Source organism: Chenopodium quinoa, unplaced genomic scaffold (genome assembly GCF_001683475.1).
Source record: "Chenopodium quinoa cultivar QQ74 unplaced genomic scaffold, ASM168347v1, whole genome shotgun sequence".
Classification (NCBI taxonomy): domain Eukaryota; kingdom Viridiplantae; phylum Streptophyta; class Magnoliopsida; order Caryophyllales; family Amaranthaceae; genus Chenopodium; species Chenopodium quinoa.
Window position 1 is genome coordinate 2319028 of NW_018745065.1, and position 72089 is coordinate 2391116.

Genomic DNA, 72089 nt, shown 5'->3' on the forward strand with positions numbered 1-72089 from the left:
GATTAAAAATCATTGATATATAAATGTTTCTTAGCACATTATGCGAAACAATGAACATTGCTCAGGTCAGGAAGCTAAGCAAGCATACAATGTTTCTTCTACTGAATGTTGTCTTTAAATATGATGAAACATGCACAGTGTTGAAACAAGATTTCATGATAAAGGGCAATTAAAGGGAAGGATGATTGATATGGATATGGATGTGTGAGTGAAGTGTGTGAATGTGATACTAAGGCTGGCTGCAAGGGTTATAGCGATGGAAAGAGATGTGAGAAGAGTTAAAGATGATGACTCTTCGGGCTAGGTAAGCTAATGTGATTTGGGTTCAAGCCCCAAGTCTAGCTCTAAATGGGTAGGGATAAACATTGGATATTCTTTGACTCGATCATGCATGGATATGAATATGAATGTGGTCGCACCTCGACATGAGGTTGCCTACGTATCCGTTAGGAATCAGGCCGAACGTAGCTCTAACCGAACTTTACACAAGTGTATGTACACCTCAAAGAGGTCTTTCAAGGGTTGTAATGTGGTTAAGTTGATGGTTTAAGGAAGAAAGAGGTAAAAGGCTCAAGACCCGAGAGAAGCCCCCAAGATGTGTAATTGTGAATTTGAAAATTTTGAATTTTGCAAGTTTATTTTCAACACTTTTTTTTTCTTTTTATTTTTTCTTTGTCGTGACACGGGAACTTCTCCCACCAGACGGGATAACATCCCGTGTCACGAGAATATTTTGACATTATTTTTTTTTTTTTGCCAGGGGGTGACGTGGCACGGGACATTTCTTCCGTCAGACGGGATAAATTCTCGTGTCACGGGAGTCTCTCTTTCCTTTTTTCTTCGTTCAGGCCCACCGTTTCACGGAGAACAGTACCGTGACACGGTAGGGTATCCCGTGTCGCGGCAATTCCCTTTTTTTTTTTTTAAACACAAAAACAAGACTTCCCTAAAAAACGGTCAAAAAAGTGGTGCACGACTTAAAGCAAAAAAAGTGTGTGAACACGACATGTGAGTGATTAAGTGAGGTTATGGACGCGTGTTTAGACCGTATAGCTAGACACGACTCAAAACTGGACACGGCATTCGCACAAAAATCGAGAAAAAGACTGACAGGACACTTTCCTGGGCACCGTGTCACGGTGCAGACTGTCGTGACACGGTGCAGTCTACCGTCAAACGGTAGACTTTCCCGTGTCACGGCACTGTTCACCGTGACACGACAGAACATGTCGTGACACGGTGCGCAGTTCTAGGTCAATTTTGTGATTTTTTCAGATTTTAATCGATTTTAAGTTCGTACTAATTACTATGTGAGAATAAAAACCCTCGGTCATGGGTTAAACAAAAAGAGAAAACACATGAGGGTTAGCACCAAACAACCACATAGCATTTAGGCACGATGATGTAAAAAAGTTCGCAACCTAGGGTCGAGATCTATGTTCAACTATTGGTCAAGCTTTGGGTGTCAAAGGGGTACCATGGTTAAGAGTTTGGACGTGTTAGCAAGGCAGCCTCCCTTGAGGGTGTATGCCAACGAGCGGCTTCGCGAGTTCGTGATGAAATCGAACTCGACTCCATGGTTTGGGTGGATTGAGTAACTCGGATGAACCCTTATTGCCATGAGCGTTTTTGGGTCGATAGAGCTTAAATCCCCCGGGGCTAAGACGCATGTAGAACACATACGTTTTTTCAGAAAAATCGAAGGAAGTCGACTATGAGAAAAGAAAATAGGCCACCGGACTGATTTTAGGACTGCCGTGACACGGCAGTCAGAAAATCTGGCTGGTACCCTGTTTGCTTTTGCGCGCAACCAAGTTATCCAATTTTTCCTACGGGACAAACCTGAATGCGACGTTAAAACGTCTATGCAGATGCAAAATTTCCAAATTAATCACAGGAATATTTTTTCAAGAATCTTTCAAGTCTCGTCCACTCATCTTAATTAAATACCGATCACCCAAATCGATAAATAATTAAGAATCCTCCCCAGTGGAGTCGCCAAATTGTAGGCGTCGTTTCAAGTGCGCCTACGTTAAAAGCATGTTGTGAATATGCTTGGCACTCATAGGAAGTGGAAATTGACATTACAATTAGGGACAAATAAAGTAGGGAGCCGCCAACAAGTTTTTAAGGAACTTGTAAACTGTTCACAAATCATAAAATGCAACCACGAATAAGGGACAACGAAGGCAACAACGATTGACCCGTGAAGGTTACACCCCATTCATAATCCATGAGATTACTAACTCCATATGGTTCGGAACCACGAAAGGAGGATCGGGGATGATGGTACGAAGTGAGTCATGGAGTCACATTCGCCCGCATTGGCCTCTACTCGATTCTTATATTGAAAAGCATTCCTGTGATCTCAAAGGCATACAAACAAAATATTCAATTCGCTCCAAACTATTATTTAGCTAAATTGGTTTAAAATTAATGCACACATAATTCTAAAAATTTGGTGATCACTTATATTAACAATAAGATTAAAAAGGATCCTAAACCGGTTGTCCAAATTATCTTATTAGGCGTGATTTTCAATTACATATTCCCTTTAAACATGAAATATGGTGATCAATAAAAAAAATAGAATAACATTAATATTAAAACCAATTTAATCACAATTCCAACAACATAAAATCATTAGAAAAATAATAAAAAAAAAAGGAGCATGATCCTTACTTTGAATCTGTTTGCTTGCAAATACAAAATAATAAACGAGTTAGTAACTTTAAGGAAATAATAAAACAATAACTAAATCAAATTAAATAAAATAAGGTTGATTTTGGGGCCAAACCCTCAAACGATTCTACCTTTCACGCTTTGGCTTAAGGACAGAACCTCGAGTAAAATATGGACTCCTTTGAGTGCTTGAAGAAGGAATTTTGAAGTAAAAAGGGTAGGCTAGTGTTTAGGTTAATAGCATAGAAGAGAGAAAATAAGAATAATAAAATTTTGGTTGCCCCGTACATCAGAAATGAGGGGGTATTTATAGGGAAAATGTGCTGAGGGAGCACACGGAACCCTAAAATGATAAAAACCCTAAAAAAAGTATCCCGTGACACGGTCAGAATGTACCGTGACACGGTCAGACTGTACCGTCAGACGGTACACTTTCCCGTGACACGGTACAGTTTTGGAGTGACGCGGGAAATTTTCAGAAAACGGAATGAAAAACGCGTTAAGGGTTTACGCGGAAAGGACACGGAACATCCCGTGTCACGGCAGACCTCCCGTGTCACGGGAAGTCCCACCGTCAGACGGGAAGGGTTCCCGTGACACGGTCAGACTGTACCGTGACACGGTCACTTCCAGTCCATTTTTCCGTCTAAATTCATTTTTAACCCTAATTTCTTTCGGCTTTTTAAGTGCCAATTGATAATTTCAGGCTTTTTTCTGACTTTTATTATTTGGGCTAAAATAAGAAAATAATAAAATAAAAATAAATAAAATGTTTGGGCCAAATATAAATAATAAAATAAAAAGGTTTGGGCTTAAAATTAATTAATAAGCTTGGGCTAAAATTAAAACTATGCTTTTACCAAACATCAAGACTAATCCATGGACTTTTGAAAAGTATGAATTTAATAAAATACGATTTTTTAAGCACTCTCGGGATTAAATACTAAATCCGACCAATAGTGGCGGTGAAAGGTTATTTATCATCGGGTTTGGTTTTGGGGAGACATTTTTAGGTGTCTACAGGAGTAACTTCGGGAAAGCTTCTGGGCTTCGTCGTAAATCAAGATGGAATCAAAGTCGACTCTGACAAGGTAAAGGCTATACAAGAGCTTCCTCCACCAAGAACAGAAAAGGAGATTCGGGGATTTCTTTATAGAATCCAATATATTAGTAGATTCATATCACAATTGACAACCCGGTGTGAACCTATATTCAAGTTACTTAAGAAAAATGTTCCTACAAAATGGAATGACGAATGTCAGGCTTCATTCGATTCAATGAAATAATACCTCTCCAATCCTCTAGTTTTAATGCCACCAAAGCCGGGGCAGCCCTTGATATTATATCTTACTATTACGGAAACAGCCATAGGAGCTCTTTTGGCACAATACCAAGAGGGTACGAGGAAGGAAATACTACCCAGTAAAAAGTTCCTTAAGTATGAAACTAGATACACTCCTTTGGAAAGAGCTTGCATTGCCCTTATTTACGTAACAAAGATGCTTTGACATTATTTGCAAGCACATACTACTTATCTGGTTTCAAGGTTAGATCCAATCAAGTACATTTTTTAGAATCCAATCTTGAGTGAAAGAATAGCAAGATGGCATGCGATATTGTCAGAATTTGACATTCAGTGTGTGAATCAAAAGTCTGTGAAAGGGAGGGCTATATCTTAAACTTTGGCTGATGGACCTATATCGGGTGATGAATTTGATGATGATTTTCCAAATGAACATATTTTCTGTCTTAATACGTCGCAATGGAAGATGTACTTCGACGGAGCTTTTAACAGGAGGGGCAATGGTGCAGGAGTATTATTGATTGATCCTTATGGAGTACATATTACCTTCGTTGTGAAGCTTAGTTTCCCAACGACGAATAATACGGCTGAATATGAAGCTTGCATATATGGAGTCAAAGCAGCATTAGCAGCTGGTGCAAAAAATCTCACAGTATACGGTGATTCTTATCTCATAATTTCCCAGACTATTGGGGCTTGGAAAGTTCGGGATGAAAGGTTGCAAATGTACGCAGAGTATCTTCAACAATTTATCCCATTCTTTGAAGAAATAGAGTTCAAACATCTCCCTCGTGAGCAAAATAGCTTCACCGATGCTTTGGCAAATCTTGCGGTAAATTTGACTTGGGACGATGATGTAAAGGTACAATCAGTAACGATTGTAGAAAAAGAAATTCAGTGGTTAATTTTGAACCAAAAATTGCTCTATTAACCCAAGAAGACAATGAGGATGCTTGGTATACTGATGTTAAGAAGCATCTGATCAATGGAGAATATCCTGAAGGAAGTCACAAGAAGGATCAGTTGGCTATTCGAAGGCTAGCTTCTCATTTCACAATATTGAAAGGTTTGTTGCATCATAAAAGCTTTGATGGAAATCTGCAATTATGCATCGATGGGGAACAGACACAAAGGATCATGGAAGAAGTACATGGGGGAGAATGTGGGCCTCAAATGAATGGACAAATGCTTGCTCGATAAATTCTTCGAACAGGGTATTATTGGACCACCTTGGAAAGTGATTGCATCCACTTCGTACGAACATGCAAATAATGTCAGCTATTTGCAAACCTTACTCATATGCCACCAGTTAGCCTGAATAATTTTACTTCGCCATGGCCCTTTTCTAGTTGGGGCATAGATATCATTGGGAAAATACATCCGAAAGCTTCGAACGGGCATCAATATATATTGGTTGCTGTCGATTATTTTTCGAAATGGGTGGAGGCGTCATCATATTCAAAACAAGGGGCAAAACAAGTTTTAAAATTTGTAATCAATAACATTATATGTCGGTATAAGGTGCCTTTTGAAATTATCTCTGACAATGGTTCACAATTTGAAGGTCATCTTAAAGAAACCCTTGAGAAATACAAAATCAGGCATCAACAATCTTCGCGATATCGTCCTCAAACTAATGGAGCTGTTGAAGCAGCTAACAAAACTATCAAGACAATAATCGCCAAGATGACATATAGGGCTCGAGAACGGCCTGAAAAGCTCCCCTATGCACTTTGGGGATATAGGATTTCCATTCGAACACCAACTCGGACTACTCCATATTCTTTGATATATGGAATGGATCCGCTTCTTCCAATCGAAATAGAGATTCAATTGCTTCGTGTAATGAATGAAAGCGAAATATCTAAAGAACAATGGTTTAAAGAACGTTACTCTGAGCTTTCTTTAGCAAGTGAACGAAGGTTGCAAGCCCTTCATAACATCCAAATTTATCAAAGACGCATTGCTCGGGCTTTTAATAAAAGGGTCAGGGAAAGGAATATACAAGAAGGAGATTTGGTGCTCAAGGAAAATCGAGCACCGATTCATGATCCGCGTGGAAAGTTCAAGCCAAACTGGTCCGGTCCCTTCCTGATCAAACATCTTACGCCAGCAGGAGCAGTAAAATTGATGGATCTTGATGGAAATGAATTTGTTCATTTCACCAACCTCGATCAGTTAAAAAAGTATTATGCTTGATTAGTACGGTGTTGTATTTATGGGATTCGTAAAAAAAAAAAAAAAAAAAAAAAAAAAAAAAAAAAAAGTGAATCTCCTACTAGCTCTAGATAGTTATGTGTATCATGTTAAAGTTTAGATTTCATTCATGTTTGCATTGCATGCTTAAGGGTCATGTAGAAATATTCATTATTATTAAAAAATCATGATCAAGGCAATACTTAACAAAATATGATTACAACAAACAAACTTTTTTTTATTATTTAATCATAACACAAGCTCTCTCGGTTTTTGGCGAGATTACATCCACTTTTAACCATGGAAACAACAACCACATACACCATACCCAAGAGACCAATGCCTTCGGATACGATTTCTTCTTTTGGAATTGAAAATACATAAACAAGGGAAACACAAGTACAAGTATTGAATTACAATAAGGAAATTCTTCTAAAGATTGATTCAAGCATCACCCTTGAGGTCTTCCAACAACCATGTTGTGTAGGATGCGGTTGGAATATCATTCTCAAGAACTGAAAACACAGGGAGCATTCGTGCAAATTGCCATACACGAGAATGATGCCCTAAGAGCTTCCACATTACCAATTTCATAGGTGGTACAAGGTACCACTCGAAGTTCATGGAGCCCTAGGAGTCGTTGGAGTTGGCCTACTTATCTTAAGCATCACCAAGGAAGATAGAAGGTGACGCGACATAATCCTGGAAGTTGAACTCCTTTGCGCCTGCTAGTGCTAATTGTTATGGAACTTATGTTGAGAAATGAAATGATCCATTCCACGTCAGTTGCAGCAAAGAGGCCTGTCCATCCACCATGGTTTCAACATTGACGGAATATAGGGAAAAAATCTCTCTCCCGAATATATCGGGTTTGGTAAGGAGTTCGAAAAGGTGGTCTAGACAGCTTGAATTTCTCACATAACCAAAGTTGAAGCACAATTGGACACCCTTTAACAAAACCACCTAGATTTTGTTTTAGATGGTTCAGCCCCATCATAAGTTCCCCTAGAATAAGAGGCCCTAAACGGTTCCCTAACTCAATCTGTGACAACAAAGAAAGGCAACGAACATGACAGGAAAATAATGATTCCTTTAGTAAAACAAGGCCGAGCAATAAAAAGGATGCAAGCTCTTTCTTTGCACTTTCTGAAATCCTCATTGTTGGCAAATTCCCAATGAGATAAAGAGAAGGTTTCAAGGAAGTTCTCTAACATTAAAATGTCAAGCAGGCGACAATTGCTTTCCATATTTAGTGGTATACCTAGAAAATCCCCCATGACCACATTAGTTGCCCTTGGGTCAGCAGGTGTAATCACACGGCCTTGTTTATGAAGACCTAGTAAACCCTCCACTTCTTCTAGAAGATGAGTCATTTCCGTCTCTCCAAAGCAAAAAAACATGGCGTTCTTTATCCCAAAATTCAACAGCAGCATGAATCATATCATACCGAGGTTGAATAGATAGGAGAGGGGTGAGGGTTCTAGTAAAGACACTTTTATAAGAGGAAAGACGAGGTGGAGAAATGTTTTCTACCACCCATTTTAGTTGGAGCTTTCTAGCTCCACTGATTTCATTGATTTCTTGAAACATTGCATTCATTTTTTCTTAGAAAAATTAAGGAAAGAAGAAATAAGGCTTAAGAAGCTTGGAAGGAGAAAGAAGGAATTGATTTGGAGTAGAAAGAATGAGTATCACCTCCCTTTTTATAGGGGTGGTGGTGATAATGGTGCCAGGAAGAAAAGGCCGAAGGAGTTTACTTTTCCGAAAACTCAGTACAAACCACCTGATGTTTTTGCATCCAAAAACCATAAACTATGGTCCTTCAAGAATGATTATTATCTTCCCTAAAGCTCGTGCAAATTGGGATTTCGGTCTTTTAACATCTATCTAAATTAAACTAGTGCAAAGTTCAGCCAGTTTTTCAACTGTATCCAAGCCAACATTTGTGTTGCAATTGAAGTGAGAATTTCACTCTATTTTTTTAGCCAGTTTTTCAACTGCACCTAAGCCGAAATTTGTGTTGCAATTAAGTGAGAATTCCACTCTATTTTTCAGTCAGTTTTTCAACTGCACCTAAGCTGCCCTTTGTGTTGCAATTGAGTGAGAATTTCACTCTATTTTTCAGCCAGTTTTGCAACTGCACCCAAGCCAACATTTAAATGAAAATTAATTGGGATTTTCCTTTTTTTTTTAATTTCAAAAACATACATCAAAATTTTGTGTCATTTCTCAAACATTGATTATCGTTTTATTTAAACTCAATCAATGTGGGGCAATCTGTAGACACCAAATTATGATCCTACTCTTTTTTTAATTATCATTAATAATTATCTTTTATTATAGTTATCGTTGTTTTTTTTTTGCAAATAATCATTATTATTTTGCTAAATATTTTAATAAATTTAATAATGTTTGTTTTATTATTTAAAACGAAGGAAACGAGTAATAATAATGAGTTTTTATTCATAATTTCCAAAATACATGTTACAATTTGTACTTCTAAACTACTAAATTACAAAATATTGAATTACAGCTAACAATACATGCATTTTTACCCTGCTCTGCCGAAGTAATTTTTGGGTTTTTACTTATGGATTAACAAGTAAATTAATACAGCCATTAGGAGGACCACTAGCCCCACAATGTACATGAAGTACACCCTTATCATCCGCATGTCTTCCTCAAAGGTGAAGACAGACTGATCAACCTGGTTTTCTTGAAACATGGTGGTTGAGTTTAATGGTGGTTTTTGTTTGATTTTTTCGGGTAAGAAGGAAGATGGAAGAAGATAAGAATTAAGTGATGAGTGGAGATTTTGGATAAGGGTAATTTCTTTTTATAGTAAAAAGTAAGTATTTTAGACCATATTTTTTATACATATATGTATAATAATCGTATAGTATAAAGTAAATATTTTTTGTCTCGCTAGGGGAATGTGTCATTTTCCTTATAAGCAAGCATTGTTTAACCTTTTAGAGTATAGTAAGTATATTAATATGTTCACTTAGACTGTTATAGTACTTTTTATTTTATCTAGTGATTTTTTGTGATTTGTGCCTTACCCTATTATATGACCAGTTTACCTAAGCTATAAAGCCCACTACTCTTAAGACTCATGTCCAACCAATATAGGGAAATGACAAACATTCCCACACCTAAATGGGTACTACATATTATAGTGCTAAAGGGACCCCCTTTTATGTACGCTTGTTATAATATCTTTGTCTTTTTGTCCTACAGTTAATATTTGATCCGATAAATATAAGTTTGGACCAAACCCATCGATATTTATCTAAGAATAATTGAGTATTGTATGGGCGAGAGTAAACGGGGAATACTTGTGAATACAACGCATAGAAATAAAGTATGTATGAATAGTAAAGACAACTGAAAATTCGGATCGTGTATAAAAGAATTACGAGCTTCTGACATTCACATTTTTCTAACTGGATTGCGGGTTGCTGACTACTTTGTGATAAATGAGTTAGCTTCTGACATTTTACTTTTTGTTTGTTTCTTTTCGTTTTTTTTTTCTTTTTCTTTTTCTTTTTTTTTGTTCTTTTTCTTTTTTTTTGTTTACTCAGTCTAGTGTGTGTATTCTTTCGTCAGTTTTGATAAGCAATTGTCAATAGTAAAATAACGTTACTTTCTTTTTATCCCCCCGCGGTTAATATTGTATCCAATAAATTTCAATTTGGATCAATTGTATCAATATTTATCTGACGCTAATTGGGACGGCTGGCTTTCATATGCGTCATGTATTGCATATCACTATTCAAACACTATTTGACACTATTCCAAATAGTAATTTCCGTTACGTTGATTTGCTTCGCCGACGTGAATTTGGTCTTCTGTTTTATTTGTTTTCCTGTTGTTTTGATCTAGTTTGTGATTAGGGGATTTTGCTCCCACCAATCGGAATGCGCCACGTGGGCCAATCAGGTCCTGCCAAGTGTTCCCCAGTTGGACCTCTCAGAGCTTGCCACGTGGCACACGCTTATTCGTCCGCCTTGGACCTATTATGTCATGACACGTGGCATACTCCATGCCTAATGGAGAAGTCGGCCACCTAGGCCCAACTTCCGAGGGAAGCCCAATCAGCCCAAGGTTAACCTAAACCTAGATTGGCACGTTTCCCGAGGTTATAAATACCTCCCTTAATCCTCATTAAGGGGGGACGCAAAAAAAAACGCAGATTACACATATTAAACACTCTCACCTAGAGAGACCCAATCACTTTAATTTCCGCATTAATTACTCCTTAATCAAGTACTAACTTGACCGTCGGAGGCGGATCTCCAATCATCCGGAGCATCCGTTTGTTTTGCAGGTACAGGCGTCCGGTTCCAGTCTCGGAATTGTAACTCTCCCGCAGGACATCAGAAAACCCCGAAACATCTTGGCGCCGTCTGTGGGGAGAGTACTTCTGAGATGGCATCCACGTTTGTGCCGGCTCCCGAAGAGAGACGTCCCCTGGACGACCCTCTAGTTCAGTCGGACCACGATACTGAGAATGAATTTGAAGTTGAAGCTCACACAGCTTCAGACGGGACCCTAAGGGCCCGACGTACCCGTCATACCGAAAGGAGGGAACGGAAACATCTTCAAACTGGAAGCGAGCCAGCAGGCGCACCGCCTGTTCGGCAGCAGCCGACTGATGGGTCTGCTCCCATCACAAGGAACGAACTCATGACCTTCATGAGGGACTTCAAGGGAGAAATTCAAGAGTTGATCAACAAGAAGCCGCCTGCTCTGGACAAGGAGCAGTCGGCTAAGAAACCCTCCACTTCACGGAAGAAAAAGCCAGTTCAAGGGCGAGAGGCGACCCCTCATCCTAAATCTAGGAAGTGGGAGCCACCTGCCCTTGATTTCACAAAATACCGTTTTCCTACTCCAGGAAATAGGAAACCTGTTCGTCATATTCAGGCGGACGGGTCGAGGAAAACATACACAGACGCTCGGCTACTGCTAGAGCAGAAGAAGAGTGACCGATTGTCAGAGTCGGCCTCTACTTCAAACTTCCAAGACAGTCTGCGAAATACCTCGATGAGGCATACTCAGTCGTATTATGAGAGTTAGTCAGGCGGCACCTCCCGTCAGTCCGGCTTTCATAGCGACTAGGCGGTACCAAACTTACCGTTTGTACCGCAAAAACAGTATTTTTTACAGCCACCTCCGTTTGGTGGACATGCAGCAAAAAATGTCCAACCTATGGACTGGCAGCTACGGTTGCTTAGACTTGGTGAACAGCCGTCGGCCTTCTCCAAGGAAATTACTGAAGCCGCTCAGCCGGCCAAAGTGAAAAATGTATTAGTAGGCGCCTATGACGGCACTACTAACCCAGAAGACCATCTGATGGCATTCACCAACCTGATGTACCTTCAAGGGTTGGATGATCCCACTTGGTGCAAGTGTTTCCCTAGCGACTCTCAAAGGAATCGCACAACAATGGTTCGGCAACCTGCCGACTGGTTGTGTAAATAACTTCAAGACGCTTGCTTACTTATTCACCTCCAACTTCGCCATGAACATCCCTACGAAGAAGACGACCCTTGATTTAGGAACAATTCAGCAGGGCGAGAAGGAGGGGCTTCGTTCTTACATCAGGCGGTTTAACCTGATGAGAATACAGATTCAAGGGTTACCGGATGAAGTAGCCTATACTGACTTTTTCAGAGGTCTCAAAGACGGGTCGACCTTTAAATTTGATTTGGTCCGAAAGAGGGTGGCGACTCTTCAAGAGGCCTTGATTGAAGCGGAAGCCTATATACAGGCGACTGATCTTTGTAGTACGGTAAAACAGTCAGACGGGAAAAGGTCCGACAAAAGAGAAGGACGACAGAAGCAGTCGTCAAACAAAGACGAGAAGAGAAAAGAGGTCTGGGCAACTGATTCCTCTAAATAGCCGTCCTAGAAGAAGAAAAAAGAATTCAAACCATACTCCCCAAAGTATGTGTTTAACAAGGATAGCCAATTTATCCTAAAGGAAATCAAGGGACGGATCTCAATTGAGAAGCCAGTCCCCATGAAGGGTTCTGCAAACAATCGGAACCAAGAAAAATTCTGTGATTATCATGAAGATGTTGGTCATCACACCAATGAATGCATCAGTCTCATGCGGTATCTGGACCGCCTGGCTGAGCAAGGTGATCTTGACACTTCTGTCAAGAAATCTACGGGGAACACTTCCTCGAAAAAGCAGTCGACCAAAAAGAATCAACAGGCCGACAGCTCCGATACAGATGATGCAGTCGTCTACACCATTGCAGGCGGCTTCTCAGGAGGCGGCCCCACTATTAGGGGCAACAAAGACAATATCAGACGGTTAGATGTAAATTCCGTTCACCAAGAACGGCCCTCCAAATATTCATTTCCTGAGATTGTCATCACTGAAGAAGATCTGGGAAAGGTAAGAGGGCCGCATGACGACCCTATCGTTATTGAATGTAAAGTGGCCAACCAGAGAGTTGGCCGAATCCTCATAGATACCGGAAGCTCCTCAGATCTCATCAGTAGCAAATGTCTGTCGAAACTAAAATATCAGACTGATTGCATACATCCGGCATCCCACCCTTTAGTAGGGTTTGGAGGAGGAGTCGTCCACCCAGTGGGACGAGTGGATTTACCCATCCGCCTGGGCGAAAAAGGGGAAGGACGACACATGGTAGTCCGGTTCCTGGTAGTAGAAGAACTCTCGGCCTACAACATGATTCTGGGACGACCAACCCTGAATAATTCCAAGGTTGTTATAATCCCATCTCTTATGTTGCTCAAGTTTGAGAGGGATAATGGAACAGTCGGGTCCCTAAGGGGAGATCAGAGGATGGCCCGAGAGTGCTATCTCTCGGATGTCAAGCCCACTGTTATGGCCACTGGGTCGAGTGGTGGAAAAATAGACCTTGACAATGTCAAGGAGAGTGCGCCTGTCCAAGAAGCAGGTGGCAAGAAGAGAAAGGCATCCCAGACAGGGGCCGCAAGAAAAGACAGAAAATAGCAATCATTGGCAGAGGAGCGGTCGGATGAATTCCGCCCTCAGCCAGCTGGTGAGCATACGGACATGATGTTAGATGACTCGCGTCCTGACAGAACAATCAAGGTTGGGACGACTGCTCTAAAGGACCTGGGTGACGACTTTCACAAACTATTGAAAGAATACAAGGACATCTTTGCATTCGAAGTCCATGAAATGTCAGGCATTAGTCTTGATCTGGCGGTACTCTGGCCGTGGATCCGAAAAAGAAGCCGGTACGGCAGAAGAAGCGGAACCATGGCGAAGAAAGAAGTCAGGCGGCAGCCGCCGAAGTTAAAAAATTACTTGATGCAGGGTTCATTCGACAACGTTACTTCCCAGACTGGGTTGCAAATGTGGTGTTTGTTAAAAAGCCGAATGGCACCTGGCGAATGTGTGTAGACTACACAGACTTAAACAAGGCGTGCCCCAAAGACAGTTACCCTCTACCTAAAATTGATAACCTGGTCGACTCAACAGCCGGCCATGCTTTGATGAGCTTTATGGACGCCTACTCTGGTTTCCATCAAATTCCTTTATGGAAGAAAGATCAGGAGAAGACGGCCTTCGTCACTGATTAGGGGTTATACTGTTACACGGTCATGCCGTTTAGTCTTAAGAATGCCCCGGCCAATTTCCAGCGAATGATAAACACTGTGTTCTTTGATCAGATTGGGAGAAATGTCGAGGCATATATTGATGATATGATTGTCAAGTCTAAACTTCAGAAAGATCATCTGTCGGACCTCCAAGAAACTTTCTCCACACTTAGGCGGCACCATGTCATGCTCAATCCCGAGAAATGTGTCTTTGGAGTTGAGTCTGGGAAATTTCTCGGATTCCTTATCAATCAGAGAGGAATAGAGGCGAACCCTGAGAAGGTGCAGGCGGTCATCGACATGCAGTCGCCTCGTACCATCCGAGAGGTTCAGAAGTTAACAGGTTGTCTGGCGGCCTTGGGAAGATTTCTAAGCCGATCAGGCGACAAATGCCTATAATTTTTCCAGGCAATTAAGAAAAAGGCAAGGTTTGAATGGGGGCCGGATGCTGAGGCGGCCTTCTAGAAATTGAAAGTTCACTTGCATTCCTTGCCGAGGCTGGTCAGGCCTTTTCCCAAAGAAGTACTCTACATGTACCTGGCCGTCTCTGATCATGCGTTAAGCGCTGTTCTCCTTGCTGAAAGAGACGGTTGTCAGCTCCCGGTCTACTTTGTCAGTCACGTACTGAAAGATGTCGAGTTGAGGTATCCCTTAGTAGAGAAATTTGGTCTTGCACTCTTCATGGCTGCTAAAAAATTGAAGCCCTACTTTTTGGCACATGCAGTCGTCGTGTATACAGACCAACCTATCAAGCGGCCACTGACCATCATGGAGTCGTCAGGCCGAATGATCAAATGGGCCATAGAAATACAGAGCCTCGAAGTTACCTTCGAGCCTAGAAAAGCAGTGAAGGGGCAAGCCTTTGCTGACTTTATTGTTGAGATGACTCGTCCTCCTGACTCTCAAGTTCCAAACCAAGTCTGGAAGGTATATGTGGATGGAAGCTCTACTTCAAATGGTTGTGGAGCAGGCGTCATATGTCAGTCGCCAGAGGGCGACAGGTACGAGTATGCTCTACGCTTCAGTTTTCAGGCCTCAAACAATGAGGCAGAATATGAAGCTTTACTAGCCGGAATCCGCATGTGCAAGGCGGCAAGGGCAAGAAAAATAGACGCCTGTTCCGATTCACAATTGATAGTGAGTCAGTACAATGGCGAATACGAAGCAACCCATCCGGCCATGATCAAGTATTTACAGGCGGTCCGACAAGTAGTCGGCTCCCTTGAGGATTTCCATCTGACCCAAGTGCCGAGATCAGAAAACAACCAGGCGGATGCACTTTCAAAATTAGCATCATCCGCCTCCTGTGATACTCCTCGAACTGTTTTTTGGGAAGTAATGGAGAGGAGAAGCATTGAGGAAGAACCTATTGGAATCTTAGACAGAAGCTCAACCTGGATGGATCCAATCAGGGCATATCTGACAAATGGTACCCTGCCGGATGATCATCAACAGGCGGCAGCACTGAAAAAATGAGCAACCAGTTTTGAAATAATAAAGGGAGAACTTCACAAAAGGGGGTACCTTCAACCCTTCTTAAAGTGTGTTACTCCAGAAAAGGGGCGAGAGATACTGGACGATCTTCACTCTGGTTACTGTGCTTCCCATATAGGCGGTAGGACGCTTGCTCAACGGGCAAGGCGGCAGGGCTACTTTTGGCCTACTTTAGAAGCAGATGCGATGGAGATGGTGAAAAAATGTGACAAGTGCCAAAGGTTTGGCAAACTAATTCACCGTCCGGCTACTAACCTCACTACCATTCATAGCCCACTACCGTTTGCTAAGTGGGGCATGGATATTCTGGGTCCATATACGCCTGCTACAGGCGGAAGGAGGTACATACTTGTTGTCGTCGACTACTTCACTAAATGGGTAGAGGCGGAGGCTGTAAAGGGAATCAAGACGAAGGATGTAATTTCATTCATCTGGAAAAATGTCATCACTCGGTTCGGGGTTCCCATGTCTATGGTTTTTTATAATGGTCCCCAATTTGAGACGCCTGTTCTCAAAAGCTGGTTCGGTAACCAAGGAATTGCACACTACTTTGCATCTGTCGGCCGTCCACAAGCAAACGGCCAGGTAGAAGCCTTTAATAAAATCATCTCAGACGGTCTCAAGAAAAAGATTGAACGATCAGGCGGCCTATGGGCGGATGAATTACCACATGTTCTCTGGGCCAATAGGACGATTGAAAAAGGGGCGACTGGAGAAACTCCATTCCTCCTAACTTATGGTGCAGAAGCTGTTCTTCCAATAGAACACTACGAGCCGACTCTTCGAGTAATGCTATATGACGAAGAGGCAAACTGGGAAGCCATGCGCCTGGCATTAGACTCACTTCCTGAAAGGAGGGGCAATGCTGTCTTGCGCCATGAAATTTACCGCCTGAGAATGACTAGATCATACAACAAAAAAGTACACAGGCGTCCACTCAAAGTGGGGGAATTTGTACTTAGAAAAATGGAAGCAGTTGGAAGGGCTAATGAGTCTGGCAAACTAACTCCCAACTGGGAAGGACCCTACTGAATCTGTGAAGAGGTCAGGGACGGTACCTACCGTCTGGGAACACCAGACGGACAATCGTTGCCTCGAACTTGGAATGTAGATAATCTTAAGAAATATTTCTTTTGAATGATGTAAATAGTCAAGGGCTACTTAATTAAAGTTTGCTGTTTCATTCAATTTTGTACTAAGAGGGGCATGCCTATTGACAAACAATCGGCTACTCTCCATGTTCAATTTTTATTCCTACTTAAGAGGGGCAGGCCGCCTATACATTTACAGTCGCCTACTCTCCTTTGAGTATTTCACTGTATCTTCAGAGGGGCATGCCGCCTGTACCTTTACAGTCGGCTACTCTCCATTGAGTATTTTACTCTATCTTCAGAGGGGCATGCCGCCTGTACCTTTACAGTCGGCTACTCTCCATTGAATATTTTACTCTATCACCATAGGGGCATGCCGTCTGGACATATAGTCGGCTACTCTCCATAGAAGAGGGCCGACTGGTTACAAAGCACACAGCCACCCCCCTTATACTTAGCTAAAAAATGATGGTGGTCTGGCCGACCCTGTGCCTAAACAGGCGGCTACCCTCCTCTTACTTAGCACCTACGTTCACCAAGAACTAACCAAGGCCACAAGCCGAATGATCAGTCCAGGCGCCAAGCCAACTGATCCAATCTTTAAACTAATACGACCTGTCCCAACATCATAGCAGGCGTCCGGCGGCATCCCTCCGGATGAAATTCGTCGCAGAGAGCAGCTCCCTTTTGGGTGGAACATTGCTCTATAAACTAATTACACGGCACCTATACGACTGTCCCCAAGGGCAACCACGTAGCCGTTTTTGAGACAAGGATAACTCTATCACTAACCAAACCAGTGGTAGCAGTTGACATCTGAGTCAGATGACCGCCTGTATTACTTGGGATAAATGCAGGGGGTACCTCTTGAGTTAATAGCCAACAAACATTGGCGAATCAAAAGGTTCAGCCGGCCTCCGCCGCCTGGTACCTTTACTACTCAAGCAGGAGTGACGGCGACTGAGTAACACCAAATTTAACTCATAGTCACTCTCTCAAACTTAGTATGGAGCCTAAAAGGTATGAGTCGTCCGCCTGTTTTTAGCAAACAGGGGCTCTCAACCACTACTCCTGCTAGGTTAACAACCTATGAGTTAAAGGCCAACAAACATTGGCGAATAAAGGGGAACAACCGGTGCCCACCGCTTGATACCTCTACTACTCAGTTACTTGGCGACTAGGTAACAATCATGTTTACTTGGTCACTCCTTAAAAATTTAGTATGAAACTAAAAAGGTGTTCATACAGCACCTGTTCACACTAGATTAAATATGGCGGGGAACAGTCGGCCTAGACGGCCTAAAGTCTCTTGCCTAAAAACATGACAAGTAGGAAACCACTTTCCTACTTGGTTAATTTTACAAATGACAGGACCGCCTGCCTAAAGGGGATCCAGTCTTTAAAATGGTTCGAATACCGATTGGATAAATGGTCGACTGATCGTCTAGCCTGGAAACAGACAACCAGTCGTCCAGGGGCATAGGCGGCGTGACTAACTATCCGTACCTGTCTGCAACTATCGGCCATGTAAAACAGTCGGTATAGTGTACAATTGGATATCAGAATATTCAATACTTAAACAAATTTGAAGCAAAACAAAAATATTCATTAAAAGGAAGCCGGTCATTAAAGATCGGCAAAATATTCAGAGCCCCGGCCCCCTGGCCGGGTAAATACAAACAAACGGCACGCAGGCCGTGGAAAGAAGACATAAAGCTTAAGAAGGGGGCAGATCTTCAATATTAGCAGCTGCCGCCTGGTCAGCACTCTTCTTGATGGACTCGGCTTCAGCTGCATCCTTCTTTGATGCATTACCCCCAAGCGGCACAAGCGCCACTACCGGCTCCTCCTCCTCCTCCAACGCCTCTTCCTCAGCAGCCGCCAGGATCTCTTGATTATATCGATCAGAACACTGGCGGTACGTTTTTTCCCATGAGGCAAAGTCGGCATTGGGGAAGAGGCGGCCCCAAGTCATGCGCTGGATTTGAGCAGAGTCTTCCATCATCTCCCGGACCAGCTCTTTCTTTTCTTGCTCGGCCTTTTCCGAGAGCTCCTGAGTAAGACTCTTCTCCTGGGTCACCAGGCGTTCCTTTACGCTCGCCAAGGATTTCTCCAAGGTTTCGTATGAGGACATCTTTTGGCGAAGAGGTCTCAGCTCGGCCTTGAGGTTGTTGATGGTCGCCTCCAGCTCGCTATTCCTCTTCTGGGCCGCCTCTAACTGAGCCCGGATAACGGCGGTATCCTGCGCCTGATAATAAAGAATATCAATGGTCAGAACTTCATTTTGGGCAATTTGAAACATTGCCTTATCACAGTCAGAGGCGGCCATAGCTTTTACAGCCTTTACCTCTTTGTTCTTCCGGTCAAGCGGCTTGCGAAGGCCGTTCACTCGGAGCAGGGCCTAAGTAAAAAGGGGAACATGCGTCAGTTTCCAAACAAAAAAGAAAACAGGCGTCCTGGAATTCAAATACTCAAAAATATGCTAAGTATACCTCAGCAAGGACCCCTGCAATCCCGTCTAGGTCAAGGGTGCCGACACCATTGACCGCCTCCCTTTCAGCTGGGGGAACGGCTTTGATCATAGACTTGGCCACCTCGACCAAGTCAGGCTCCTGAGGGCCGGCTGCATCAAGCATAAACAAACGGATTAGACCTAGTAAAGAAGGGAGCAAGTCTAAAATTTACAAGGATAATTTCATACTTCTAGGTGGCCCAGCTGGAGTTTTAGAAGAAGTGGCCGGCTGTTTCTCAGCCGCCGCATGTTTCCTGGCAGAACCAGGAGAGCTCGCAACAGTCGTCCTCCGGGCCTTGGGGTCCGGCTATTGGGAAGAAGAAGCTCTTGGAGCGCCCGTCTAAAAAAGAAGAAAAGAGTCAGTATATGCATAAACACAACTCCAAAAAGAGGGTGAAAGGTTCGAAGCCCACCAAGGGTGCCCCCTTGTTGGGGGAGTCGGTTGAAGACTGTTGCATGATGGAGGCCCGCAACATGGCCGCCGCAGTCTTGGAGGCGGTAATTTTGCTCATGGCGTCCGCTGCAAAAACAAATAGCAAAGTTAATAAAAGTCATAACAAGAAATGCATGGAACAACAGAGTATTCGACAGGCCGGCTACCTCTTGAGCACCGACTGCTGAGGCCACAGGCGGCCAAAAAGTACTCGTCGTAGAGCCATTTGAAGCTCGGGACGCAGTGCAGGGGTACTTGCTCTCGTACCCCTGAAGTAGAGTTCACCTTCGACTCTACTTTGAAGAGTCCTTTATCTAGGATCTCTTTCTTTGCCTTGGAGGGAACAGGCGGCATGCTGCGGCCGCCTGCAAGAAGGGGCGGATTCCTGTTCCACCTGTTGAAGCGCTTGTTCAGCTCTGTGTTTGAACTCTCAATGATAAGGAAGGTGCTCCGCCAGTCCTTCCATTTATTTGCTTTACCTCTCGTCATGAGGTAGCCCCTGTGGCTCGTCAATTGATACCAGCCGGTACCGCCTGCCTTAGGGGTCCGGCTGAGGTAGTTCATGTGGGCGAAAGCCTCGAAGTTCGGCTCCACCCCGTGCAGTTCGCACCCGACCACATAGCCGAGTACGTTGACCCAGGAGTTCGGGGCTAACTGCCATAACCCCAACTCATACCCATCCAAGATCCGCTGAACAGCCGGATGTAGTGGGAAGCGCAGCCCAGCCTTGATGGCCGCCTCGTAGCAGCCAAAGCAGGCGCCATCATAACTGGTACCAGCCGGCCAGACGACTGTGTCTTCTGGATCCGGCACGAACACTAAAAAGCCGGGGCCCATTGTGTGGTTTGCGATAAAGCTCTCCACTTTCTCTTGCATGGCCGTGATCCGGCCCCGAGGTACCGTGCAGTAGTAGGGGGTATTTTACTCTCGGTGAGAGGCGGATGGCTCCGCCCAATCGTCCCCCTTCTCAACTGCGTGAGAAAGCCTCGCCTCTTGTAGGCGACTGTTTTTCTCTTCTGTGTCCAGAGAAGCATGGCCAAAAGAGCTAGACTCGGAATCGTCCTCTGACGAGTCCGAAGAGGACGACTCCTCCCCTCTCCCGGAGGGGCCCGCCTCCTCTCCTTTAAAAGGAGCAGGAGAGAATGTAGAATTGTCAACTGTAAAATGGGAAGGGGTCACTTTGACTCCTCCCTCAGAACTGCCGGCTTTCAAGCCGCTTTGTTTCACTTCCACATCTGGCGCCTGGTCAGATGTTTCACTAATCGGCACCCTGTGGGAGGAGCCATCTGAGTTTGAGATCTTGGCAGTCTTTTTTGTTCTGGCCATCATGCTCTGCATAGACACAGATACAGTCGGACTTTGTATAAGGGCAAAGATGGGTCCAGAAAAGGGCAGGCGGCACTCCTAGTCCTAGATTCAGCCGTCCCCGGTGACCGGCTGATCACTAACCTAGGTCGTGTCGTGTGCTTCTGTGGTGCCATTTCAAAAAAGAATAAAGTAAAGAGAAAATTAAGAGTAAGAGAACCGACGGTTACCTGAACGAGTGACGATTGATGAAGTTCTGAAAATCCTTTGCAGTCGGCTTGTCAGAGCAGGCGGTAGGCAGAAAGGGTCCAAAATGTCAGAGCAAGTTCAGGGGTCCGAATGTTCTCTCACAAAGTTTTCAAGTGTGAAAATGACCGAAGTCAACACTCCTTTATATAGGCGAAGTGAGAAGGCGAAGGGTCACTTCCAGAATTCAAAATTTTGGCGGGAGAATCTCTCGGCCTCTCGCCGAATGACACCTGTAGCAGGCTGTCGCCTGTTACAGGGCGATACCTGTCACAGGTAACACGTGACCAGTCACGTGCCACTTGTGAGGGGCAAATGATTAGGGGATTTTGCTCCCACCAATTGGAATGCGCCACGTGGGCCAATCAGGTCCAGCCAAGTGTTCCCCAGTTGGACCTCTCAGGGCTTGCCACGTGGCACACGCTTATTCGTCCGCCTTGGACCTATTATGTCATGACACGTGGCATACTCCATGCTTAATGGAGAAGTCGGCCACCTAGGCCCAACTTCCGAGGGAAGCCCAATCGGCCCAAGGTTAACCTAAACCTAGATTGACACGTTTCCCGAGGTTATAAATACCTCCCTTAATCCTCATTAAGGGGGGGACGCAAAAAAAAACGCAGATTACACATATTAAACACTCTCACCTAGAGAGACCCAATCACTTTAATTTCCGCATTAATTACTCCTTAATCAAGTACTAACTTGACCGTCGGAGGCGGATCTCCAATCATCCGGAGCATCCGTTTGTTTTGCAGGTACAGGCGTCCGGTTCCAGTCTCGGAATTGTAACTCTCCCGCAGGACATCAGAAAACCCCGAAACAGTTTGTATCTTTTATTTTTAAGACTGTGATAAGTATAAATTTGTGTTTTAGTTGAGTAAAGCAAGATAAGAGTTCATCATTTTTTTAAAGTCATTCGGTTAAGGGAATATATTTTACTCTTGACCACCTTAAGTTTATGTCGTATGACATAATATTGTATGATGTATTTTCACGTTGACCATGTCAATTTTTTGATTTTATATGATTTACTTTACTTTATATTTTTAATAAGGGTTATTATTTGTAATGCTCGTATTTATAAGGATTTGTCGTATGTTTAGATGTTCTTGGGTAAATTTATATGTACTATCTAATAAAGGCACGAGTTATTTTTCTTTTTACTTTTTTTGCTTACTCTGAAATATTTTGTCCAACCCTATTAGTATTGTAACCTAAGGTCTCTGTGTATCTTTTAGAGCTGACATCTCAAAGCTTATTTTTATTGTATAAGTGTTGTGTTAACACCTTGGTGAGTATAATATTCACTAATGAAATTTAGGCACCCTGATATCGTATACCATGTGAGTATTATTTTTGAGTTATGACATGGCTTGGTCATATATTTTTTTACCATGGTATTTTAGAACCTTTTTATTATGTGAATATTAGAATTGATTTTATTATGGTTTTCTTTATTTTATCAGTTTAAGTGTTGCAAAACAGATTAAGAAAGTTTGTTACATATAAAACGAAAGGATTTAATATCAAGATTCTCATTATTACCAAAATCTTGATATTTACCAAAATAATCCTTGAATTTTAATTTATTTACTTTTTTATTTACAAATTAACCCCTTTATTTTCCTATAAATTCTCCACTTATTCTCAAGTTTTAGTACCACCAAAAAATTCCTACAAATTCTCTCTCTAAAATTCTCTCTAAAATTTTTCTCCTCTAATCTTTGCTCTAGCTAAAATTTCTCTAATTTAGCTTTATTTTTAAGTTATTAGCTTATTAAAAGCATCTTATAATTAAGTTGTTATTTTTGTTTTTATTTTAGTGTTGTTATTATCTTTAATTCCTATTAAAAAAAACAAAAATATTTCAAGTTCAAGCATTATTTTTCTTTATTATCCTTGTTAAAAAAAATAATATTAATTTAATTGTTTAAGTATTCCTAGCCTATATTAAAAACCTAAAAAAAAGGGTTTATTTCTTAAGATTTAGCTTTATTTTTCAAGTTTATTTTCTCTAATCAAGAATCATAAAATCAAAAAAAAAAAAAAAAAAAAAAAAAAAAAAAACGTTTTTTAGCTTTATTTTGCATTAATTTCTTTTAATATCTCAAAATTCCAAAAAAAATCATTTAGTCTCTTTTATTACACTTTAACTAAGGAGTAATCATCTTTTCATTCTTGATAAGTGAGAAGGGTTATCCAAAAAATTGCTACATCTAGTTTGAGGTATTATCTTTATTCCTTTCTTAATTTCCTTAATTATTATTATTATGCTAACTAATGTGTTTGTTTTCATGTGGTGTTACCAATAGGGGTAATGACGATATTAGGTGCTAAATTAGCCCTAAATCTTTCATTATTCCACATTAAAAAGCCAAGCCTATTGGTGAGGTGATAGGTTACAAAGTGGGGGGTTAATTGCATTTTGCATTGTATCTCTTTATAATGCATTTTAAATATGAAAGGTTAATACATTCATGTGACTGCCTAATATATTTTTTAAATAATGATTTATTTCTTAAAGTGAGCTTAAAGACCTAAGGAATTAAGATTTTAAACAAAGGTTGTTGATCAAGAGTAAAGAACTATTTACCACGTCCCTATGATGGCTTGTAAAGTAACCCTTATGACAAGAATCAGTTCTATTTCTTTATCTCAAGTGATAGAACTTTTCAAGAACTTTCCAACCATATCTCACAATAATTTTTTTGATTTTTTTCTATGATTTTTAATGATTTTTTTTTAGTTCAAGCTATCAAAGAGATGAAATATGTAGCACGTTTTCCTCTTAATTGTTTTTTAAAATTGTATTAATTTCTTTTTAAATGGGGGTATGAAACCTATATTACACTATATTATATATATACTCCTTAACTTATGAAGTTTTAATTAAAATGCCTTTAATCTTATTTTAAAAATTAATATTAGAAATAAGAGTTTTAACAAGCCTTAATTCTAAGTGTTTATAAGATACTTTAATCTTATTTTTAAAGACGACTTCAGAAATAAGAGCCTTTAATTCTATAAATGTCGTTGTTTTAAAAATCTCTAATCTTATAAAATGATGTCTTAAGGACTTTAATTTATGTCATGATGACTTCAGAAATAAAAGTTTTAGCAAACATTGTTTCTTTTATAATTTCATGAACCTTTTTATTTCAAACCCTTTTGTGACACAAGAATGAATCATAACCTTGCTTATTTATTTCTAATAATTAATGATAGTTAATGTAAGGTTATGGCCTCATTTCCAAACATGAGGTTAAGATTAATTATTTAGTTGTATAAGGTTGTAACAATTATCCATCTCCACAAAAATAAATTAATATCCCATCATAATTACCCAATGGATTAATTGACCATCGGATATGATTAAATAGTTTATTGTTCCTTTTTATTTGGAAGTAAGGCCTTGACAGGTGTCGTGTTTTACTTGGCCAATTCAATTAAGCCTAAACACATAACCCTTAAAACCTTACAAATTAACCTTGAGTGAATTTAAACCCAAAGTGAGATTATATAGTGAACCCTTACAGTTTCACTCCAAAAAATACCTTGACCCACTAAAAAGTCGTCAATCGGGACGCATTTGTTGAATTGTTTTATTCAAAAGACATTTTTGGTGATCACTAATCGAGGTGATTTTCCTCAACCAAGGTGGTTCATTTTACTTTTATGAGTGAATCCGTCAAAGATCACTAAAATCCCACTTACAAAAATGACAACAACCCAAATTAAAAACCCAATGGAATTGGTTATTTAAAACATGGCATCTGTCTGAACTACGAAGGTTTTGATCCATGAGTGAATTCAAAATCTCACTATGATCGGTACGTAGTGCAACTTTGGTGCTCAAACCTACCTTATATTAATTATTATTTTTTATGTGGTTTACCTGTCTTAAAACTTGACTTTTAACAACGCAATAGTAAGAGCTCGTTCCTTAGAAAGGAAGGGAAGACGAGTTTCAGACGTTCGATTCTCTTAACCTAAACCCCAAACCCTGTGCCTTATTTCTTTTTATGGAGTTAGCAATTGATTTTATTTTATTTTTAAGATTTATTTCTTAAAATTGACTGTTTTTAAATCCGTCCTTATTCGGATAAAAATAAGGTGGCGACTCTAAGTTTTTAATTATAAGTCTTATCAGACACTTTAGTGGAGCCTTTTATAGACTAATTTCTGTCCACTAAAAACCAGGTACCACAACATGTCGAGGTTTGAGGCCAGGGTATAAGAACGTAGGCCTGTAACATGATTATAGTCATTAACACTTCAACTATGTGGTTGAAGAACAAAAATATCGACACCAAAGGACATATGCTTTTTGTATAGCAAAACACGACATACATGATTATTTAACTTGTACTTATGATCAAGTATTCAAGTATTTCTTACTTTCTTAGTAAATTATCACGCTGAACATTAGGCCTTCCGATCCTCCATTCCTTTTTTCTTTTGTTTTTATGACATTATCAATCTCGAGTGCTTGAGCTGAAGGTTATACACTACAAGAAAATAACATTTTCGTAGCGATTATTTTAACCTTTAGTATCGATTGTAATTGCAACAAAAAGCTTCCCCAACGAATGGTCATTCGATACAATATCCCCGTTGCCTTAGCCTTTAGTAGTGGTTTTCAATATCACTGGGGTTGGCCTCAATAATCGATACAAAAAACTACATCCAATTGTGGTGATTATTGTAGCGATTACAATCGCTATAAATGTTTAACTCATTTTCTTCAAAAAAAAAAAAAAAAAAACAACCATGCATATGATCTTTACAAGATTCAAACATGCAACCTCAAACTCTTATATTAAATATTTCACCAATAAGCTATGACATATTTTATGTATTCTTTGTCAAACAATATTTATATATCAAGTGTTGAAAAGGCTTTTCGTATCGATTTTTAGGATTTAATGGCGATTGTAAATGATACGATTTCTTAAAATTATATAAATGTGTAAAAATAGTGTGGATATGTATTATTATGTTTTCCGTATTGACTTTATATGGGAAAAACCATGGCGATTATAAAATGATACGACTTCCTTAATTATTTCACAAACAGAGTTGCATATTGTAGCGAATGTACAATCGCTACGAAATAATCGCTATGAAAAGACATTTTTCTTGTAGTGATAAGCTATCATGACATACTTTCAAGGGCATTATGTAAAGGCTCTCAAGTCTCAACACTGGGATACACTCTTGCACTATGACTAACTCCAAACCACCAAATGTAACTACATCATCACATTTTTCATAAAGGTTCTACTAAATTACTGTGCGTGAAGCTACCCTAGATAATCGTTTATAAATATTTGCAAGAATTAGTGACAGAATAACCATTTAATCTGTCTCTCGAAGCAAAAAGAATCATATCCGAATAAAAAATTAATAAAGAGAAGTAGTAAATTTGTAAATGTGAAAATGTTATTAGGTTGGACCCAATTCATGTTACAAATCAAGAGCTTAATGTGTGGCCCATAAGAAATCATAAGATATTATCTTTTTTGGCTTTGGTCCAAGTACAAAAGCCAATCCATAGATTACAACAACAACACCAACAACAACAACAACAACAAAAAAAAAAAAAAAAAAAAAAATCTAAAAATGTTTAAAAACTTATAAGTTTATTAAAAAAAATATTTAAAAAGTCCTATCTTTTGACTGCATTTAAAACTCAATTAGGGTTAAGAATTTGGAATTACAAGCAAATTGAAGACCAACTCTAAACACCTATAGTTAGCACAAAAATAACGTAACTAAAGTGATCAATTTTTTACACTTTCTTAATAGAATATACTTCATTTTTTCCCTTACCAAAAATATTATTATCAATTTTTTTAAAAAAAATATCCATGACCAACACTACTTTAGACACATGTAACAAGCACTCGAACTAAATTTATTTTCAAACTCATTACCTTTTTGAAAATAAAAATAAAAAACCATATTCCAACACCTTAAAACAAGAATTACAAAAATTCCAACTACCACGTGCGCAATGTTGCAACTATTAAAAAAACGGAGGAAGTAGATTTTACGTGCCTAACATTATTTCAAACATCCATTACTGTTGCACAATCAAAATTATACACTCATTATAATTTCGATACGCCTACAGAAAATAACATCGAAACTCCAATATTATTGTTAACAAGTATGGCTTCCATCACATTTTGCTAATTGGAGTTCGCGCGTGGAGTCCAACACTAGGTATTATTGTGAAAGACTACCTCGAAAGCCACTATTTAGGGGCCGGGTGAGCATTTATTTAATGGTGAGATAATTGTATACAATTTTTTGGGGTGAACAAGTTATTTAAAGGCGATAAATTTATATAATGGTGACATATTTATACAGGATCAAGGTAATTATATATTATTTTTTAAGAGTGAACAAATTATTTAGGGATGAGCAGACTATTGAGGGGTTAACAATTTATTGACGGGTTAGCAATTAATTTATGGGTGAGATAATTGTATACAAATTTTAGGGGCAAAAAAGTTATTTAAGGGTGAGCAAGCTATTAAGGGGTAAGGAAAATTGTATACAATTTTTAGGGGTAGACAAATTATTTAAGGATGAGCAAACTATATATTCAACTCGATATGGTGTCAAAAAAATTCACGCGCACGAATAGATGTTTGTCGAACCATATTAAGTAGGGTTGGTGTGGCTAGGACACTCACAACCAATATTTTTAGACTTTAAGAGGTGAGCAAATTTCTAGGGTTGAGCAAACTATTTTGGGGTTAGGAATTTATCAAGTAGGGTTGGTGTGGTTAAGACGCTCACACTCAAATTATTGTTGCACAAATCAAACATAACAATTTTGATATGCCAAAAAAAAAAAAACATCGGAACTCCAACATTATAGTTAACAAGCATGTCTTACATCACGTGTTTCCATTTGGAGCGCGCGCATTAGAGAGAAACCAAGAGATATAAAAGGGAAAGGGGGAAGTGAGAGGGGGAAGGGGGTTTGTAGAGAAGGATTAAGTGCAACCTATAATTGTCAAAGCCTTTTAGAGGATGAAATAAGGACAAGTCATCTGAATCGTAGCACATTTAACATAAAAGTTAAACATTATGGTAGAATTGTCTTAGATTCATGAGTAAGTGCTTTTTTATGTGTATACAACCACAATGAGAGAAGGAGAGAAAGATGAAGATCGAGGATGAGAGGAAGGGGAGAAGGAGAGAAAGGGAAATGGAGGTAGAGAAACAAGGGCCAAAATAGAGAGAATCATCGAGAAAGAGAAAGGGAACCAGGAAAGCGAAGGGTGTGAAGAGGGAGAAAAAGAGAGGCTAAGAGATATGGCAGGTTGAAAGATAGAGATACCAGTTTAAAAGAGATAAGGGGTAAGCTAGAAGAAAGGATAAAGGCCGGGAGAAAAGAAAGTTAGAAAAAATGGAAGAGATAGAAATAATATGGGTTATGAAGGAAAGAGGATGAGATAGAGAGAGGCTAAAAAAAATATAGGGACAAGAGAGATGCAAGGGGGTTGGAAGAGAAATAAAGAGAGTGATAAATAGGGAATAGGACTGAGAGAAAAGGACAGAGAAAGAGCATATGATATAATAATAAAGAACGAAGGAGAAGGCTCAAGGAAGAGAGAGAGGGAGTAAGTGCGACCTATAATTTTCGATTATTGTTTTTTCTTTTCTCACTTATTTGAACTCGATTTTGTCACAACATATATTATCAAACAACAAATTTTTGGTGTAGCAAGCCACACCGTGTGGCAGGGGTTACCCAAGTTATTTTGTTAGGGGTAATTTGAGTTATGCAGTAAGGGGTTACTCGAGTTACTCGATTAGGGGCTATTTGTGGGGTTCAGATAAGGGTTACTCGTGAGGTTCACTCGGTTAAGGGTTACTTGAGGGATTACTCGATCAAGGGTTACTCGAATTACTTGGTAAATGGTTACTTGAGGGATTACTCGAATTACTTGGTCAAGGATTACTCGAGGAGTTACTCGTTCATGGGTTACTCGATCAAGGATTACTCGAGTTAGAAAAGTCAAGAGAGATAGAAGGATCGGAAGGGGGGGGGGGAGAGGGAGTGGGGCCAGGGGAAAAAAGACCAAGTACAACCTATTATTTTCAAAGCTTTTAGAGGATGAAACTCGGACAAGAAAGAATAGGTCGGGAAAGAAAGGGAGAGAAAGAGTTTGGGCTAATATTAAGTAAGAGGGGAGAAAGTGTGACCAAGTTGTTGAAGAAGGAATCCCTGAAAATTATAAGCTTCCAATATATGATACTATTTCCAATATATAAAATTCTACAACAATAACCACAACTGAAATATACTTAAACTCGATTAAACTGCGGCTAAATCAATATACTATCGACATTCAAATTCATAATAACTATTTAAATTCGATTAACAAAGTTCTTAAATTCAAATTCCTAATAACCTATTTTTGCACAAAAACGTTTAACAACCCATTTTTTGGAATCAACAATTTAATAATGACTTCTACCGCTTTTGAAATCGTGAGTAATTTGCTGAAATTATTTTGCTAATTAACACACACGTATATTACATTAATACATTAGCAAAACAATCTAATTTACCTATAAAACATTTGAAATAGTCTACACATATAGCAACGACTAATTACACATTAATCATTGAGCATATATCACTAAATTAGGGGACTACACGCGCGGGCCAACAACTAGTATGTATATCAGAACAACTCTAACTTTTGGGACACAAACTAGATTACCGATAAAATAAAATAAAACACGATAAAATATAAATAAATTGAGTGGGACCAATGTCACATTGTCACACAATAGTACACTACTATAGTACTATCACATAAACACAAAAACATTACAACCCTAATCCACAAACTAATTATTGAAACTTACTCTCATCCGTAGAAGTCAGACATGTTTGCCATTCTTTTGATTCCTTCTCCTGTCATTTCTTCTTCCACTTGCACTTTTTAAAACTTTATTCAACCAGAACTCCTCTACCTTTATCACGAGCTCTTCCTGAACCAACAACAATGGCGGAAAAAAGGAAATCTCATAAATCATAAAGCTTCTAATTTTGTCTCAACTCTTCCTCTTTAAGAATCAATTAAAGCTATTTTCCCCACCATTATTCCCTTTCTCTCTCCTATTGTCGGTGATTGTTGAAACTTTCTGGATCTCTCACATTATGTGTATTTCTTTAATGGCGTCGAATTGTTGGGATTATCCTCCATTTGGGTTGTATTCGGTTTCGGTTTTCGAATTGAGTTCGATTTTCTCATGAACAATGTTTAGTTTAGCTGAATTTCTTATTTAGCCCAGAATTTTGATTTTAGGGTTAGAAAATGGAGGATATTGGGTTGGTTCAGCAAGGTTGGAGATGGGTGCAATCTCAAAAGTATGCATGTTCATTTGTTCGTACAACTGCTTGTTGTATCAGAGATAGGGTTTGGGTCGCCATTGATCGACATTGGCCAATGGTTTGTAATGGTTGCAAGAATTTCTGTAGGTTTGTGGTTTTAGTGTTGGTTTATTGGAAGGATAGCTTTTTAAGGGGTTTTCGATCGTTGATTGGGCTGCAATCCGTGGCATTGCTGGTCATTATGTGGAGTTGTTTTTTGAGCTTGACCTCCATATCTTGTTTGGTTTATGTCTTGATTAGTACGGTAAGTTGTGGATTTGATTTATTTTTCGCGGTTTTAAATTACTCCCCTTGACCCCGTATTTAGATAGATATGTTGATCTTATTAGATTCGTTATTAATTATGTGGTGTTTTGAATAGTCTTGATTATGTGATCGGGTTTCACGTTTGTCACTGTGTGTTAGGATATGGTGTAGTGTGTGTTCTGTGGATGTTATGTCTCGAATATTCTTAGTGATTATGTGACCTATCGCCTTCTAATAGGGTGGTTGATGATGAGAAATGTGAAGTATGAAGAGAATTGATTACTGGGTTGCAAACCTTGTGGCCAATAAATTGCTGATTCTGCCGATGGGCTTTTGGCATTGTTATACTTTATCATACATGCGGTTTCTTCACTTAGAGTGTTTGGTTATGCGAGTATATGACTGGGTTTTACAACAGTTGCTCTAAATTATGCTAGATTCTTGATGGAAAAATTGTGGTGTACAAGTGTACTGTTGTGTGGGTGTTTTGCTTCCTTGAATTGTTTAGTGACGGAGTTGATTTGAATTGTGGGTTTCTAGAAGGCTAGTTGTTAATGAGAAATGATAATTTTTTACTGAATAACACAGACTTGCTTAATCCTTCTTGGCAATGACATGTAAATTGTAAATAGTGCTTAGAGGCTGCTCACACACTCTCATACTTTATCTTATCTGAGGTGTCTACGTGTAGAGTGTGTTTGGTTTGGACTAAATTATCTTCCTCCATTCGGTTGTAGAGGGGTGGAAATTGTTTCTTGAGGATGGAACTACTTTTCCCAAGGAAAGTTTGTCCACATGTTCCTTTGTATTTGACTGTTTTTTATTGTTTTTGTTATCCTCTCCGTTCTTTTGTCAATCTTCCATTGGATAAAATGTGACATGAATGATGCATCATCTACACCACTTCATATAAAATAATTTCATGCCACTACATATATGTATAAAAAGATACATGAAATGCATAATACTTTGTGCTTCTTTAGAATCCTTGACGATTCCTCAGTAGAATCATATCACCGTGATAAAGGCACTCTCTCTTTATGCCTTGTACATCAATGCCTGAACAGCTTCCGCTATTAACTTTTTATGCTTAATTCATCATTATGGAACGAGTTGCCACTTTTCTCTGATTACGTAGTAAGAATGTGTAAGGTTTGATTAGTAAAAGATAATTTGAAAGAATGTGGGTAATTTGCTATTGCACCTGTTGTTCAATAGTTCAATTTTCCAAAGTGCAATATATTTATGAGCATCCAAGTTAAAGTTTGCTTCTAATTCCTGGCTTGTCTTAATGAATTTAGAGCTTGACTAAATTTGAGGATTTTTTTTGAGGACTTCCACAGATGACTAGATGTTGAGTTTCCTGTTCTTTGATCTACTTTGATGTACGTAGTGCAAGAATTTGCTGACTTAGGTTTTCGTAAACTACTGTTGCCATGCATATCTTCCTTGCAAAGTACTGAGTGATCACCACATAATTAACTCAGTGGTAATAATCATCATTTGCTCATAACTAAAGAGGATTTCAATGCTAATCAATTCATTTTAAAACACAGCAGGGCTGAAGTGTTACATCTATTTGATTCTTCCTTTTTTTACTTATCACCAACTAAACTTTATGTGTTGTTTAGGTTCCTAATTATGCTACCAAATAGCTTTGGACTTATGCACTTGAATTTGAAAATTTCAGGCAGCTGCTGGAGTCGCTGTTCAGTACTTGGGCTACACACCTGGTCTTTTTATTGTAGGGCTGTTTGCCATTTTAATTTTGTGGATGTATGCTAACTTCTGGATTACAGGAATATTGTTCGTGGTAGGAGGTAAAGTTTATTTTCTTACCTGCTAGGTCTTGCTGTCAAAAGAAATAGATAAATATATCTGACTTTAACGATTCATATGCTTGCTTATCTGCCTTATCGTTTTCAAATACTGCTTGTAGAAATTCAATAGCTTATTCAATGTGAATTTAATGAATTAAAAAAAAAAAAGATAGTGAGGTTTAGTTAGTTAATAATATAATATGAATAAAAAAGAAAATAATGGAGTTTTTTTTTTTTAATATATTTTTTTTTCAAACGGTGAATAAAAGTAAGTGGAGAAGTGTTATTTTTATTTAAGTACTAGATTTTTGGGTCAAATGGGACTTTTATTTGGGGAAGGATGACATTTGTTTCCTTCTGCTGAAACTTACAGTACCTTTGTTTGTTTTTTTAAAGAATAGGCAATTGTAAAAAGTTAGAAAGACGATAAAATAGATAGAGACAGTGATTTTGGATTGGCAGCCCTTGCATAAAATGTTTTTGTTAGAATAATATTTTGTATATTATCAGCTCATTGAACATCTAGTACTTCAAAATTTGAATGGTCATGAGATCCTAGATTTTAAACATGATTACTGAAAATTAACATAATGGAAGGTAGGCAACATAGCTGCTGCATCTTTATTTTCTATTTGTAGAATATATAGGGAGGTAGATTCTAGTTCCCAATAGCCTCATTTGCTGTATATATTAATTTTGTGAGCAAACTATAACGCTTTGTAAGTCTTTTGTTATGCAGGTTACTTGTTTTCCCTAAATCATGCACGATTGGTGGTCTTGATGGCAATGCTTTATTCTGTTTACTGTGTGAAAGTACGAATAGGATTGGTTGGCTCTTTCCTTTCAGTTAACATTGCATTCCTATCAAATGATGCATTCAATTATTTGTTGCAATGGTGTGATACTCTGAACGAGAATACACGCTATGAGGAGCATAAAGCATCAGAAGAATTTACAGAGGATAATTTTTCTGGAGAATGTGAGTATTCTATTCCCTCTGATGAATCTGAAGAACAGCCCTCATCTACTTCAGCTGGCAAAGCATCCAGTAAAGCTGTAAATAGAACAACTTCTAGTACTGCAACTGTCTTGAAAAATCAGAAAGAAGCTTCTCCTAGTCATGTGATCAAAGAAGACAAATGTTCATTAACTGAAATGAGAAGAATTTTAAGCTGTAATGACCATTATGAAGCATTGGGATTTCCTCGCCACAAGAAAATTGATGCTACTGTACTAAAAAAGGAATATAGGAAAAAGGTACAAAGTAAATCTTAATTTCCTGTTCAGTTTTCAGCTTACCTTTTAATCTCTATGTAATTTTGATACTAGTGTCGTTAATTAGATAACAAAACCAATTGGCATTTGTCCGACTGCTATCTACTTTTATTCTTGCGTTGCTTTGATTCCCGAACTTCTACAATACATTCACTTTAGTGATTGTCCAGCCAGATCTGCTGCTGTATACATGTGGCTACCTTCCAGCTAAATGGATTTAATGCAATTAAATGCCAAAGTTGGTTGTCCTTATGCAGTAAGATCAGTAAACTTTTCATGTTGAAGTGCTGAGCAATGGGCTCTTATAAAGTGCCGAATATTTCATGTTATTGATGCATCTTTCTGTTGCAACAATATGCAGAATGGATGTACGTGCTTACAAAAGGATAAATTTGTTTGCACTTTTATCCTTTACATTCATTTTCTTTTGCTGAATCGTCTCTTTTAATCATTGCTTGGAAGTCAGAAACTTTCTAGAATTGGAATTTTTCTGTTGACATAGCGATGTGACGTGTTTGTTTGTTTACCTTATAATAAAGAGAATTATTCTTGCACTTTATCATCTTATCTGTTTCTTTTGATCTGTAATTTCCTTGCATCAATTCATTCTTTCCATTGTACAGGCCATGCTAGTGCATCCCGATAAAAATATGGGAAGTCCACAAGCAAGTGAGTCGTTTAAGAAGCTTCAGTGTGCTTATGAGGTAATGAATATGGTTCTAATGTTTAATTAAACCTATTATTTAATCCATTTGCTTTACTCTACCTGTATTATTATAAGTTGTTTTTGATTACCAGGAAGAATTGTTTGTTACTTTGTATCCACAACTTAGTTCATTACTGATTTCAGGTACTTTCGGATTCTACTAAGAGAAGAGATTATGATGAGCAATTGAGGAAGGAGGAATATAAAAATATTTCCCAAAAGTCTCCTAGCACCTCAAATCAGGTATCAATTGGGTTAGTCATTGAATTAAAATATTAATATAATCTCTGTAGGAGCATTTCATATGTTGGCAACTAGCTTCTTAGGTATTTTATCATGATCCATGCTAGTGTTTTGTAATCCACATCATACTAAGAATAGGTAAGAGTTTCCAAATATGACTATGCAACTATGCTAGCATCAAGCTTAGAAAGAAGTCAAGTATGCACTTGTGAATGACCTTTTTATTTGAACAATTTAAATATACATTTTTCCTATTACTACCTTTGTTAAAATGTATTTGCAACATGTACCATAAATGGAAACTACAATTTATTTGCAACAAATGGTTTCTTTTTTTACTTGTCATTTCTCTCTATCCCTCTCTCCTCATTTATTTCTCTCTCTCCATATACCACTCAAACAAATTTTACCTAGATATTGATGAAATGTCACATCACTACAAATAAATTGAAACAGAGTTTTTATTATTATTATTATTATTTTTTTTTTCAATTGGGGTAGGAGTGTTTGTTAACACAACTTTGGACAGTGATTGTGCTTTGGCTAACAGTATTTATGGCAATACAAGGGTCAAATACATTTGTGGACATTTCTTATCTGAGATTAGGTGAAAGGGAGGGGGAGGGGATTTCCCACATTGACATTGGAAAACTTTAAAAGTGAGGAAGGGGGTACAATAAGGATGCTCCCTGATCACTGAACATAATGAGCTATTATGCAATGTTTTTGCTTAGCGTATGGTAGGACATGTTTTCTTTTCAAAGCGTGGTCTAAGTTTGAGCAGTTTATAAAAGGCATGCCTTGGTGCAAGGTGGTGGCATGGACCCTGTGGTTATATTTTTTGGTCTAGGCACACCAAAAGGTGCACTGAGGCGCACAACTTGTTTTCCAGAACTTTTTTTTCCTCACATTTAGTAAGTGTGCTCAACTCAGTGAGGTTAGGCACGCCTAAGCTTTACAGAAATCCTTACCGCCGTGTTGCGCTTTGGAGCTTTTTCATACACTGAATTCCATGAGATAGAGCTAGCTGTGGTAGCTAAAGGTAGGATGTCATTGTGGCCAGCAGTACATGCTGCTTTCAGTTTTGCTAGACGAAAAATTCATACGTCAAAACAATTCCTCGTCTCTTGTTGAAGCTATCATAAATTGATTATTTTTTCCATTTTAGTTATGTGCTGGACACAGCAGCTTTTCATCCTCTTTTTAACACACTTACACTCAAGTTACTCTGCTGTTTTTTCCACTATCAATTTTGGACTAGTTTCTCTGACCTTTAATTTGTTGGCTACATACTACATGCACCAAGGTTATACAAGTGGCTAAGTTTAGTTCTTCGGGTTTTTCCTCTTCTTTTATTCGGGCTCTGTTTGCTTTGATGGAAACCTTTCCTAGGAAAATGATTTGGTTTGTTAAGAGGTGCAAGACAAATTTCCAAAAGGTGGAGGGTAGCTCTTCAGTGGTGCAAAACATTTACCTTTTGTAAGAAAGGGATGCCACATATTTTTCCCATAGCTAGAATCCCTACTCTTACATCTTCTCTTTCAATCTCTCCTCCCATTCACCATCTACTCTTTCTCTATATCTTTCCTTCTAAAGAACCTGACAATGGAAAATTATTTTATAATTGTGTTTACCCTTGAAAATTGTTTACTATGGGAATTATTTTATTTTTCATCAAACTAAATGGGGCTTGAATGACTGAATAGGGAACTCAATTATGGACACTTACATTGTGGATATCGCTCAACTATATCAGATGATTGAAAAGCATGTCTGCAAGACTTTGTAGTTGGAGTCTGATGCTTTCATCTTTTGGCTCTGTGAGCCTCTCCAAGTCTTTATAATAAGATTTTCCAGCATTATTATAGGTTATTTCTGGTACATGGCATGATGGCATCAATAATCACCATAAGGTGGTTTTAATTTATTATTTTTGGTGGGTGGTGTGCTCACCATTAAAATGAATGCATACTCATCTTTATGAAACAGTATGTGAATATCACATCTGATGATATTTTTGTGCCTTACACAGGAATCACGTGAGTTTTTCACTGAGGAGTCAAGACGGATACAATGCACAAAATGTGGCAATTCACACATATGGGTTTGTACTAATCGGTCTAAGGCCAAGGCACGATGGTGTCAGGTGCGTGTTTGAGGAATTTAGTCTTTATTGGATGCCTGTGTTGTTTCTCTCATCTTTATTTTGTTCATTATTTTCATCCCAGGACTGCGGTCAGTATCATCAAGCTAAGGATGGAGATGGTTGGGTTGAATACAAAGGATCACTTGTCTTCAATGTACCTCAAAAGGTATGTTTGAATTCAAATAACCATGGATAGATGTTCCAAATATCCTAATATGTTGTTTGCCAAGTTAGTTACTTGAAGAAGATTCCATGGTCCTTAATAATTTTTTGTATAACGTATCTTTCTTTTGTGTGATTTGCCTCTCATTTACAATGAACTTGAAGTTCCTATATCCACTAGGTGCCACACCTCACCCACATATAAAATTTAGTTTGGATGCTTGTTGATACTAGCCCAATGTGATTTTGTTCAGGTAATTAGTGTGTAATTAGTCGTAGTGTATTTATTAATGTAAGTTAATTTGCCTATTGATCAGTTTAGTTATAGTATATAATGAGTAGGTATAGAAGTTAGAGTGGGGATTATTAGAAGGCTTGCATAAGGCATATGCGCATGTTAGTAAGTTCATGTGTATTGGTTAATCATGGAGCATTGAGTTGGCTCCAAAAGCAAACTAAAAGAATAGATATTCGACTCCCAACAATAGGAAAATTAGGTGCAGCACAATCTCTAGTACAACTTTGTCTATTAGCTATTAATATATTTACAATGTTGTAATTGCTTTATAATTACTTAATTATTGATCTATGAGGATCAGATTGCATAATTACTACTAAATACTATAATCGGACTCTGGTTCCTCTATAATTTGAGTCTAATCTAAAGGGTGCAGCTATAACGACTCTTCATTGTTCATAGCTTATCTTCTTCTTATGCCCTACTCAGTAGTGCCTCCCGGTAAATTCTGCTCCTCATGATACTGCAACCACAAACAAATACAGCACGATGAATTGGTTGTCAAAGATCAATTTTTAATAGTTCTTGACAATGACCCATACCGAATTATTTGAACCAATCTCAAACAATATCCAAAATTACACGGCTCGAACAAAAATTGACCCAACCTGAGCTAAAAATTAGTAGGTATATCATTGATAACCAATCATAATAATCTACTTATGAAAAATGAATATGACCCGGGCCAAAATTAAACAAGGTGAGTAAATCACCAAAATTTGCCCCAAAACACAGTGCCTATGCTAAATAATCCCTTTTTGAGCATTCTAGTTCTAACAATCATAACTCATGACAATAATGAGGCCATAAAAAACTTTTCTTACAGGAAAAGCAAAGGGATTACCTGCTTTGCTTCCTTTCTTTCTCAATTTCATCCTGTTATAATAAGCAACAATTGTGAGACAAATTATAGGTGGGAACTTTGGTAGTAATAATACGCGCTTGAAGAGAAAAAAAAAAACGTTGAATTCAACAGGATACTCAAGTTATTAACAGGACCAATCATTCGGAACAAAACCACATTGTTTATAAATCGTGTCAATAGCAAGATTAAATACTTGCTAAAGCTAGGATTTGACAAAAAAAAAGTATAACTGGTATTGCCAAAAAAAAATTAGAATGAACATTATTCACAAAACAATTTGACTACATTAATTTTTTATTTATTTTTTTATAGAGCACATATTCACAACCAGAAGTATCTAAATTAAAATTGGGTCGCGCGAGGCATTATGTTTGATGACAAATTGGTAATTCACAGCAACTGCTTACATAAACATTATACTTAATGAGAGTTCTGTAGTCTGTACAGGGTTAGGCTCATCATTAGTGAACAACATAGCATCATGATCTTCCACTAAGATGAGAGCAAAGAATAAAATTGGGTCAAACTTGACACCTTTTCATTGATGTACAAGAATACTCAGAATAGAGAAGTAACGCATGTAAGGATGTTAATTTGAGCATGTAAGGCTTGGCCAATACTCAGCAACGCCTGGACACATAAATTATGGAAGAAATCAGACACAGAGAGATAACGAGCGCAGTGTTCTACGCAATAATATTCTACACTGAAGCTCCTTTAAGAAAACTTATATTTGTGGCCAACTTTCAAAACACAAGTATAAGCATGTACAAACAAGATTGAAGAGTACCTCTTCAGATCTTGACTGAGGCTGTGTTTGGTTGGGAGGAAAATCATTTTTCTGGGTTACCAGTGTTCTCATTTTCTATTTTGGTCAGTAATTGGTGAAAATACTTTTAATTTCCCTTTTGTATTGCCACATTTTCTACCCTTCACCTTACTTCTGTCATCCTTCCCTCTTCCTTTCCACTCTAACCTTTCTATCAAAGCGCCAAACAAAGGAACACGGAGTTATAAATTGGGGTTTTTCTTTCCATTGAAAATAAAATTTTGTTCAAAAAGCTTTCTTTTAAAACAAATATGGCTGTGAGCCTGTGAGTGCAAAACTAATAAAGATGAGTAACAAGAAACAGAATTAAGGTTGAGTACTCACGTCATCAAAACTGGCGTTCAAAAGGAAAAAAAGCTACCTTTGCTCTTCTGAAGGATTCATCAACCATAGGCAGAAGATATATGCTGCCGCAATAGCAGACAGGAGTGAAAGCATATCTAGAAATCCAAAATGAGAGATATCGTTTGCGATTATTGGCTATGCCTAACATCATAAACTCAGCCAAACTGGCACGGAGACCTCTGTCGTCCCAATAAGATTAGCTTTTGATGATGGGATTCCAGTTTGAAGAATCTGCTGGCCAATTACATCATATGACATGTGTCCTAGCCTTGATAAAACCTGCATATCAAAGCAGAATGGGAGATAGAGAGAGAAAACATGACAACTAATAACAGGTGTGTGTATCAAACAATCTGCAACAATAAATGAAACCCTTCATCATCACCATAAGAAACATCTTTAAAAAAAGGGACAATATATGTAGAAGACTACCACAATTTACTAACAATTGTGTCAAATTCATTGGTAAGACGAGCATTTCATCAATCAAACCAAGGTAGATTGAGTTGTAAGATATAATTATGATTAGGAACAAGAAGAATAAGATGGGTGTCTGCTGAGAAAGATTTCCACTCCAGTAAACTGCAACTGCTAGAGCAAGAAGTGATGCCTTGAAAATTAACCTAACAGCCCCAGCCTGCAACATTTTTTTTTTTTCTGAGAAAATATCTCAATATGATTTTAAATAAATGAGAGAAAATTTACAACAGCAGCAACCTTTAAGATACCAAGCTCTTCGATGAGTTTAGCAGATGCAAATGTTGCTGCAACACCCATTAAAGCACATAATCCACTAAAAGCACCAATTATGGAGGAGTTAAAACCTGTCAAATACTCCAAAGTTATACATTATACATATACTTTTAATATAAAGATATAAATACTTGTGCACGCATGGGCAATGATGCAATGGAAGCAGGTAATCACACATAAAACAGTTCTACCTCCAAAGACTAAATGCAAATGACCAGGTTGTCACTTTTTACAGCTATAGGCCTATAACTATAACAATTTTGATGATTGATATTGACAAAAACTAATAAATCTCATACTAATAGTAATAGAAACAATTTCATTAATATTCTGTGCATGTCTTTGTATCTTCTTACAAGTGGAAGATTATTTTTTTATCACAAGCACTGACCTTCATATATATTTGATGACGGGTAATTTTAAGACCTTTGCTACTTATCGTGTGAGTATGATTAGTGTCGAATCCATAAAACTGATTTTGAGAAAGTTATATGTTACTACCACTTTCACCTAACAAACAGAGAACACATATTCACTCCATATCACTTGCTCTCCCTACCAGCTTTACTTCTCTTTCCCCCTTACTCTTTCTATCACTCAAGTCTTTATGGTGTTGCAAATTTTAAGTCTTTAAATACTTTTGTTTATTGCTTCCTGGTTATACAATTGACCTCCTGAAGTGCTCCTTATCTCTTTGTCTTCTTTCTCTCACATTGTCACTGTCACATATTGGGCCCTATCTCCCTCTACTACTTTTGTTCCCTCATCATTAGCTCCTCCCTTACCTCCTCTTGCTTCCTATTCTTCTCTCTTTTTTCACTCTTCTATTGTGGTCTTGATAATTGAGTTCGTCCTAATTGCTCCCTCGCCCTTTCTCACACCTTTTTTTTCATCCCTCCTCTCATTTATCTTATATGTCGTGGTTATTAAAGTTCGTTCTAATTGCTCCCTCATCGCTCCTCTTCTTTATCTTATATTGTTATCACTTTTATAATTTATATTTTTGTCATGTCATTAAAAAGATATTATATTGTATAACAGTCTCCTAAAAAAGTTGTAATTGTCTCGACTTTTCTCTTCCTAGTATCCTTGACGACCTCGATCTTTCTTTAACATCTTATCCATCACATAGTCACCTTTTTTTTTGCTCTCTTCCTTATTCCTTTCTCATTCTCTCCCTAACCTGTTTCTCTTGATCCTTATTCTTCTCTCCCCCCCACCCTCTTGCCCGCTCTCTATCTCTGTCACACTCTTAAATGATTTTAACATTTTTTTTGTAATCATAGTCCTACGCCCATATCACTTGATTTTGAGAAAGTTATATGTTACTACCATTTTCATTTAACACACAGAGAACACATATACACTTCCTCTCCCTACCAGGTTTACTTCTCTTTCCCCCTACTCTTTCTATCACTCAAGTCTTTATGGTGTTGCAAATTTTAAGTTTTTTAATACTTTTATATATTGCTTCTTTGTTACATAATTGACCTCCTCAAGTGCTCCTTATCTCTTTGTCTTCTTTCTCTCACATTGTCACCGTCACATATTGAGACCTATTTCCCTCTACTCCTTTTGTTCCCTCATCATCAGCTCCTCCCTTACCTTCGCTTGCTTCCCTATTCTTCTCTCTTTTTTCACTCTTCTATTGTGGTCTTGATAATTCAGTTTGTCCTAATTGCTCCCTTACCTTTTCTCGCACCTTTTTTTTTTCATCCCTCCTCTCATTTATCTTATATGTCATGGTTATTAAAGTTCGTCCTAATTGCTCCCTCATCCTTCCTCATCGCTCTCCTTATTTATCTTATATGGTTATTAAGATATTCACTTTTATAATTTATATTTTTGTCATGTCATTAAAAAGATATTATATTGTATAACAGTCTCTTAAAAAGCTGTAATTGTCACGACTTTTCTCTGCCTAGTATCCTTGACGACCTCGATCTTTCTTTAACATCTTAGCCATCACAGTTACCTTTTTTTTTTTGCTCTCTTCCTTATTCCTTTCTCATTCTCTCCCTATCCCGTTTCTCTTGATTCTTCTCTCCTCCCCTCTCTCGCCCGCTCTCTATCTCTGTCACACTCTTAAATGGTTTTAACAATTTTTTTGTAATCATAGTCCTACGCCCCCCCCCTCCCAATGAAATGAAAACCCCTTGTATGGCATGGAAATTGAGCTAAATTTACTTTGAATACTAATTGCATCGGTTCATGGAGAAAATTTCAGTCTAAGTGCATAAATAAACAATACTCGTACTATTTAATAGTTTTAACATTTTTAGTAATCGTAGTCCATCGTCCCACACCCCTCTATGAAATGGAAACCCCTTGAATGGAAATTGAGCTGAATTCACATTGAATATTAAATGCATCGGTTCAGGGAAAAAATTTCAGTCTAAGTGCATGAATTAACAATACCCAAATCCCAAAATTCAAAGTCACCAAAATAAATACCAAAAAAAACATGAATAATGGACTAAACATAAATAAACAAAGTAAGATACCTCTCAAAGAATTCAAGGATACCGAAAACTGAAGGCCTGAAGAACAGGAAACTCGCCTAATGATGCTCTTTCTGTGGCTGTTAGCCTTTTCACTTCAGCTCCGAACCTTTTCACCTCAGTTTCCATTTACTTCCCTGGTTATTCTTTCACGAACAAAGCAAAAATCATCTGAAAAAACAATCATAATTGGATTTTTACATGAAAATAATTCCCGCTCAAAATAAGTGACCTTTGTATAATCAAATACTCCCTCCGTCCCCAAATGATAGTCCCTTATGGGAAAAAATCACGGGAATTAAGAAACTTAAATAAAAGTAGTAAAATTACATTGAAAAGATAAATTTACATTGAGTATGTAAAATAGAAGAGAAAGTAATAAAAGTATATTAAAAAACAAAATTTACATGGGAAAGTTAAATTTGCACAAATATTATTGTAATTGGAGGGAATTTTCATAAAAAATTGATATTAATGGTACTTGAAAAAAGCAAATGAGACTATCAATTTGGGACTAAAAATATGCCATAAGGGACTATCATTTGGGGACGGAGGCAGTACAATATTATAATCAATATAATAAAAAAAATTGAACTGATTAACCCAATATTATATGTTGCATGACCTTTGTTCATTTCAACCCTCTTTTCATCGCCCAAATATTATCAGCTCCTTGACATAACCCGATATGTACACTTTATAACACGTTTCTATTTTAAGTATAGTTTATTTTTCAAACCCATATTTTTATTGTTTCAAGAAACTCATAACACAATTATTTCAATATCAGGCTCCTAAAACCACAATAAATTCTTGTTGCTTAAAAATAGTAACATAAAAAAATCTTAACAAAAATCGTTCATTATAATTTTTCATAGCTTCAAGAATTAAAACCAATAATCTAAGCATATGCAAAGAAAAATGCCGAGTTCATGGTAATTTGATCAAACCTGACCAATATATGATGACAAATAGTGGATCTTCTCTTGGTCATATAATTTCAAAAGATCTTCCAGTTCCATATCAACAGTAATTTCAAGTTTTTCTTTTTCTTTATGACTGGCTTCTAGAACCAGTGAGGACTCAAGATAACTGCTCTTTTTAAAAACGTCATTATTTCCTATAATGCCTAAATGTTGCCTGTACTTGGATGGATCTAAACCATTTCTTCTCAACCATGACTCAAACGCTAAGAACTTCCACTTTGCTGCCAGGTTTCAGTATGGCAAAAATCCTATTAACGACCCATAGGATACCTGAAAGAGGAGCCAATACATGTAAGAAAAAAACAAATATAGAAAACAAGGAAGAACAAATTTGTAAGCTTCAGTCAAATCCGTACCACAAATCCTTTTATACTGCAATTAATTAATTCCACATCCAACTTATCTCAAAGATTAAAGTGATGCTCCAATTGTGTCCAAGCAGTCTCTTCAGTTGCCTACGAGAGCATAGAGGATCAGATCTACCCCCATTAATAGTGGTTAAAACCAGTGGAACATAAGAAATCTAACTTCAGAGGCTGTGGCTGAGAATTTTTCCTGGACACCTTTACGTTCGAACCTTTCGGGATATGCATGAACCGTACTCTCTTGAATTGGGTAGGATGATGTTTCTTTTACAGATGGGTCTAATCTATTATTTAAAACCCTATTAGCATACTAAACTTGTTAAGGTTAAGAAACATGTGGAAAGAAACCAAAATTTTATACCTTTTTGGTTTTCCCCGGAGAGCAGAATCAACAAAGAACTGAGAGGCAGTCTCTGTTACACCTGAGGAAATACACACCCCGTCTCCATTCCCTGAATTCCCAGCATCAGTGTGCTCAAGCTTCTGAATTCCTTGGAAATAAATACTTACAAGCATTAATAGCTAGTCTTCTGCAAATACCTTCAGCCTAGAATAGAATGCAAAATCAAAGGAAATGCATTATGTACCTGTCGGGGAGATCTCTCCTGGTCCATCTTGCTTTGAAATCAATTTGCCTCCAAATTCTAGAAACATCTCAGTATAATCCTCTAGCATATCATCCATTCCATTAGGCATAGAATTGCTTCCAATCCCTTCAGTACCCGGGCACCATGGCTTGGGGTTTCTCCAACAGCATTTCTTCACCAAACCCAGTCAAGCTTTGACCTTCACGATCCATATTAGACTCAAATTTGTTTGCTGGTTTGTTCAGTAGTCAACCGTACACTGATCCATCTCTTGAACCATTTTCATTTGTACCGCCGTCCTCATTCACTTCACTCATGTTAGGCTTCTTTAACAATGTCATCCCACTTAAACTCTCCCTCACTGGTTCTGTCCTCATCGACAATGTCAAATTCGGCTTAATCTTCAACCTCGATGAATTATACAGAACCCTAAATATACTAAACTGACAATATAAATTGTTGGTCGAATCTCCAAAACCAACATAATTTAGTCTAATTCAATGTAATTCTTCCCCAAACTAACAAAAAATGTAAAAAATTTCACATTGAGCTATAATCCAACAAAATCTAGATTCAATGTAGCTATAAACAATCCATGTAAAGAGATGATCAAGAATTTAGCTGCTATCTTCCCAAAAATTTAAGAAATCAATGACAATATAACAACAATAATCATGAAATCAAATTATACCATATTCCAATTAATCAAACTAAAATAAAACTAAACAATCAATTTAATTACAAAAAATATAGAAAATCTCACCCATAATAATAAGGTAAATTAAAGAGAAGGGTTTCAACAACATAAAAAACCCAAGCATCCTTTTAATTGCCGAAAACATTAGCGGACCTCGCTGATTCCAACTCATCTACGGCGACAACTTCCGAGTTCGACATGTAATGGTCACTGGTTAATCAAAGCATCGGGTTGGAATGGTGTCCCAAATTCCGGCATCGTCTGTTGTAACGGAAAACCGACATCTTTCGCAGAATAGTTGGTCACATACAAATTTTGAGTTTCGAAGCTGCAACATAATTCAATTAATTTGATATTTTAGATTGATAATGGAAAAGAGATTCGGATGAACAAATGAAAATCCAACAATTCAATTAATTGGATATTTTAGATTGAGGAAAAACTTACAAAAGAATTGAAGCCATACAAATTGGTATTTTGAGGAGTAAATTAGTGGAAGGCATGATTGATTGATGCTTGCTTTGCTTTGATTCGATTAAAGAAGGTCTAGAGCGGTTGAAGAAGAACTCATCAATTGAGGAAAGAGAAAGTGAATGAAGAGAGCAAACACATAGACACCATTACATGGACACAAGTATGATATCTATATCTATCTATACTCTATACTTAGTATTTAAAAACTATAACCAAGGAAAACACATGTCTCCATCCTATAACACTTCAATATATTTTTCTCTAATCCAAATGCCACATGTCTTCTTACATTATTAATTAATTTTTTATTACACTATATTTCTTTAATTCTTTCATTAAACTTATATGCTTCATCTTCCATGTACATTTCATCTTCATCTCCCCTCTTCAATTCAACCTTTTGCTTTTCTCTCTTTAATTTAAATCCCTCCACCCTTTTCTCTCTTTAATTTTAACCCCTCCCTTATTTAATCCCCATTTCAATTACAGTTCCAAAAATTAAATTTCTTTAATCATATTTTTGAACACACATATAACCATAGTGGCTTATTGATATTTCCTAATTCATCTTTCAATGTAATTTTTTATGAATAATCCGTGCATTGTACGGGTCAGAAGACATGTTTTTCAATTCGAACACGTCCCTATATATTTCTAACTGAAACCTGACCTTCGCCAGTCAATCTCCTTGATAAGCGAAATAAAAACAATCAAGATTTGCGACTGTATATATACTTGTAATGTTCAATTAAATCTGTGATTGTTATTGTTAATTTGTTATAGTAAATTTTTATACTTAATTAACAAATTTTTCATTTTCTTCCTTTGAACGTGATCAAATAGCCAATGATCACTATATTTAATCATTGAAAATTTGCAAAAGAATGATTAAAACAAATACCTATTGGATCACTTTAACCAAATTTAAAGTTGCACTTAGAAAAAGATAAATAGAATAATTATAAATAAACAAATATGCATCTAAACTCGATTTCCTTTATATATCTGGTTAATCTTATGAAGCAAAGAATATATTCGAAAAATAACCCTAGAAATCAAAATTGTAGAAAATAAACCAAATACAAAGAATTTCATGGATTTGATCACTCAGTCATATATTAATTGATTAAATAAACCTAATATGGACGAAATGAAATCAAATTCAAGCCACATTTCATCAATTTAATAGATTGAAATCGAAGAAGTAACAGTGGAAATTCAATCACCCATATCACAAAAAAGATTCAAACAAACCAAATTCAATAATTTCACAATCAAATTAATATGAAAAACAAAGATGAAAAGAGAAACCTCCAGAATTCTTCAACAGTAGAGAAAGTGTAAATGGGTCGAATAGAGCTACACCCAAGCAGCTTGTTTCGAGTTAGCAGTAACCAAAAACTCATTTTAATTAACTGTAAAGGAAAAGACGTAGCTAAGAAAGAGCTCCATTGGAGGATTCACAATGTGCATTTCAATCGAGGGGAGAGCTATAAAAAATGTGAGGATAGGAGCAAAAGCAGGAAGGAGTGAAATGGGGAACTGGACAGCAGAGCAAGAGTGAAAACTAAAAAGACAAATATACCCTGGAAAATCGGATATCTGTTCAAGGAGAAGAGGGCAAATAGGGAAATCCACTATTGGTAATGAACAGTAAAATGTGATACAGTAAGGGTGCTTGGGGCTTTTATTAAGGTTAAAGATTTGGCTTTATTGATATTTGGCTTACTTTTCCGGTCATTGCATTGACCTTCAAATCCAACAGAAATAATTCCAGGGGACAAAGTCATTGGCTAACATTTGTTTTCTCTTTTAATTACCAAAATACAGTGAAGAAGCTGCTATACAGCTCACCTGACCATTTTTTTCCATTCATCCAAGGGTTTTACTTAGAATTCTGGCAGAGCTATTTGAATTGTAGTTACTCCTCTAGTCCAATGTTGCAAGAACAAAAACAAGCCCACAAAACTGTAACATTACCCAAAATGTGATTGGTAGATGTAAGATTTTCACCTGGTTTTACAGGAATCTCTTCACCTTTCCACCTCTGTTTATCCTCCAACAAGCTTCATTCACTTGTAAATTGTTATTGGAGTAGAATTAAAATGTTTCACTCACTAAAAGCATAGGAATGATGTTTATATTCACTCTCTAAATGAAAAGTGACAAAAGAATTGCAAAACTTTGTTGGGGAATTTTTCTTGTTATTTAAGTAAAAACCACCATTTTATCAAAAGCACAATTGCACAAAGCTATCATTTGAATAGCTGAAACTTAAAAAGTGTAAGACTTTACATTGTCCCGCTGATCTGTGGGCTTAGAAAGAGTAGGAGAACTAAATAAAGTCTTAAACCTTTAAGAATAAAACTGCAGAGAATTTAAGTCCAAAGCAACCAAACTCAGTAATAGTGTACCATCAATCAACATTATCCAAGAAGGATAAAAAGAAGCCTGGAAATGCACAATACTCTTATTAGTGTAATCGCATCATATCTTGTTATGGCATTACTGATGTTATCTGGCTACCAACTCCAATATAGACGTACACAAAATTAAATGATTGATGATTAAAGGATATTTGAATTCATATCTCTAATCATGGGTGTATGCTGAACGTAATCGCCTAACAAGGAATGGGCAAATATGCATGGTGATAGAACCTAAGAAATATTGTATTTTAGGAATTAATTTAGTATAACAATATCAATTAGTGTCTGCTGTCTGGTGACTAAATCAGTTAAATGCAGCCATCATTGACCCAGAGGGATTACTTACTGGGTCTTGAGCTTATTACATTTTATAGTTGGCATTTTTTGACATTTTGTTTTATTTATTTATTTATTTTTTTTTCAAGAAATTGTTGCCCATTCTTAATTCATTGCTTTCCAGATAGATGTGGCGGAGCTTGAAATATAATAATTGTCTGTAATGGAAAGAAAGATAAGTTGGAAAAAACACTCTAAAGCTATTTTGGATTGTTCTCGGCAGTTTCAATTTTGTATCCAGCCACCCATAATCTATGAAGAGAAAGGATGTTAACGGGTATGATAAACAATCTATGCTTATGTATGAGAAAAGATGAATTATAATATTGAAAACCATAATATATAAAAATAAATTAAAAGCCATCAGTACTAAAGTGTTTTAAGTCCTGTAAGGGGTCTGAAAACCAAGCTTTTGAACAATGAACTTGTACTTCCTCGGATGAAAATAGTAAAGATATGATTATCTTTTTTTTTTCTTTATTATTATTATTATTATTATTGTTATTGTTATTATTGTTATTGTTATTATTGTTATTATTGTTATTATTATTGTTATTATTATTATTATTGTTATTATTTTTGGTGGTGGGATTTTCTAAGTAAGTGAGTAATAATATTATTTAGTGGGTGTAATGTTTTTATATCATATTCACTAAGTCAAGCGAAAAATGGGGAGTTTTTGTGGGACAAACAATAAGAGAGATGACTAGATGAGAAGTTTTTTGTGAGTCGGAGGAAGACCTTTTTACCTTAAGATTAGTCTTTGTTTTATCATCTTTCTGGTTATTAAATTGAGGGGATGTTGGTTAGATATATGAATAAACTCGGGGTGAGTAGGTAACTGATAACAATAAGGCTACTGTTGCATACATACATACTTTTTATGAATCTGGTGTCCTGTATTCTGCTCTGTAAATCACAAGCATTTCCTTAAAATGTTTTAACATTCATTATGACTAATCATGTAACTGGCCGTATATTTGTCTGGTCACATTGTATTTGTCTATTTATTTATTTATATTATTTGGTACATGTAAATTTGCAATTTTGTGAGTGTGTTTGATGTTTGTGTCGTTAATTGTATTTGCTGACAACTATTTTATCTGCTGACAGATGGAAATTCCTCGTGCCTTTGTTTGTGCTGAAAGTAAGATATTTGATGTTTCAGAATGGGCTATCTGTCAGGTATATTTACCCACTTTACATTTGTACCCTTTTTTATGCAGCTAGTTATGAAGTTTACATTACTAGGTTTTATTTTGGAGGCTGCTCTTACATCCAATTTATCTGCTGTTAAATCTTTCTCAAGGCTGCTTTATTGCACAACTTTTTTCTGCTTTTAGTTTGGAGGAAGCAGCATTTCAATATTTACTGTTAAAAAAGTATAACCCCTGTTCGCGGACCTAATAAATGAGCAGAATCATCATAGGACTCGGTTTGTATCTTCATCCATTACTATTAAGTATAAACCATATTAGGTAAGTAGTCTAAGCTATTGATTTTGCATCACTGATATAAGTTAAAGATACAATTATGGTTGTGTATTACAACCATATCAAATATCTGAGGGTTGTAGTATTCCATGATGATTTACTAATTTCCCTTATATCTGAAGATTAACTAATAATTAAGCTCTTGAGAAGCCTGCTATAGTTCATCTGGATGGCAGTTGCTTTGATTGTGCTACATTATTGAGGAGATGACATTTAGCAGACAGGCCTTCAGTTTATTTATTTATTATTTTTTCCCCCTTAATGAGTTGCTATATGCAGCATTATGGAGGGATTGGCCTTCATTGACACACAATCAGTTTTCCCCGCCCTTTCATGACAAATTTAGTATCTTCATTCAAGCAAAAGATTTACTTGAATTTGCTAGGTGACAAGTTAAATCCATCAATTGGTATTAATTGTAAATCAATGTCGATGATTCAGATTAAGGATTTAAGCTAGTTGGGCCATCCAGCCTATGTCTTTATGAAGTGATGCGGCTGTTGTCCTTGTGGATTTCCTTTCTCTTCACCGGTTCCATTTTGAGTTATCGAGATGACTAAGGGATATAAAGTCTAGTTTAAAACAGTGTCTTTCATGAATAAGGATGTAAATTAACGCTACTAGGCAGTGGTTTATTGCTACATATCTTTTTACTGACTAACTGAACATATTTCCCTTTTTTATTTTAAAATGGAAATAAATAATCCCACCTTTGCGTGGTCTGACAATAACAATCCCACCTTTTGATTATTACGAGGCAATCCCACCTTGGTATGTGATTTTCTTTTAATAGACCTTTTGACCTACAACCTGTTAAACAAGTTAATTTTTTTTTTTAGTTTTTTAAAGCCACGTGTCACTCAATAATTGGTCGAAATTAAAAAAAAAAAAAGTTAAAACAAAACAAAATAAGTAAAAAAAGAAAAAAAGTCATCAACCACCAGCCACCGCCCACCGTGAATTTCTAACACTTACCCTAGCCCCACCAAAAACCAGACGACCGCAACCCTAAACCCCAGAAAACTGCCGGCCGGAACCCTCAAATACCAAAATCATCTTTGCCGACCTAAAGCCACCCCCGAAACCACCCTGGGCCCAAATCCCACCCCCGGAATCACCTTAACCACAACAGCCACCACCCTAAAAACCCCACCTAGCCGCCGAAAAACCTCCGAAACCTACCTCTCAGCCCCGGAAAACCCCCGAAACCTACCTCTCAGCCCCGGAAAACCCCACCCAACCTCCCTAATCATCCCGAATGTCCCCATCTAAGCCCGAAAAAGCCGCTTAAAACACCCTAAAAACCCGACCCTACTGCGCAATTTCCACCGTTTACATGATGGGTAGGTGTCGACCGGCCGTTTCGGAGGTAAAGGAGGGCGGCCGGCCGGTGTTTGATGGTAGCTAGGGTAGGGGCTGGAGTTCACGGTGGCTAGGGTTTTTAGTTGGTGGCAGGGGTTTTTTTTCTTTTTTTTTTTTTTTAAATTTTGTTTTCTGTATTTTTGTTTTATTTATTGTTTTTTTTTTTCTTTTTTTATCATTCAAAAAATAAAATGAACCTATTAAAAATTGATAACCTACAAAAATAAGTCACCAAGAGGTTAAGGTCTATTAGAAGAAGATCACATACCAAGGTGGGATTGCCTCGTAATAATCAAAAGGTGGGATTGTTAATGTCAGACCACGCAAAGGTGGGATTATTTATTTCCATTTTCCCTTTATTTTATGTATAATTATTTGATTAGAATCATGATTTTATTCAACATGTTTTAGTTTTGATATTATAGCCTTTGACTTTCTGATTTCCTCCAAAATATTGCTTTTTTCTTTTATCAAATTTTGCATCATTGATGCCAGAGATAATATTTAACAGACAAATTGAAGGACTTTTGTCAAGTAAATAAATCCTTCAGTTTTTCAGAAAACAAGAGTAAAGATTACTCTGCAGTCTATCTGGTATCTATCAGTCTATCACATTTGGTATTTGCTTTTACTTTTGGTTTTGCTTAAACTTTACATAACTGCTATTGAAAATGAATCATAAATCAATTAATATCCAGTTTCTGAATATGTAAATTAGGTACTACCTTTGTTCACATTTTTTGCAACTTTGAAGGGTGCACGGGCTTCTTGGCAAAATTTGTTTGTGAGTGTAAGACAAAGAGAAAAATAGGAATGCATGTGACAAAAGGCAAAATTTGTTTGAGTGTAATATTTAACAGACGAATTGAAGGACTTTTGTCAAGTAAATAGATCCTTTGCACTTACCAAACTGTCGGGTTATATGGCTCTAGCAGAAGTTAGAAACTGTGAGTAAAAGCCATTGATATATGTGATCCGTCTCTCTGGTAGTGGTGCACCTGTCATTTGGATCTGGTACAGTGAAACAAATAGATGCTGCTAATTTGTCCTTGAATTGCTTGTCATCTGTTTAAATTCATGATAGGAGTATTGCTGATTGTAATTTCATAACCAAGTCCAATTAGATGTGGTAGTGAAGTCGATTAATGTGGTCATTCTCTAACCGATAGAAGTTTTTCAGGGAATGGCTTGTAGACCCAATACCCATCGACCGAGTTTCCATGTAAACATGGTTGGTTTGGAGAAGACAACTCGTTCAAACTCGAGTAGATTCCCATGGGGTTTGGATGCAGAAATGATGGATGAAGATGAAGAAGAGTTTGATCTGTGGCTTCAACAGGCTCTGGCATCTGGTCTTTTTTGTGAGACTTCAAAACGGCGAAAGACCTGGAGTCCATTCAAATTAAACCAAAAAAAGAAGCAATGGCGAAGATCATCTTCAGGATTGACTTGAAACGTGGAATCATAATTTGATTTCCGTTTAGATAATCCTGCTCGTTAATTAAAGAAATGATTGATTATCAAAATTGGGTAATTGTCACAAGATGGTGGCTGTTCCTTGACCTCTGCAACGTATGATTCGAAGAGGATGACTTCGATTGGGGGTAGCTGTACCGAGAAAGTGAAATATGAGTCCCAGTATCAGTTTGACGTTCCCAAATTGTAAATATGAATGTAAATGCAACTTTGTATTTCTTAGCAAATATCAATTTTGTTGCATTTCGGGACAGTCCATGATAAACCCCTTGAGAGCAGTATGTGGTACGCAAATGCTAGGATGTGCCCACTGTACATTATTAAAATTGTAAAAGATGATGTACTGTTTGGTTGTAATAAATAAAAAAAGGAAAAAGAAAAAAAAACATTTTTCAGCAAACAAGAGTAAAGATTACTCCGCAGTCTCTGCTAATTAATTTCCTATCTGGTATCTATTTGGTTTTTGCTTTTACTTTGGTTTTGCTTAAACTTTACGTAATTGCTATTGAAAATGAATCGTAAATTAATTTATATCCAGTTCCTGAATATGTAAATTAGGTATATGCTTCAGAAAGGATACACATGAGGAGGAAGTCTTGGACAAAATTGGAGAGGGTCTAATTGGACCAGCGCACTTATAAAATAATAATATCTCGAATTAAAAATAAAGGAAAAAAAAACAAATACTTCCGTTTGGTTGCAAAAACAGGAATGGGGTATGTGTTTGGCGGGAATTTTTTTGCCAAAATACTGCTGATTGCTGTTGAGGTCACCACTTTCCCAAAATTGATAGAAAAGGAAGAGAGAGAAAGCTAAAGCTTCCATCTTTCAACCAAAACTACAAGCAAAAAAAACAAAGAATGATGAAGAAATAACTCAACTAAGTTAGTAAAATTTGGTAAACTCGAAAACGACAAAAAAAATCTGGTAAACATACTGATTTTTTTTTAGTAGTGTTTGATATTTAATAAGTGATTTTGTTCTTTTCAATTTAATTTATTAATGCATTAAACTGAATTTTTAGGGTTTCTGAATTGAATTTTTTGGAATTCTTTACTAAACTCAACAAAGATCAACAATTTCAGGTACTACGCTGTAATATTAATTAGTGTTTTTGTTATTTTCTAGGCTTTCTTTAATGGGATTTTATCGTAATGAGAATTTTGTAATTAGGATTAACATACTAAGTTGAGTGTTTGTTGTATTGAATATTGTTAATTAATACAAAATTTCTAGGGTTACTAGATAATATTATGTTCATTATTTTTAGGTTTCAATTTTTAGGGTTTCTAGATGATATCATGTTAATAATTTTAGGTTTATTTCTAGGGTTATAGAATTTGCAACTTATTTGTTTGGGTTTGGTTTTGGAATAGATATTTCAATTATTTCTAGTATGAACCTTGAAAATCTAAACTTATTTGTTTGGGTTTTGTTTTTGGAATAGTTCATGTGACTAGTTATAAGTTATGTGTTTGGTTTGGTTTACAACTTATTGGTATTTAATAATCTGAACTTATTTGTTTTGCGACTTAGTTAGTAGCTTATTTGTCACTTGGGATTGATAATCTGCACTTATTTATTTGGGTTTGGTTTTGCAACTTAGTTGTTTGGATTTGGGGGTTTTAGAGTAGTTCATGTCACTCTTTGTCATTGTAACAAGAATTCAACACAAAGAAAACCTACACATACCAAGAATAATATAATCAACCTCATAATCCGAAAAAAATAGTAACAAGTTGGTCTTGATTTCATACAACATAGCAAGTTTAATTTTAACAAGACAACGTTTCCACTACTTTACAAGTTTTTAGTCAATTTGCAATTTTGCATAGAGTGTAGCTAAAAGGGAGAAAGGTCTTAAAAGTATCTATGTGCTTGTTATTTCAATTACATAGAACATATATGTATTGAATTTTGAATTGTGGTCAACATGCTTGTTATTTCAATAACACATAACATGTTTGTATTGAATGTGCTTGTTATTTCAATCACATTTGATATTAAGTACTCCTACTTATCCAAATTGAATGTCTTAAAAGCTTGTATGTGTTTATAATAAAGTGATGTACATCTATTTTTAGGATTATGGGGTGTGACAGTAGTGGCGGATCTAGACTTTTGTCCAAGTGGGTTCAATAAAGTCAAAGTCAAAGTTAACAAAATTTGACCGATGTTGGTGGTTTTGAGATATATGATGTTCTAAACACTTAGAAACAGAAGGAGTATTGCAATATATGCCGTTCTAAATATGTCATTTATATTGCATGTTTTTGTATTTACAAATCAGAAAGAAAATGTGGAGTAAAAAAACGACACTATCTTGTTAATTGTGTAGATCATGTTTAAGGTTTTTGAAGACCATTAGTTCAATTTAGGGTTTGTGAAGTTGGGATAAATTGGTTGTTAGACTAAGTTGGGCATGAATTTAGGGTTTTAAATGTAGAGCTCAATTCAGTTTAATTTAGCGTTGATGAAGCTGTGTTTGATGTAGAAGGACCATTAGCTCAATTTAGTTCAATTTAGGGTTTTAGTTGCATTGGCTCAGTTTTGTTAAATTTAGGGTTTTAGTTGAACACACCATTAGCTCATTGGTTCAATTTAGGGATTTTAAAGTTGTCGTTTGATTTGAACAAATGTGTCGTTTGTGGGGATAGCAATTCAATTAGTGATACTAGACATAATGAAATCATAAATACGATTGCCAACCTAATGAAATCATAAACAATTGATTTACCTAATCATAAACAAAATGGGGATAAATTGAGACTTGTTGATAAACAAGTAGCTACTAAACAAAACAAAAATTACTTTGCTACTTGCTTTATTTGGATAAGTGATCAAGTAGGAGTACTTAATATAAAATGTGATTGAAATAACAAGCTGTAGGGAATTGTTTTGGGTGTTTTTAGTCCCTTGGGAGAGTTACAACTCGAAGATTGGTCCGGTGCGGCCTGTACCTGCAAAACAACGGAGACTCCTGTGGGTTGGAGTTCCGCCTCCGACGATCAAGTTAGAATGTGTAGGAGTGAGTAAAAAGTGCGGAAAAAGATAAAGATGAGATCTTTACAGATCCCGAGATCAGGTGCTTTCTCTGATGTGAGAGAAATGCAGGTGATGTAATAAAATGATTCCAAAAATCCTCCCCATAATGGGGAATCTCTCCCTATTTATAGGGTCATGGGAAAATGTGTCCTTATTCTAGGTCATGTGACCTAGATTTTGTGGGCTATGACAAGTTATGGGGAATTAGGCCTGAAAGCTGCCATTCCATGACATGACAGTGGGGTCCACGTGTCAGTATTTGGTTAGTCTTGTTTAGACCAATGCTGGGCGGACAAGTGTCCTAATGCTGGGCAGACACGTGTCTTGTTCTCAGGCCGCCACATGGCAGGGTAATTTTACCCAAAACATTTGCCCCTGTCATAGAGGTGACGTGGCGCGCCACGGGGCGTCTGTGACACACGTTAGCGTCTCATTTAGTGAAGTAAAAATTTTACTGTTCTCCCTCTGAGGGATTACCGAGGTGCCCCGGAATTACCCCTTTATAAAAGTAATTGTTTGACCCTCATTTCACACATCTTTGCGTGAAATTTGAGAGTTTTTCTAGAGAATTTTCACAAAAAATTGTGTACTCTGCCGCTTGTTACTGTCAGTTTGCACCAACCGGCTTATTTCAAGTCAACCGTACCTTTCTCAAGGTAACCATCTGGTTCTCTTCGGTTTAAACTTTTAAAATTTCCGCCTGTGTTTGTTTTTCCTTTGCTTTCATAAAATGGTTTCACAAACACATTCGGCACGGCCTAGGATAGCTGTCAGCCGGTCACCTGAGACGGCTGAATCTAGGACTAGGGGTGCCGTTTGCCCCACTCTTCATCCGTCCCCCAATCCAACCGTCTCTGTGTCTGTGCAGGACACCATGGATAGAACCAAACGTACAGCTAGAACTGAAGAGGGGGATGGTTCCATTAGGGTGCCTCGGAGCGAGGTGTATTATGATAAACCAAGCACCCCAAGCACTCCGGAAGACTCAATTCTGGACATGCCGGATGGTCAGCAAGAAACCGAATTTGACCAGGGGTCTTCCCACTCTTTCTCCCTCACAACCTCAACCTCTAACTCATGCAGCTCCAAAACTGAACAGGAGCCGTCTGACAAACCTGATGAGGAGCCCGCTTCCCCTGCAAGGGGTCAAGGTGAGGCGTCCTCTTCCCTTCAAGATGAATACACCCCTTACTTCACACACATTTCCCTTTCCACCCAGAAATTAATTCTGAAGGGGTTGAATGACTTTAGGGACTCTTATGTCATGGGGGCCGGATATGAAGTCGAAGTGCCAGCTTTGACGGATGCTGTAGTCTGGCCCCTTAACCAAAGCTATAGGAACACTACATTCGGCTGCTATGCCGCAGTGATACAGGCGGGCCTGAGGTTTCCCTTGGATCCGATCATTGAGGCGATCCTAGACGGGTACCGCCTGGGGGTGTGGCAACTCACCCCAAATTCATGGGTGAACATCCTGGGGTATGTAGCCGCCTGCAGGATGCAGAACATTGAACCTGGCTTTGAGGCGTTTGCTTCTATGCACTACTTGAGCAAAGCCCCTCAGTCAGCTGGCCCCGACTGGTATACCCTTACTAGTAATAAGGGGTACATGATGACACTTGGGAAGGAGTCCAAGTGGAAGGACTGGAGGAACAAATTCTACATAATCACTTACCCATACACCAGCCGGAATGCCAAGTTCAATTCTTGGAACCAGAACCCTTACCTCTTAGGCCAAAAAGCCCTTCTACCGCCTGTTTCTGAAGAAGGTTGGGATCAAATCCTTAACCCTGGGTTGTTCAAGGTGGAAGTGCAGGCGGTAGAGGGGGAAAAGGTGGGTAGACGGATGGGGGTTATATCATGCATGCTTTACTTATAGACAAAGATTTTTATTGTTGTTTTCTAACCACCCATCCGGCCTTTTTGCAGAAGAAGCAATGTCTCAGCTTACCCCAAACAAGAAGCCAAGCGGCACCGCCTCCGCCTACCGCCAGATGATGAACAAGAAAAATCAGATCTTTAAGCGGGAGCAGCTTGAACATGTGAGTCCTTTCATCCGGCCTTTTCTCATTACCTTATCCTTAATTTTACTAACTTGTGAATCATTGTACAGGAAGGCTCAGTGAAGCCTCTAGTCGTCCCTGGGGTGAACCTCAAACCCCCCAAACGGACTGCGGAAGAGGCGGCTCCGACTCCCCCAAGCGCTCCCGGAAGACTCTGGCTCACAAGCCATCTGCCAGCAACTCCGAGTCTCACCCCTCCACCGGCGGTAAACCGCCGGTTGCTCTCTCTGCTCTAAAGCAGGCGTCCGAATCCAAAGCTTCCAAAGATTCGCCGTCTGCTGGAGCAGGCTCTCCTGACAAGCGCTGCAGCAAACAGGTCCAGGAACTGGTTGTCATTTCAGGTACTTGAGTTTTCACTCTTTTTTTTTTTTTTTTTTTTTTTTTTTTTTTTTTTTTTTACCAAGTATAGCTTATCATGCGGCCTTTTTCCTATGCCGGATGTATGTGTAATAACATCCAAATTTATTCTATCTTTTGCCGGATGCATGCATACAATCAGCTAGTCTTGTTCTCTTTTCATGCCGGATGTATATGCTCTTAACACCCAACTTGATTCTTGTTATGTAGAAGCCCCCTCCCAAGCTCCAGACCTTAGAGAAATTGCTAAGGAAATGCTCCGAAAAGGAGTCACTACTGAGTAGCGAGACTCCATCCGGGGAATTGGCAGCATGAACCTGGAGGCTATCCTAGCTCTTCTCGCTGAGGTGAGAACTTAATATATTTCAACTTAAAATTTCATTCGGACCGCTTGTTTTGCTAACGACCCTTTTCTCTTTTCCGGATGCAGGCTATGCTGCGAGTGAATGGGCTCAAAAAGCCATTCAACAAGAAGACCAAGGAGGTAAGAGCTGCCAACCTTAGGGCCGCCTCCAATCTTAACAGAGCACAATATGATGTAAACAAGAATGAGTTGCTAACTTGCAGGTTAAGAAGGATTTGGAGGCGGCTCTGCAAAAGGCGGCGGAGCTCAAGGGGGAGCTGAAGACAACCAAGGTGGAGCTTGACAAGTTACAAGACATCGACAGAGACACAACCAGTCTCCGTCGTTAGGTCAAGAACTTAAAGAAAAAACTTGCCAACCAGGAGGAGCAGCTCAGATCCAAGTTTGAGAAGCGCGTTGAAGAGGAGAAGTGCAAGCTCATAGAGGAGAATGAGGCCGACTGTGCCACTCGAATGGAGATGGCATGGAAGGCTCTCTTTCCTAATGACGATTACTCCATCTGGGAGTATCGTTATGAGCAGGCGACTGATGCCTTGGATCAAGAGCAGCAGGAGCAGGCGGAGGATCTGGCGGAGGAGCAGGCGGAGGATGGAGCCTTGGATGGGGAGCACCGGGGTCAAGCTGAGGATCAAACTGTCGATCATCCCGCCAATGAGCAGGAAGGGGCGGATGATAATGAAGAGCAGTCGGGTCCCGGGGCTAATTAAGTTGTTTATGAGTTTTTTTTCTGCGGCCGTATGGCCATAATGAATGCATTTCCGGCCTGCGTGCCGAGTATATCCTTGTTTCTTTACCGACCGTGGGGTCGGGTCACTTAACAATTTTTTTTATGTCTCCGGCTGTTTAGCCGTTTAACAATATTTTGGCTGACCATGGGGTCAGCTTTTTAATTAATGACGAATCATCCGGCCGTTAGGTCGGTTGCTTTTTATACTTTGCGTTTAAATTTTGCATTTGAATTTGGGTTTGATGGGTATGGCATACCGGATGCTTATGACGTATCGGATGCTTTGCCCTTGGACGGCTGTGCGCTTGGGTTTACAAGTTGGTTGATTGGCTGGAAATTGGTGATACCAAAGAAGGGTATGAATGATTTCTAGGTCAATCAATCACTAAGGTGATTGCCCCAAGCCAAGCACACAGCCGACTATCTGATCAGACGGTGCTGAATGCGAGCGGTCTTTCGACCTTGATGTCATGTTTGGATGACTAGTCATGCTACAAATATTACAGGTGCATGAATTAGAATATAAAATTTGCTTACTCCGCCTACTATTCTTTTATTACGACAGCAGACGGACTTGTATTTTCCAGGCAGCCTCAGGTGCCTTCAACAGGTTTAAGCTATCCTACTAAGGCCAATTTTAGAATCGGTCCGTCTGTGTAGGTTGATAATCACAATTTTTTCTAATTATAATTAGCCTGTTTGCCCCATTTTGGGAGACTGTATAATTTCTGGGGGTAACCTGAGTTAAAACTTGGGTCAACATCCGGGTGAGATAATGACCATCCGGTTTAATAAGACCGATTCGTTCTTCATGTTACTAAGGGTAGGCGGCTATGAGTTGGTCGATCAGACCGTTCAATCGTTGCCGTCTGTATGTGTTGGTAGAGCAAACAGTAGAATGCTCTCTGCGACGATAACACTCGGAGGGGCGTCGCCGGACGCCATGTTTTGCATTGGAGCAGGCGAATTTATAAAATGTCCAACCATCCGAATTAGAGTCTCATGCCCCGTTTGAAGGGCGGTTGTATAGTCACTAAGCCTTTTTGTGCTAAGTTTGATCTCTGGCCATTGGCCTCTTATTCAGATTTGTACTGATCAAATGGTTCTATCTGCTTCTCAAGTAGATAGCTAACATAGTAGGGCACATGTATGTTAAGTAAACAACATGATAAATAACTTAAAAACATAATTTGAAAACAGGAAGCAAATTTTTTATTCATAGGCTTATTATTTACAAAAAATTTACAATGCTTAGAAGTAGTACTTTTTAAGATTGTCTACATTCGAAGTTCTAGGCAGCTGCCTACCGTCTGGTGTCTCCAGGCGGTAGGTGCCGCCTCTTACTTCTTCATAGATCCGGTAGGGACCTTACCAATTGGGAGTTAACTTTCCAAGTTCATTCGCCCTACCAGTTGCCTCCACTTTTCGCAACACAAGATCGTTCACTTTCAAGGGACGCCTTTGCACTTTCTTGTTGTAGGCTCTGGTCATTCTCAGACGGTATATCTCATGGCGCAGGGTAGCATTGCCCCTGCGTTCCGGGAGGGAGTCCAATGCAAGCCGCATGGCCTCCCAATTCGCCTCTTCATCATATAGCATGACTCTTAGAGTAGGCTCATAGCACTCAATGGGCAAGACGGCCTCAGCACCATAAACCATGAGGAATGGGGTTTTGCCGGTTTCCCCCTTTGCAGTAGTCCGGATGGCCCATAGGACATGGATTAATTCTTCTGCCCATAGACCACCGGCTCTTTCGATTTTTTTCTTTATGCCGTCTGAGATGAGCTTGTTAAAGGCTTCAACTTGGCCGTTTTCTTGGGGTCGGCCGACTGAAGAAAAGTAGCTGGAGATTCCCTGATCTCCCAACCAAGTTGTGAGTTGAGGTGTTTCAATCTGAGGGCCGTTATCAAACACCATAGACATAGGTACCCCAAACCGGGTGATGATGTTCTTCCAAATGAAAAAGATGACATCCTTTGTCTTGATGTTCTTGACCGCCTCTGCCTCCACCCACTTGGTGAAGTAATCCACAGCCACCAGAATGTAGCGTTTTCCGCCTGGAGCAGACGTATAAGGACCAAGGATGTCCATGCCCCATTTAGCAAACGGGACCGGGCTGTGGATTGCCGTCAGATCAGTGGCCGGACGGCGGATCATTTTGCCAAACCTTTGACACTTGTAACATTTTCTAACCATTTCCATGGCATCTGATTCAAGAGTTGGCCAGAAGTAATGTCGTCTGGCTCTAACAGCCAAAGACTTGCCGCCTATATGGGAGGCACAGAACCCCGCATGGAGGTCTTTGAGAATCTCCTTCCCCTTCTCTGGGGTAACACACTTCAACAGAGGCTTAAGGAAACCAGCCTTGAAGAGTTCTCCGTTTCTCATCTCGAAGGTTGCAGCTCGCTTTTTCAGGATGGCCGTCTCCCGGGTTGAATCCGGAAGCGTTCCATCAGTAAGGTAAGCCCGGATGCCATCCATCCAGGTGGAACTTCGGTCAAGAATTCCAATGGGCTCTTCATGTATACTTCTTTTTTCTAGAACTTCCCAAAAGACTGACCGAGGTGTGTCGCAGCAGGCGGAGGAGGCTAACTTGGACAATGCATCCCCCTGATTGTTGTCTGACCTAGGAACTTGACTCAAGTGGAATTCTTCAAGTGTCCCAGCCTCTTCTTTGACGACCTGAAGATATTTGATCATAGCCGGATGATTTGCCTCAAAGATGCCCTCATACTGGCTAACAACCAATTGCGAATCAGAGTAGGCGTCAATTTTCGTTGCCCTAGCCGCCTTAAACATACGGATGCCGGCTAGTAGGGCCTCATACTCCGCCTCATTATTTGAGGCCTGAAACTTAAATCGTAGTGCATACTCAAATTTATCTCCTTCAGGAGACTCATAGATGACGCCTGCACCATATCCATTTTTTGTAGAGCTCCCGTCTACATACACTTTCCAAACCTGACTGGGATTATCCGGGGGAACCGGACGTGTAATTTCAACAATGAAGTCGACGAACGCCTGACCCTTCACTGCCTTCCGTGGTTCGTAAGTGATTTCAAGACTTTGCATTTCAATAGCCCATTTTAACATTCTACCGGATGACTCCAAGGTAGACATTGGCCGCTTGAGAGGTTGGTCTATATATATAACAACCGGATGTGCCAAGAAGTAGGGTTTCAACTTCTTGGATGCCATATAAAGAGCAAGGCCAAATTTTTCGACCATTAGGTACCGGAGCTCAGCATTCCGAAGAACATGGCTAACGAAATAGACAGGGAGCTGGATGCCGTCTCTTTCAGCAAGGAGAACGACGCTGAGGGCATGATCAGAGACAGCTAGATACATGAATAACATCTCTTTGGGCAGAGGGCTGACTAGCCTTGGCAAAGAGTGCAAGTGTTCTTTTAATTTCTGGAAGGCCGCCTCAGCATCATCCCCCTATTCAAACCTAGTCTTCTTCCTGATTGCTTGGAAGAAGTAAAGGCATTTGTCACCTGACCGGCTGAGAAATCTTCCCAGGGCCGCCAGGCAACAAGTTAACTTCTGAACCTCTTTAACAGTGCAGGGTGGCTTCATGTCGATTACCGCCTGTATCTTCTCGGGGTTAGCTTCTATTCCCCTTTGATCAATTAAAAATCCGAGAAACTTCCCAGACTCAACACCAAAAACACATTTCTTAGGATTTAACATAACCCTATGCTGCCTGAGTGTGGTGAAGGTTTCTCGGAGATCAGCAAGGTGATTCGCCTGAAGCTTTGATTTGACTATCATATCATCAATGTACGCCTCTACATTCCTTCCAATTTGATTTATGAAAACCGTGTTTATCATTCGTTGGAAAGTAGCAGGCGCATTTTTTAAACCAAACGACATCACCGTATAACAGAACAACCCCTGATCAGTGACGAAGGCCGTCTTCTCTTGATCTTTCTTCCATAAGGGGATCTAGTGGAAACCTGAGTAGGCATCCATGAAACTCATCAAGGCATGGCCGGCTGTAGAGTTAACAAGGCTGTCGATTTTTGGAAGAGGGCAGCTGTCCTTTGGACATGCCTTGTTGAGATTCGTATAGTCAACACACATGCGCCAGGTACCATTCGGCTTCTTCACAAGCACAACATTCGCAACCCAATCAGGGAAGTTACATGGCCGAATGAACCCAGCGTCTAACAATTTTTTGACTTCGGCGCCTGCCTCCTGACTTCTTTCTTCACCTTGGTTTCTTTTCTTCTGCCGGATGGGCTTTCTCTTTGGATCTACGGCGAGCTTGTGGACAACGAGATCTAGGCTGACGCCTGGCATCTCTTCCACTTTAAAGGAAAAGATGTCTTTGAATTCTTTCAACAGAAGGTGTAAGTCTACACCTAGCTTAGCATAAGCAGCCGTCCCAACCTTTACAGTTCGATCCGGACGACTGTCGTCCAGAGCGAGATCAATATGCTCACCAGCCGACTGCGGACGGAGCTCATCTAATCGCTCTCCGGTAAGTGATTTCTATTTCTTTTCTTTCTTCACCTTCACCAGCTGAGCAACTTTTCTTTTCTTTCTGGCTGCTGGTGGGGCTTGGCTGGTATCCTTGACATCGTCAAGGTCTATTGGTTCTTTCCCTTGACCATCTGGGGCCACTGTATCCTTGACAGCCGAGAGATAGCACTCTCGGGCCGTCTTCTGATCTCCGTTCAAAGAACCAACAGAGCCATCATCCTTTTCATAATTGACCAGCATGAGTGAAGGGATGATTACCGCCTTGGCTTCGTTGAGGGTGGGCCGACCTAAAATAATGTTATAGGCGGTCAACTCTTCAACGACCAAGAACTTGATGACCAGATGTCGTCCTTCTCCTTTTTCTCCCAGCCGGATGGGTAGGTCAATTCGACCGGCTGGATACACCATTCAACCCCCAAAACCAACCAGGGGTTGGGATACCGGGTGCATGCTGCTGGGCTTGTACTTCAGCTTTTGCAAGCACTTGTAACTGATGATATCTGAGGAGCTGCCGGCGTCTATAAGTATTTGTCCAACCAGCTGGTGGGCGACTTTACACTTAATGACGACCAGATCGTCGTGCGGGCGGCGGACCCTGCCCCTATCCTTCTCTGTAATTAGGACATCAGGGAAGGTGCTGCTAGCAGACGCCTGCTCCTCATCAACAACCGAGTCCATCTGCCTCAGATGGCTCTTGGTGCCCCGAATGGCAGGGCCTCCACAGGAGAATCCTCCTGCTATGGTGTAGACCGGATCTTTATCAGTGTCCGTGCTACTAGTAGGCTGGACGGTCTTTGACGACTGTCTTGGATTCTTCCCCTTGGACTTGGAGATGTAAGACTTCAACATCCCCTTGTCTTCTAGACGATCCAACGCCCTTTGAAGACAAAAGCATTCATTTGTATCGTGGCCAACTTCTTCGTGAAATTGGCAAAATTTGTTCTTGTTCCGCTTCTGGAGGGAACTCTTCATAGGATTCGGCTTCTCAAGGGTTAGCCGATCCTTAATCTCCATAAAAATGGAGTTGCAATCCTTGGTAAACTCGTACTTGGGGACGTACGGCTTAAATTCCTTCTTTTTCCTCCGGGACGGTTGATCAGAGTCATCCACTGCCCAGACTTCCTTTCTCTTCTTGTTCTCTTCCTTCTTTTTGTCGGCTGGTTAGGATGGCTGTCTTTTGGTTTGTCAGACTTCTTAGAGTCCGACTGATTGCCAGACGAGCAGAGGTCGGTCGCCTGTATAAAGATTTTGGCCTCCCTCAATGCTGCCTGTAGGGTGAATGCCCTTGTCCCGACCAGGTTGAACTTAAACGTTGACCCGTCTTTGAGACCTTTGAAAAAGTCTTTGAATGCTACATCGTCAGACAACCCCTGGATTTGAATCCGGGTCAGGTTGAACCGCCTGACGTACGAGCGAAGGCCCTCCTTCTCACCCTGTTAATGGTGCTCAAGTCAAGACTTGTTTTCTTTGCAGGGATGTTCATTGAGAAGTTGGAAGCGAACAAGAAGGCTAGCTTCCTGAAACTATCAATGGATCTGGCTGGCGGATTGCCAAACCATTGCTGGGCAATGCCCTTCAATGTGGCCGGGAAACAACGGCACCAAGTGGCATCGTCCAACCCCTGCAAATACATGAGGTTGGTGTAAGCCATGAGGTGGTCTTTTGGGTTGGCAGTACCATCATAAGTACCCACCAACACATTCTTAACCTTAGCAGGTGGAACCGCCTCGGTTATCTCCCTAGTGAACGCAGAAGGTTGTTCACCAAGTCTAAGCAGATGGAGCTGCCAGTCCTGAGGTTGGACGTATTCCGTGTGACCTCCAAAGGGGGCCGACTGCATGAACTGAAGGTCATACTGACCATACTGCGCCCGAGACGCATGCGAGGCGCGTCCGATCAGTTGGGGACCTAGCCGAGCGGACTTGCCACCGGTTCCACTCTCATGTAAGGACAGAGAGTTCCTTACAAAGGTTTCTTTGAAGCTGTCTGGAAAGTTCGAGGTTGAGGCTGACTCAGACAGCTGCTGATCTCTTCTTCGCTTGATGATGTGCCGAGCGTCGTGAGTTGATTTTTTACTGGTTTCTGGCTGATCATGCCGGACGTTCCTCTGAGGCCCAGTGGGTAGGAGGATCTTAGTCTAGTCAAGTTGTGTGGCTGCCTTCTCCTTTGTATGGGGAATTGGCTGCCTATCCTTGACTGACTTCTTCTTCGCAGGGGGAGAAGCCTTTCTAGCCGGTTGGCTCTTGCCAGAACCAACCTTGTTCTTGCTGATCATTTCTTTGATTTCACCCTTAAAGGAGTTCATGAACTTCATGAGATCCTCCCGAGTGACTAGGGTGTCTCCCCTGCTTTTAGGGGCTTTCCCTCCTGACCTTCCAGGGGGCCTTTTGCTTAGACCCGCCTGGTCGGTGTTCCGTTCCAGCTGGTCTCTAGAACGTCTGTACTTGGAGATGAAGGAGCCGTCCTTGGCTACATATGTCTCCACATCATCATCATCATCAGTTTCATCCTCAGTGACGACCTCTGGCTGAGGCCGGCTTGGTTGAGGCCGGCTGATTGGCTGGGGAATACCAGAGCTTCCCGGTTGGGGATTTTCCTGAGTTACTGGTTGGATGACCGGTGGTGAATTGATGGGATCAGGTTGTGGTACTGACTCTTGAACCATCTTGAGGTACTCTCCCCACATACGGCGCCAAATGTTTTGGGTGCTTTTAGTCCCTCGGGAGAGTTACAGCTCAAAGATTGGTCCGGTGCGGCCTGTACCTGCAATATAACGGAGACTCCTGTTGGTTGGAGTTCCGCCTCCGACGATCAAGTTAGAATGTGTAGGAGTGAGTAAAAAGTGCGGAAAAAGATAAAGATGAGATCTTTACAGATCCCGAGATCAGGTGCTTTCTCTGATGTGAGAGAAATTCAGGTGATGTAATAAAATGATTCCAAAAATCCTCCCCATAATGGGGAATCTCTCCTTATTTATAGGGTCATGGAAAAATGTGTCCTTATTTTAGGTCATGTGACCTAGATTTGGTGGGCTATGACAAGTTATGGGGAATTGGGCCTGAAAGCCGCCATTCCATGACATGATAGTGGGGTCCACGTGTTAGTATTTGGTTGGTCTTGTTTAGACCAATGCTGGGCGGACAAGTGTCCTAATGCTGGGCGGACACGTGTCTTGTTCTCAGGCCGCCACGTGGCAGGGTAATTTTACCCAAAACAGGAATATTTCAAGCATTACCCCAAACTTGAACACCACTTTGATCATACACTTAAGCATGGTGGCGTCCAAAGGGAAGGAAGCTAGAGCAAAAGAGTCGCCCACAAGTTTTAGGAACTTGTAAACCGTTCACAGGGTGAAGGTTACACCCCTTAACAATCCACGAGATCGTTAACTCCAATAGGTCTGGAACCATGACTGAAAGTTCGGGGATGAAGGAACAAATCCAACCTAAAAGAGATTGAACCTGCCCTAATAATAGGCCTCTACTTTATTCTTCTCGTATTCATGTGCGCTTTCTGACTAACATGCAATCAATAGGTTAACCCTAAACCTGTTTAATCTATGTTGGTTGAATATTAATGCACAAATAAAGCTATTATTGGTAATCACTTGAATTATAATCAAATTAACCCTAAACAAGATTATTAATTAACTTATTAAGCGTGATTACAAGTACAAATTCCCTTTAAATATGCATAAAAGGTGTGATCAAGCAATAACAATAAACATCAAGCAACATCATAAATCATAATAAATCATAAATTATAACAATCATAATCATTATTAAAATAATCATATCAATGCTAAAGCATAATAATAGCAAGATCCTTGGCATGATACTAACAGGATTAATAACAAAACCTAGCATGTCGCTGGACAATAAAAATCAAATCTTTAGCCCTAACATGATACTAACATGCTATTAGGAAAGAAAATAAAAGGCATCATAGAAATCGTAATTGATATATGCAAATCACACTAAATATCATACTAAGGAAAGCATCCTAACATGATAATAGGAAAAACATCCTAAACATGATACTAGGAATCAAAATAACAACCTAAACATGATTCTATATCATAATATCAATAAAACAATTAAAGCACTTACTTGGATGCCTCGTACCTCTTTCTAATAACAAAATACACACGTTATTAACTTCAAGGAAAATATAAAATCAAACAATTAAATTAAATAATTGAAATAGAAATTTGGGAAAAAACCCTCAAAAATCAAACCTTTCACGTCTAGGGCGAAGGCTACTTCGAATTTGGCTAGGTGGGTCTAGATCTTGTAAATGCGGAATTTTGTTTGTGAGAAGGTTAGTTTAGAAAAGAGAGAGAGAGAGAGTATCAAGAATTTCTTGATGAGAGTTGATGATTAAAAACGGAGGTTTAAGAAGGCTATTTATAACGAAAATCAGCCGAAATATGATAAAAAAGAATCAGAGTTTTGAGAAGAATAAAACACGACGCTGTCGCCACACATGCCTCTCCCGCCGAGCGTCAGCTTGTAGTGCATCGCTGCAGACAGGTTTTTCACACGTTTTCATATTTTGATAAAATTTAAGCTATAAAGGGTAAAACTGTAATTTCCTTTAAAACACTTCTTTTATTCTAAAGAAGACTCTTAAAACTCAATTATCAATGCTAATCACATTATGATTCAAAAGAACCTTCTAGAAGATTATAGAAGACTATAATCAATCCTAATTTCATTAGGAATGATAAATCATAATAGGCCCTCTTCTAGATCATTGGGCTGCATATAAAGATCAAACCGGGCCCAGTTTAGTTATTTGGCCATAACTTCCTCGTTATTCATCGGAATTGGGCTTATAATATATCGTTGGAAAGCTCTTTTCGAGCCCAATCCAAATACACTATTATTGGACCCTTGACATGGACCAAACTAAACTGTATTGACTATTTTCATGAAATAGGCATTCGAAAACAGAGAGAAAAAAAGAATTAAAAACTAACCGCAACACTAGACTTTTCACACTTTCACTTCATTCAATTATGGTTCGACGTGAAAGGTATTCATCACCGGGTTTGGTTTTGGAGAGACATAAATGGGTGTCTACAGAAGCCCCCACTTTGACTGAGTTTAGAGAAATGTAAGTTTCGAAAACAAAAGTCAAAGTGTCGATAGGGACTGAGAATGATTCATAAAATTCTGCAATCCTAAATCACTCTTGCAACGCCGATACCTACAAACTAGCGTTAGTAAAACAGATAAGAGAGTTAAGAAACGCGTATCTTGCACCGTCAAGCACACATCTCTAGAGGTAATCGATTTGTTGCTGCATTTGCTGTTGACAACCTTTCACAAGATAGGGAACACCATCCCGTTGTTTTGATGTTGATATGTCCACGTGTCTCTGAACAAAGAGCTTTGAATGATATGCCCACGCGTCAATAAGCAAAGAGCTTTGAATGATATGCCCACGCGTCTCTAAGCAAAGAGCTTCTTTTGTTTGACGATCTAGGGGATACCGCCTGAAGAATGCTACGCCCGTAACTGCCTCCAATTCTGCTGTGATAGTCTTCTACAAGCTAGAGAACCCTATCAAATATTGCTTCGCCTGAAACGATCTTCTAGCGCTTTGTGACCATCTTCCGCAAGCCAGGGAACATGATCGAAGATTGCTTTGCCTGAAGCTATCCTCATTTGTTGCGATAATACTCTAAAGAGTATCACCGAAGACTAACGCCCGTCGATCCTTTAAAGTTTGCTCGAACTTTGCTTTTGCTATGCCAGTGCGTCGGCGCTTTTGCTTCTTGTGAACCAGTATGTCGGTGCCTTTGCGATGAGCCAATGTTTAGGCGCTTTAAGCTAAGTGAGACGAATATTTATCAGGTCGATCTCTTAATGTTATTGTAACCGAGTCGATTACTAAATCATGTCAAGTTGCTTAGAGGGGCTAACTAGCGTACCAAGGAACCCGAAATTGTTGTACGAGGTCGAAATCATCATTATGAGAGGCTTAGCGTTCTGTCCCTGCTGCAACGCCACTGGCGCCGCGATTTTTCCCTATCGTCCGGCGCTGCACTCTTTCGCTCGGCGACAGAGTTGATGTGCGATGCTGTAGTCGGGATTTATGCATAAATCCCCTTCTTCCCTCATTTCGCTGCTACTGCTCTTATTTTGTTCGAGTTCCGCCACGAAACTTCGAATTGCCTATTTTCGCTTGTTTCCTAACCAAATTCGCTCAAATTTGTTGCAAATCAAAGCTTTGTTCATCTAGTTTGCTGATCTATGTAAGTTTTTTCCAAACTCACTCGATTTTTGATGAATTTTGCGCATGTTTATTCACGAATTTCTCGAAAATTCGAAACTCATATTGCTCAATTTGATTTGTTTGTCAAAATTTATGCCATGAAATTGCTTGATTATGTTTATATATTGCCTTGGGAGTATTTTGAGACTTGTTTGACTCAATTTGGTGAAGAAACGAACGATTCACCATCGTTGAACCTCTTAAGGTCGGGAAAACAATGTGGCTCGTTATTGATGTTTTTGCTAGCAACTCTTGTTCAATTTTTCACAATAATTATCATAATATTGCAAGAAATTGTTTGGTTGATTGAAAAAATGCCATATATGCTTGAATTGAAATTTTACCATGTTTTAGTACTACGTACTCTGTTTTTTTTGCGAACATAGTATCATGCGGCTAGGCGAACCTTAGATACTATAGAACCTTAATTTTTGTCAATTTTACACAATGTATTATGGCTAGACGGCGAGGATCCGGTTCCCGGTCTCGAGACACACGACGGGAGCATGAGCCCGTTTAGGAGGACGCCGACCCGTCCACTTCTCTCGGTCCCTTCCCTGAGTGGGACGAGTGGACAATGTTCTTTGCCCCCGAGCACCATATTTTTGAGAGGGTGCATCGTGGGATCGTTAGTGGCATGACACGCAGCCATGGCTTGGGCAATGACACCCTGGGGAAGCTGTACGGCAAGTATTTTCAGCGACGATGAGGGGCTGCGCCTTATTTAGGAGTCTTGTGGGCTGACTGCTCTGTTCCGGGCTACACATGCCATGTACTCATTTGACGCGAGCCACCACGTGGTTCGCGCTTTGGTGGAGTTCTTTTGGGACACCACCAACACTTTTCAATTTCCTTGGGGTGAGATGACTGTCACCCCAGCCGACTTCAGTCTTATCTCGGGACTGGAGTTTCGTTCGACAACTCCATCAGTGTTTTTTCTCCTGTGGTCGACAAGCTGTTCGGATCGATTGCTGTTCGGTCCCACGCTGAGGTGGAGTCATCACGATTCAGCTCCAAGTGCATTCGCCGGTCTACTCTGGCGATGGCTTTTGAGGACGATGCGACCACCCGAGAGCAGCGGGTGCGCATCTTTGCACTTATTTTGCTGTCAGGGACCTTTTCCCCTGACAAGGGTAGTCGGGTGCTGCTTTACTACCTTCCTGCTGTCCGCGATCTTCAGCTGATCGGGACCTACGATTGGGCCAGCTTGGCCTATGCCGACTTTTTGCGAGGATTGCGCGACTCCTGTCGACATCAGTCTTACACGGGAGACATCGCTCTCTCTAGCTTTTGGAGAGTCGTAGAGGTATACTTTATCTCTTAAAAGTTAGCTCTAAAATCTTATTAGCATATGCTGATTTCTTTTTATCTTCGTAGATCTGGTTCTACGATTACTTTCCTTCGCTTGCGCCGGTGAGATCATCTCCACTCGAGTACCCTATTGGCGCCTGTTAGGGAGGTCGCTGTAGTAACCAGGCGACTACTGCTCGTGTCCGAGAGCTGATCCTCTCGGTATATTCTTTTTGCATAGTTGACATATTTGTATCGCTTTTGGTAGAAACTTTATCTTATAGGCATTCTTTGTAGGAGCCTAATGTATTATACCGGCCATGGGGCGGTCTGGTTATTCCTGCGCTGGCTGCGCAATACACCACTGAGCGTCGCTACTTCCAGGGGACGTATGAGGCGGCGGTGTACTTAGGAGAGAGAGTTGCTATTCAACATTCCTTAGAGATTTTCGTCGTCCTTGCTCTTCCGCCACGCCACATGTTCCATGACGCGATGTTGCTCAACTTATCGGAGAGATCGCTTGCTGGTACCCATTAGCGACCTCATGCTAGCTCCGGCCCCTGTTTTGTCTGAGGAGGCGGCGGTTTGATTTTTTTCTTTTATCTTTTTGCTAAGTAGTCCCCGGGTGGTATTTTAAAAACTTTGGTTTGCTTTCTTCCAGACCGAGCCTACTGAGTTCGTTCCCCCTCGTATGTCCATCCACTATTGATGAGTGACAATTATGTCACTCCTAGGGGTAGTGTTTAGGTTATTTTCATGCTTGTTTTCTCGTATTTTTC

The 72089-nt window shown here is 39.2% G+C and overlaps 2 protein-coding genes across 2 annotated transcripts in view; both read left to right on the forward strand.

Moving 5' to 3' along the window:
• Positions 1-29484: 29484 nt before the first annotated feature.
• Positions 29485-53136, forward strand: LOC110709330. Its single transcript, XM_021887540.1, has 9 exons — positions 29485-30544; positions 32237-32366; positions 33106-33623; positions 34265-34345; positions 34492-34590; positions 36623-36736; positions 36819-36902; positions 49477-49548; positions 52399-53136. The coding sequence occupies exons 1-9, from the start codon at positions 30224-30226 to the stop codon at positions 52669-52671; spliced, it is 1692 nt and encodes a 563-aa protein (XP_021743232.1). The 5' UTR covers positions 29485-30223; the 3' UTR covers positions 52672-53136.
• A 13462-nt stretch (positions 53137-66598) lies between these two features.
• LOC110709364 overlaps positions 66599-72089 on the forward strand; it is an 8639-nt gene continuing 3148 nt past the window's right edge. Inside the window, exon 1 of the mRNA XM_021887575.1 lies at positions 66599-66655. Within this exon, the coding sequence (XP_021743267.1) occupies positions 66599-66655 (57 nt within the window). The remainder of the gene's footprint in view (positions 66656-72089) is intronic.

What these genes read in the sequence shown, in the direction of transcription:
- LOC110709330 (XM_021887540.1), top strand. Translation starts at nt 30,224, where the DNA reads ATGGAGGATATTGGGTTGGTTCAGCAAGGTTGGAGATGGGTGCAATCT. An exon ending in CTCCTAGCACCTCAAATCAG is followed by an intron (nt 34,591 to 36,622) that starts GTATCAATTGGG and finishes TGCCTTACACAG; the next exon opens with GAATCACGTGAGTTTTTCAC. An exon ending in TCTTCAATGTACCTCAAAAG is followed by an intron (nt 36,903 to 49,476) that starts GTATGTTTGAAT and finishes ATCTGCTGACAG; the next exon opens with ATGGAAATTCCTCGTGCCTT.